The sequence below is a fragment of the Choloepus didactylus genome, chromosome 2, assembly GCF_015220235.1.
Source record: "Choloepus didactylus isolate mChoDid1 chromosome 2, mChoDid1.pri, whole genome shotgun sequence".
Taxonomy (NCBI): domain Eukaryota; kingdom Metazoa; phylum Chordata; class Mammalia; order Pilosa; family Megalonychidae; genus Choloepus; species Choloepus didactylus.
Window position 1 is genome coordinate 71,148,452 of NC_051308.1, and position 72,089 is coordinate 71,220,540.

Genomic DNA, 72,089 nt, shown 5'->3' on the forward strand with positions numbered 1-72,089 from the left:
TTACAAGGGGTGACAGTGTGATTGTGAAGACCTTGTGGATCACACCCCCTTTATCTAGTGTATGGATGAGTGGAGGAATGGGGATAAAAACTAAAGGACAAACGGGGTGGGATGGGGAGATGATTTGGGTGTTCTTTTTTCACTTTTATTTTTTATTCTTGTTCTGGTTCTTTCTGATGTAAGGAAAATGTTCAGAGATAGATTGTGGTGATGAACGCATAACTATGTTATCATACTGTGGACAGTGGATTATATATCATGGATGATTGTATGGTGTGTGAATGTATTTCAATAAAACTGAATTTAATAAAAAAAAAGAGATATGTTGTTCATACGTGCCATGCATGCTAAAATATTTGTCAGAAAATTATTTTAAATGCAGGATAAGCATATATTTAAATTATTATTATCATTCTCTCAATGAAATATATTTTCCTTCTGTGAGCATTTTCTTATGCTCCTCTTGTACAGCCATTTGTAAAATGTAGAACTGTGTTACAGCTATTATTAGAAAGACTGCAAGTGGTTTATATCTATATTTTTTAATAGCCAGAATGTATCAACACAACTTTAGGACATTTTTCTCTTTTTTATAATTAAAGTATAATATTATTTCTTGTTACTTTAGGAAAAATGGAAAATGTTTAATACTCTTCTCAATTTTCATTCATTTTATCATATGTGGGAGGAAGTGCAAGATTGTCCATTGAACCATCAGGTGCATTTCTTCAACTGGTGTGGGGTTACACTGAAGGCATCCATGTAATTAGCTGTAACAATCTAAGTAGAAAAAAAATGGTATGTATGTTGTGGCAGATTGAAGTCACCAAAAATTGAGAATAACAGCCCAAAGACAATATGATACTAAGTAGTTGTATGGTTGAAAAAGAATAAGAATAAGGAGGAGGAGGAGACATATATGATGAGTTGTATGGAATATTTGAGTCATACACAAATCTCAGGAGGGATTTAATATCATGAGAGGAATCAGAGTGGGTTAGAAATTACAGAACAATTTCAAACTGAGAGAAAACACACAAAACAGGTAAATGTTCACAAGAAATAATCTAATTTTATTTAATATATATTTTATCTGCCTTTATTAGAGAATTAGATGAGAGATAATAGATGTTCATCAGAAATATAAATAAAAAACAGTGAACATATTACTTATGAATATGGAAATAAATCAAAGAATAAGCAAACAAAATTGTTGAAAGTTGTTATATCTGAGGCTGAGAATGTGGGTTTCTTCCCTGGGTGCTCTAACTCTGCCCTAGGGGCAGTGCATGCTCTTCATATACACTATTCTTATATTCTTTACAGTTCATTTTATTTCTTACTCCAATCTCCTGCTATAGTTAAAAATTTCTTTTATTAAACTTTCTCTATTAAAATTACTGTGTAGTTTCTTTCTAGTGATTACACCTGGACTTATACAGTTTCTATTTATCATGGGGCTTGCTCTTGTTTTCTTTTATATTAGACAAATATTTCACCATACCCATGTTTTCATCAAGTGGAAATATGAAATCAAGACAGAGGCTTGCTTTTTAAAAAATGAGGTATATTTCCCTGTGGAAGTGCAATATATTCCCTTGTGTTTAATAAAAAATATGTATCTGTGCAAAAATAGGTGCATGCATATGATTTTGATATAAATCAAACCCGGAGGGTAATGTCATTTCTGGGACACTGGAAAGCTGGAGGTAGCAGCACTGCTCAGGGTTGTCTGGACTCTGATTCTGCTTTCCCCCACAACGTTGATATTGTGGTGCACTGACACTGATTTAGTTTAAGAAATAGACAAGCTGTACTTTTTTTTAATGAAAGAATTAAAAGGAAATTGCTGGTTTAAGATCCTACTGAATAATTATGTAAATCCCAAGAGTCTGTATACAGCATAAAATACAGTTTCTTTTACTTGGCAAGCTTCACTATGGATAGGATTTTCCGCTACTCATCCTTGAAGGGCTCACCCTAGAAGGGACGGGGAGGTCCAAGCTTTGTGGCATCAATTCCTCGTTTGTGCTTTTCTCTTCTGATTTTTCATAACTGTTATTAAATAGAAAAGTTGATCCAACACTGTAATGTGTGCATGTGTGTGTGTTGTGTTGTTGGCTTTTATTATTATTTTTTTTTTTTTTTAGCAGGGGAGGTCTTCCTACCACTAGTTAGTCTTTGTGCAATACTGCAATACCATGATAAGGACCATAATAAGTTTATGGAAATGATAAGTGGTAAAAATTTTAATAAACTGAATAAATACAGAGAAGAGTGTTTTTAATATGAATAAAAGAAAAGATAATTTTGTGAAATGCAGCAATATGTAAGGTATAAAAAATTGCATAGAGCCAAGTCATTTCAGTGACAATGAATTTTTAAAAACAATATCCACTGAGTAAAATATAAATTATATGTTCTGAGCCCAAACAAACATATTCTAAGTAATCTGGTGCGAAATAATTGTGCTTCGGTTCAGTGAGCATATGCCTGACAACTTATAAGATGCTATGTCTAAAAAAAACCTAAATTATATGGGCTGTCTTCTGTTGTAAATGACAAGAGGACAGCATGCATAAATATCACCCAGTTATTATACTCTCAATGCAAATACACAAGACTGAAGACATTTTGACATGGTGTCCATAAGAAATGTGTGTGTGTATGTGCATGTTAACTTTATTGCAGATTCCCCCAAATTAGAAAGCACTGCTAAATGAGGACTTCCATTTTACTGTTTTCTATTAATGCTATAGTTGTAAAATTTTGTTAAAATATGATATGGCATATTATGCAAAGACTTGGAAATAATTTTTTTTATTTTAACTATAACTTTTAAAATAAAGCAAGTCTCAGATGAAAGAATCAATTGTATACACATGTTTATTTGAATAAGATAGTATATTTATCCCTTTATTGAAGACAAATGATTTTAAAATTAATTATCTTAAATTTTAGTCTTACTCTCTACTTGTTTTATTCAACTATAAGAATACTACGGACATGATGTAATTTTTCTGATTTAATATAAACATAAAAGAATTTTTACTTTGTATTGCATATTCCTTAGGCATAACTCTTTGTGTGTCTGGATAACATTCATTTCTGTGTGTCAACAAATTTACCTAAACTTTTCCCTGCTTAGGATATTCAGGATATTACAAAGTGTTCATTTCTTAACATAAAACTAAAATTAGTATATATTTATATTTTTTGTACAGTTAAATTCCTAGGAGATCTTCATTTCTGTTAATGGATATGGTAGAATAGCTTGTATCACACCTCTTGAGAGAAATTAAAAACAGAAATAAAAATGGAGATGCTATAAAAAATCTATTTGAAGGTGTCCCAGACACAGTAAGATTCTTGAAAAATAGGAAGCCCTGAGAGGTGAGCTGATCAATCAATTACAACATTGAAAGCCTAACCTTTTGATGAGGGAAAACTGACAAGAAACCATCCCATAGAGCTATTGAAACCCAGTTTTAATATGGTCCAAATCATGACTAAATTGAAGAAAGCTGCCTCTAAATTTAATAAGGTCATAAGCTAGGAATCCAGAATTTACGTTACCTCTGCAATTTTAATATGCAAGGTCCAGATTTAATTTAAATATCAGGGATATCAGAAGAGGTAAATAATTACCAATAAACCCAAAACAGACAGAAGTAATATCTCAAAGGCAATCCATACATGAGTAATAAGATGATAAAAACAGAAAACAAATGGAAAATTTCAACCAAAAACTGAGTTCTACAAAAGAGAATCAGGCTTTTGGTGTTCATTTTCACTTTCAATTAAGATGTAGAGGGATGCAGAAGACCTTTGTTCCCTTAGTAACAGGAACAATAATAACAACAAAAAAATAAGCAAACAAACAAACAAAAAGACCGAGGCAAAATAAAAATACTTTTTTGGGGATGTGACCAGAGTGTTGAGAACCTGAGGAACTGAATTCCAAAGAGGACTGAGCCATTTGTAGGTGAGCAGATGTTGTTAGCTCCTTCCAGGTCTAAAGAAAGAGGCCTCATCTGTGTACAAGCAGATCTGACATAGGCACAGGGACACTGGGAGAATGAGGGGGAAAGGGCATGCCTCAAATGCTACTGTGAACTAACTGCTCATATTGAAGTCTGGGAGAACTACAAACGAAAGTGAAGATCACTCGACCCAGATAGCCACCCCTTATTTATTCAGTTTTTCCAGGAAAATAGCAGTGAAGGAGAAGATGATAAATGAATATAGAAGTAGTAGTCCTGCCCATATTCACAATTATATGCAGTTGCATTACTGGACTTAATAGATGGGAGCAGGCAAGTGTGGGCTTTGTGGGGTGCTAGTAGTGTTCTACTTTGTTTTATGTTATGAATATTTGAATATGTTTCCTTTTTGAAAGCATTTCATTGATTTGTACACTCATGGATTGTGTACTTTCCTGTATATATATATATATACACACACACACATACATATACATCATAGATTTTTAAAATAAGTTTATTTTAAACTTAAATTCACAAAATAATAAACTTAAATTCACAAAATAATATGCTTTTAATTTTGTAATTGCATTTCAAAATGTGTCTGACTATCCATTATCTGTTCAGTAGATCTACATATATAGACTTTGAAACACACTGACTATAAATATTCTAAAATATTACCAGTGATTCTTTCTGTACTGTGAGATTATAGAAAAACTTTTAATACATTTTCAGTGCCTTCAGCAGTTTTCCATAAATTTAAATTGATAAAAAGTATTATTTTTTTTATTTTATTTTGAAATAAATTCAAAGTTACATGAATAGTTGCAAAACAATACTAGCCCCATACACAGAATTCCATCATACCCTGACCCACCTCCCCCGATAGCTCAATCCACCAACTTTAACATGCTGTCACATCGCTATTTCTTTCCCTCCCACCCTCCCTATCTATCATCCATCATATATTTCTCTGTCTTCTGAATATATGAGAGTTAGCTGCACACATCCTTGAACATACACTATAATGCACGTATGTACTTCCCATGAACAAGAACATTCTTTTATGTAATTCCATTAAGCACAGCTAAGAAGTATAAGAGATTCAATAATAATACAATGCTTACATTCTATATTTTCTTTTCCTTATGTCTCAACTGTGTCCCTTCGAGCCACCTGTCCTCCACCCTCCAATCCCATCCAAGTTCATCCTTAGCATTCAATTGTCATCTAGTTAGACTGTCTTTTTTTTTTTTCTTTTTTCAATTGTGGAAACATATATACAGCCTAAATCTTCCCATTCCACCCCTTTCCTAGCCTTCCATTAGTGGGATTAATCACATTTAGAATGATGTTATGTTCTTTCCCACCATCCATTACTAGAAACTTCCCTTCACCTCAAACAGCAACCCTACACTCCTTTCTTAACTTCGCATTGACCCTTTCCCCATTTCTCTTAACCCAAACTCTACTTTTCATCTCTATGGTTATATTCTCTGATAATTTCTTTGTGTTTACTGTGGGGCTTAACATTAACCTCTTAAATCCTTATCAATCTTGTTTTTCTTTGATACCACCTTCACTTCAATAGGGCACATAAACTATGCTCCTATACTCCTTCATTCCCCCACCTTTATATAGTTGTCTAAAATTACATATTTTATATTGAGTTCAAAACCATTGATTTGTCCTTAGAGTTTCTGTATTTTTTATCATGTAGGAAGTAAATAGTGGAGTTATAGTTCAAAAATTATTGACTTCTATTTGTATTCCATTGTGTTTGGAGAATGTTCTTTGAGTATATTCAATTTTTTTTTTTTTTAATTTCTTGAGGCTTGTTTTATGTCCCAGTTTATGGTCCCTTCTGGGGAAAGATCTGTGATCACTAGAGAAAAATGAGTGTCCTGGTGATTTGGGATGTAAGGTACTATATATGCCTGGTAAAATTTTCTATATCTCTTTCTCCTTTCTTTGTCTCTCTGTTGGTAGGTCTTCCTTTAGAATCTAAAGTAGGGCAGGTCTTTTATTGGCAAAGTCTCTCAGCATTTGTTTGTCTGTGAAAAATTTAAGCTCTCCTTCAAATTTGAAGGAGAGTTTTGCTGGATAAAGTATTCCTGGCTGGAAATTTTTCTCTCTCAGAATTTTAAATATGTCATGCCACTGCCTTCTTGCCTCCATAGTGGCCACTGAGTAGTCACTACTTAGTCTTATATTGTTTCCTTTGTATGTGGTGAATTGCTTTTCTCTTGCTGCTTTCAGAACTTGCTCCTTCTCTTCAGTATTTGAGAGTCTGATCAGAATATGTCTTGGGGTGGGTTTATTTGGATTTATTCTATTTGGAGTTCGCTGGGCATTTATGCTTTGTGTGTTTATATTGTGTAGAAGGTTGGGGAAGTTTTCCCCAACAATTTCTTTGAATACTCTTTCTAGACCTTTACCCTTCTCTTCCCCTTCTGGGACACCAATGAGTCTTAAGTTTGGATGTTTTATTTTATCTATTGTATCCCTGAGATCCACTCCGATTTTTCCAATTTTTTTCTCCATTTTTTCTTTTGTTCTTTCATTTTCTGTTCTGTGGATTTCTAGGACACTGAGATGTTGTTCACCTTCCTCTAGTCTTGTATTGTGAATAGCCAGAGCCTTTTGAATTTGGCCAACAGTTTCTTTTATTTCCATAAGATCTTCTATTTTTTTATTTACTCTTGAAATATCTTCGCTATGCTCTTCTAGGGTCTTTTTTATGGTGCTTATATCCTGGGCCATGGTCCTCTTGATGTCCCTTAAATCCTTTGCCATGTTTTTGTTCTTTGATTGTAGTCCTTTAATTAAATTTGCGAGGTATAACGTTTCTTCCGAAATCTTGATTTATGTGTTTGGAGCTAGATTCTCCATATCATCTGGTTTTACCATATGCATTAAGATTTTCTGTTGTTTTTGGCCTCTTTGCATTTGTTTTGCTTGATAGGGTTCTTTCAAGTTGTATCAAAAAAAAAAAGGGATATCGATCTAATTTTTCAGAGACACAGTTTGGTGATGTACACTTTCTCTAAGTAACCAGCAGATGGCGTCTGTGAGCCACCTATATCCCTCCAGTCAGTTCTCAACCTTTTTTCCTGCGTAGTGAGGGGAAATGATTCTTGTGTGTTCAGTTGGAGAGCTCAGCCTGGGCGCGCCGCTGAGTCACCCGCCCTGAATGTGGGGCGCGCACATGGGTGGCCAGGGAGGAAGGGCAGCTCTCTCTCAGTGTCCCATAAACAGCCGGACTTGGCATAGCGCCCCTGGGTTCTCCAAGCGGATCCCCCCTCCCAGCCGTGATCCTCCCTCAGCCGAGGGGCATGCCGTGCTGCATCATCAGTGTGCGCAGTCCCTCTAGGGAAGCCCTGGGCTGCTTGGCTGTGCCGCGGGGCTCTCAGCTCGTTTCAGAATGCAGAATGTGTGAGGCTGTCTTTACTGCAACGCCTTGTGGGCTGAGAACAGCTGAGGTTTTCTCCACAGAGAGAGAGCGAGAGACAGAATATGTCCCCCGAGTCTCCCAAGGTCAGTTGTCACCAAAAGCCTCTGTCTGCTTGTTGAGGATTCGCTGTCTGTATTGAGCAGTTATTATTAAAACCTCACTTGGAGCTGGGCTGAGAGTGTGCACGGCGCGGCTTCCGTGAGGGAGGGGCTCCCGGCTCCAGGTTCTCGGCTCTCAGCGCGGGTCCACAATTTTACTTACAGATTTTATGCTATGATCTCGGGCATTCCTCCCAATTCATGTCGGTGGAAGTGAGTGTACTGTCACGTTTGTCTCCCCGGTACCATTCCAGGTTATTTACTGTTTTTTTGTTCATTTATGAATTGTTCTGGAGGAGACTAAGTCTTCCACTTCTTTCTATGCCACCATCTTCCCAGAATCCCAAAAAGTATTATTTTTAAAACATTTCATTGATGTTCCATAACCTACAGAGAAAAGTGAAAAATCTTTATTAGGGAGATCAATTATGGAATACTCTATTCTCTTTATTGAGTTTTCTTTTTCATCTACATTTAATTATTTGGTATTACCCTGCTCTATTTCACATCTCCACTATTAGACTTGCATTGTCTCCCCATCTGGTAACAGGAGTTCTTTCTCTTCTGCTTATTGGCCACCTAGTTATATTCAACTCTCAGTTTTCCTAATTCCTCCCCTCTCCCTAGAAATATTCAATCTGGAAAACAATGAATATTACAGGATCTATATTATAGCATTACTTACTAGTATCTCATATATATGTATGTGCCTAGTATCAAGAATGGCACCTTTCAGAAAAGTGAATTGTTTTCAGAAGAATGAATATGTGAAAGGAAATAAAGGGAGAAAAGAAAGAAGGAAGAAAACAAGGGAAGGAAGGAGAGGGAGAGAGGAAGGGAGGGAGGGAGGTGGAAAATATATCAGCATGGATCTAATCAGGAGAGAGAAACCATACAGTAATTTCAACAGGGAAATTTAATGTGAATAATTATTAGTTATAACAGAGGATTGGTGTAACAAGGAATTGGTTACTAGAAAGTAAAGGAAGTCTAAGGAACATAGGAATAGAAGATATAATCTGTAGTTAGGCCCCTAGGGTTGCAATAGAGAGCATAAAGCGGAGGCCCTTTCCAGGCTGAGATCCAAACATAGTTGGAGCAGGCAGTCTTGGCTCACAAAACCGCCTAGAAGTCACTGTGATGTGACACTTGCTGGACAGTCACTTTCCAGAACTTTCTGAAATCTGCCTACTATGGTGCCATGGAGATGCCCCACTTGTGGCACTTTGGTGCAAAACACAAAAATGGTTGCCAGGGGAAGCTGTAGCCAACTGGGTAGTTCTTTCCACTGTGCATTCCAAGGACCAGACACTGGGAAAACTGTGAGCATGGCAGGATGCCATGCTGGAAAAAGATACACTGACTGAGGAAGCTGGATAATGGGAGAGCAATGTATTCTGCAGCGGTAGGAGGCTGGAGAAGCTGTGCATGTTTTTGTAAAAGAGGCTGCCTAGAGAGCACATGGGAACCAGGAAGTAAACCGCTAGATAACAGTTTTCAAGGGTCAAGCAATAAATGAATGCAAAGATTCCTTGGGATGTGTAAGTAAGTTGTGGCTATTTTTAATGTCATCATCCTGCAGTCATACCTTTTATTTCTGGCTTTATCATCCTTGACTTTTGTTTTTTTTGCTTGTTTGTGCAATAGGGTTAGGTCGTCAAAATAAATTCACTTTATTATTGAACAATGTTATTTCTCACATATATTAAGCAAGCCAATAAAAAATAATCAAATGTATAAAATTAAAAGTATATGTATAAGCAATAAAATAAAGAAAAAAATAATAAATTTGGGCTAAAAAATAAATACTTCTACTAGAACTAACTATACACATGCACATTCAATAATAGTCACTAAATTATTCATAAAAGGATTTTTGTTATTTTCTTTCTTTTTTTGTTTTACCATTTTTCTTCATTTAAAATTTTACTAAACATTTTTGCCCCAAAGTAAATTCAAGTTTAGGATAGGAATTTGAATCTGTTTGACTGTTCAAGATAAAGTAAAATGGCCTACCCCAATACTGCATCCCAAACTTTCATAGGAAATACAGAAATGGAAGTGTTTTACACAACTTTACATGGATTTTACTCACATAAAATCTGTTTAGTAAGATGGGCTGAATGAAAAAAAAAAACACAATTCTGAATTATAGAATATTTAGCATGAAACAATCATTTATTCTTTCTAAACAAATGGAATTTGAAGCAGACCAACTAAATATTTAAAAGAAAGAACTCTAGAAGATTTCTCTCAATTAGCTCATAGCACAGGACAAAGTTAGATTACTAAATTATGCATATTTCAATAAGTCCTTCCAAAGGATAAAAAAATAATGTAGATCAATTCATGGGAAAGTTGATTTTTTTTTTTAGAGCCTCACATCTATGCCAATTGATTTTTTTTAATTCAATTTTATTGAGATATATTCACATACCATACAATCCTCCAATGTGTACAATCAATTGCTCACAGTACCATAATATAGTTGTGCATTCATCACTCCAATCTATTTTTTGAACATTTTCCTTGTATCAGAAAAAGTAAAAATAAGAATAAAAAATAAAAGTAAAGAAGAATACCCAAAACACCACCCCTCCCACTCTATTTTTCATTTTGTTTTTGTCCCCATTTTTCTACTCATCCATCATACACTGGATAAAGGGAGTGTGATCCATAAGGCTTTCACAATCACACTGTCACCTCTTGTAAGCTCCATTGCTATACAATCATCTCCAAGAGTAAAGGCTACTGGGTTGCAGGTGATAGTTTCAGGTATTTAATTCTAGCTATTCCAATGCATTAAAACCTAAAAAGGATTACCCACATAGTGCATAAGAATGCCCACAAGAATGACCTCTCAACTCCATTTGGAATCTCTAAGCCACTGAAACATTTTTTCATTTCATTTTGCATCCCCATTTTGGTCAAGAAGATTTTCTCAATCCCATGATCTCAGGTCCAGATTCATCTCTGGGAGTCATATCTCTTGTTGTTCAGGGAGATTTACACCCCTGGGAGTCAGATCCCACATGGGGGGAGGGCAGTGAGTTCACCTGCTGAGTTAGCTTAGCTAGAGAGGGAGAACCACATCTGAGCAACAAAGAGGTACTCAGGAGGAGACTTATAGGCAATTATCAGCAAGTTTAGCCTCTCTTTCGCAGTGATGAGCTTCATGAGGGCAAGTCCCGTGATACAGGGCTAGGCACATCAAACCACCAGTCCTTAATGTTTGTGAGCACATCAGCAACAATCCAGGTGAGGAAGCCCAATGTCTCTGCATTTTCCCCCAGCAACTCAGGGAGGCCTTGCATATATTTTTATTCTCTGTCCAAATTACTTTGGTATGTATCACTATTTCACACTAACTTATGCAAACCTACCAGGTCTCACTTCCTATTAAATGTTGCATGTAATTATGGTATTTGAACAAACTGTGTGAGTTAAATTGTTTAGGAAATACAGATCTTGCACCATCTAAACATCTCTTCCCTTGGTCTCACATGGAATTTGAAGTTTTAAAATGCAGTCAATATTGCCTTTTACCCTTTGGCCCAATTTGCCCTATCCTAACCACATCTGCTTCATTCGTATCTCTAGCTGAAGTCTGGATTCCTTTACAGCTTTTTTAACAGTTGCTATATGTGCTAATACTGACATTGATATCTGCCGAGTTCTAGCTCTGAGTTTCAGATGTCCCATAGATACCCAAAGTTCCAGGGATTGATCAGGTTATAAACAAAGGGATCAGCATCTCAGAATCTGGAGACAGCCATTACAATTCAGGAATAGACGTGACTGCTGTAAGAGCTTACAATCTAGGGAATGTTACAATAAGCATTCCCCTGATAAGCTCTGCTCTAAGGTTCAATTCTGAATTTACACGTTGTAGTTAGTCCATATCGGTGAGGTATTATAGTGTTTGCCTTGTTTCTAATTCACTCAAAATGCTGTCTAGAGGTTCCATTCACCTCATTGCATGTCTCACAGCTTCACTCCTTGCAGTAGCTCAATATTTCCTTGTATGTACACACAGTTCATCATTCTGTTCCTCAGTAGATGTACGATGTACCCTTAGGCCACCTCTGCCCATTGCAAATCATGTATACTCTCTCCATAAACACCAGTGTGCAAATGTCCATTCATGGCCCTGCTCTCAGATTCTCCAAGTAAAAGCCCCCAATGAGGTTGCAGGACCATAAAGCACCCACATACTTAGCTTAGTGTGTATCCACCCCACTGCCCTCCAGAAAGGCTATATACCATTCTGCCTCCTAACCAACAGTAAATAGGTACATTCCTCTCTCCATGTTTTCTCCAGCACTTTTATCCCTGTTTATATTTTCCCATAGAATTTAATAGAGCTATATTCACATACCATATAATTATCCACAGTAGACAATCAGTTGTTCATGGTATCATCATACAGTTGCACATTTTTCACCACAGTCAGCACTTGAACATATTGATTACTATGGAAAAAAAGTTTTTTTTTAAATAAATGATAAAAAAGATGATAAAAAGAAAAATAAAATATCATACAATACAATATAATAGTAGAGTCAGACAACAACACCACTACCAAGAATCCCATATCCCTCCCTTATATCCCCCTCTCATACTCATTTAGCTTTGGTATATTGCCTTTGTAACATTTAATGGAAGCATATTACAATGTTACTGTTGACCATAGACTCCAGTTAGCTTTGATTATATTTTTTACCCACTACCATCCCCTTTCCAACACTCACATGTTTGATATTTATTTGTCCTCCCACATGCGAGAACAGTTTTACATTTGTATATTTAGTCACAATCATTGACCATTCCAGTTTTTGCTAAGTTAAACAGTCCCAGTCTTTAGCTCCTGTCTTTACCTCAGGTGTCATACATGCTTCTAGCCTACCTCTTTCAGCTTTTCTCATGGACATCTTTGTTCAGTGTACTTACAATATTGTGCTACCATTACACAGTATTATGCTATCTATTTCTTGGTCTATACAATCAAGCCCATTGAACATACTATAGTCCCTCAGTATCAAATGCCTGATCTGTACCCTCTTTCTATCTCCTGGTACCCAGTGTTATCAGCTTTTAACTCTCAAAGTTTGCTCATTATTGTTAGTTCATATTAGTGAGACCATACAGTATTTGTTCTTTTGTTTCTGGCTGACTTCACTCAACATAATGTCCTCAAGGTTCATCCATGTTATTGTAAGTTCCATGTGTTTGTTCTGTCTCACAGCTGCATGATATTTCATCATGTGTATGTACCAATTGGTTTATCCACTTGTCTGTTGATGAATGTTAGGGCTGTTTTCATCTCTTGGCTATTGTGAATAATGCCACAGTAAACATTGGTTTACAAATGTCCATTCATGTCTTAACTTTCAGTTCCTCTGAGTATATACCTAGTAATGGAATAGCTGGGTCATATGACAAATGTATACTTAACTTCCTGAGGAACCTCCACACTGTCTTCCAGAGTGGTTGCACCATTCTACATTCCCACCAACAGTGAATAAGTGTGCCTCTTTCTCCACATCCTCTCCAGCATTTGTAATATTGTTTTATGGATAATGTCCATTCTGGTAGGTGTGATATGATATCTCATTGTGGTTTTGATATGCATTTCCCTAATAACCAGCGAAGTTGAGCATGTTTTCATATGTTTTTGAGCAATTTGTATTTCCTCTTCAGAAAAGTGTCTGTCCATGTCTTTTGCCCATTTTTTAAAAGGGTTATTTGTCTTTCTGTTGTGAGTTGTAGGATTGCTTTATATATTCAGGATATTATATGATATGTAGTTTCCAAATATTATCTCTCGTTTTGTAGGCTGTCTTTTTACTTTTCTGACAAAGTACTTTGATGTGACAAAAGTATTTAATTTTCAGGAGATCCCATTTGTCTATTTGTTCTTCAGTTGTTTGTGCTTTGGGTGTAAGGTCTAGGAAACTACCTCCTTTCACAAGATCTTTAAGAAATTGTCATACATTTTCTTCTAAGGGTCTTATGGTCTTAGCACTAATGTTTAGGTCTTTGATCCATCTCAAGTTAATTTTTGTATAATGTGTGAGATAGGGGTGCTCTTTCATTCTTTTTGAAATGTATATCCAGTTCTCAAAATACCATTTATTGAAGAGGCTGCTCTGTCCCAGTTGCTTTGGCTTGACTGCCTTATCAAAGATCAAATGTTTGTAGATGTGAGAGTCTGTTTCTGAATACTCAGTTTGATTCCATTGGTGAGTATCTCTGTCTTATGCCAGTACCATACTGTTTTGAGAACTGTAGCTTTGTAATATGCTTCAAGGTCAGGTAGTGTGAGACTTCCCACTTTGTTCCTCTTTATCAAGATATTTTTGGCTATTCAGGGCACCTTGCCCTTCCAAATAAATTTGCTTATTGGTTTTTCTACTTCAAAAAAGTAAGTTTTTGGGATTTTAATTGGTATTGCATTGAATCTAAAAATCAGTTTAAGTAGAATTGACATCTTAATTATATTTAGTCTTCCAATCCATGAACACAGTATATTCTTTCAGTTTTTAAGGTCTTACTCAAATTCTTTTAGCAGTTTCTTATAGTTTTCTTTGTATAGGTCTTTCTTTGTGGCCTTTGTTATGTTTATCCCTAAATACTTGATTCTCTTGGTTGCTATTATAAATGGAATATTTTTCTTGATTTCTTCCTCTTGTTTCACATTACTTGTGTATAAGAACACAAGTATTTTTGTATGTTGATCTTGTAGCCTGACTCTTTGCTGTATTCATTGATTAATTCTAATAGCTTTGCTGTAGATTTTTCTGGATTTTCTATATATAGAATCATGTTATCTGCAAAGAGTGAAAGTTTTACTTCTTCCTCTCCAATTTGGATGCCTTTTATTTCTTTTTCTTGCCTAATTGCTCTAATTAGAACTTCCAACTCAATGTTGAATAACAATGGTGACAGTGGGCATTCCTATTTTGTTCCTGATCTTTGAGGGAAAGCTTTCAGTCTCTCCCCATTGAGTATGATGTTAGCTGCAGGTTTTTCATATATTGCCATTATCATATTGAGAAAATTACCTTCTATTCCTAATCTTTGAAGTGTTTTCATGAAGAAAAGGTGTTAAATTTTGTCAAATGCCTTTTCTGCATCAATCGAGATTATCAAGTGGTTCTTCTGCTTTGATTTGTTGATGTGGTGCATTGCATTAACTGATATTCTTGTGTTGAACCAGCCTTACAATACCTGGAATAAACCCCACCTGTTCATCATGTATAATTCTTTTAATGTGTTATTGGATTCTATTTGCAAGTATTTTGTTGAGGATTTTGGAATCTATATTCATTAAAGAGATTGGCCTACAATTTTCTTTATTTTAGTATCTTTGTCTGAATTGGTATTAGGGTGATGTTGGCTTCATAGAATGAGTTGGGTAGTTTTTCCCTCCTCTTCAATTTTTTTGAACAGTTTGAGCAGGATTGGTATTAATTCTTTCTTGAATGCTTGGTAGAATTCACATGTGAAGCCATATGGTCCTGGACTTTTCTTTTTTGGGGGGATCTTTTTGGTGACTGATTTAATTTCTTTACTTGTGTTTGGTTTGTTGAGGTTGTCTATTTATTCTCGGGTTAATGCTAGTTGTTTATGCTTTTCTAGGAAGTTGTCCATTTCATGTAAGTTGTCTAATTTATTAGTGTCTAGTTGCTCGTAATATCTTCTCAGTATCTCCTTCATTCCTGCATGGTCAGTAGTTATGTTTCTTTCCCATTTCTGATTGCATTTTTTTGCATCTGCTCCATTTATTTTTTGTTAGACTAGCTAGAGTCCGTCAATTTTGTTGATTTTCTCAAAGAACCAACTTGTTGTTTTGTTGATTCTCTTTATTGTTTTCCCATTCTCAGTTTCCTTTATTTCTGCTCTAATCTTTGTTATTCCTTTCTTTCTGTTTGCTTTGGAGTTAGTTTGCTGTTCTTTTTCTAGTTCCCCCTGGTGGACAGTTAATTCCTCAATTTTGCTCTCTCTTCTCTTTTAATGTAGGTGTTTAGGGCAATAAATTTCCCTCTCAGCACTACCTTTGCTGCATCCCATAAGTTTTGATATGTTGTGTTTTCATTGTCATTTGCCTTGGGGTATTTACTAATTTCTTTTGTAATTTCTTCATTTACCCACTGGTTTTCTAAGAGTGTGTTGTTTAGCCCCCATCTATTTGTGAATTTTACAATCTTCTGCCTGTTATTTATTTCCAATGTCATTCCATTAATATCCAAGAAAGCATTTTATAGTATCAACATTTTCAAATTTGTTGATACTTGCTTTGTGACCCAACATGTGGTCTATCCTAGAGAATGTTCCATGAACACTTGAGAAAAATGTGTGTCCTGCTGTTGTGGGGTAGTGTTCTATAAATGTCTGCCAGGTCTAGTTCACTTATTGTACAATTCAACATTTCTGTTTCCTTATTGATCCTCTCTCTAGTTATTGTATCCATTGATGAGAGCTGTGTATCAAAGTCTCCAACTATTATTGTAGTGTTATCTACCTCTCCTTTCATTGTTCTCAGTGTTAACCTCATGAATTTTGGGGCATTCTGGCTTGGTGAATAAATATTTATGATTGCTATGTTTTCTTGATGAACTGACACTTTTATTTATCTTGTCCCTCTTTGTCTCTTTTAGTTTTTGTTTTTGTTTTTTTGTTTTTGTTTTTGTTTTTTTTTAATTTTGAAGTCTAATTTGTCTAATATGAATATAGCTACTCCTGCTTTTCTGGTTGCTGTTTGCATGAAATATCTTTTTCCAACCTTTCACTTTCAGCCTATTTTTGTCCTTGTGTCTAAAATGAGTTTCTTGTAGACAGCATACAAATGGGTCCTGGTTTTTTAATCCATTCTGCCAGTCTGTGTCTTTATTGGGGAATTTCATTCATTTACATTTAGTGTTATTACTGTAAGGGCAGTACTTTCTTCTACCATTTTGTCTTTTGGATTTGATAAGTCATGTTTTATTTTTTTCCTCTCTCATCTTTTACCCTTCCTGATAATCTTCATTTCTACATGATTCTCCTAACCTCTCTCTCCTGTTATTTCCTATCAGCCTGTAGCACTCTCTTTAGTATTTCTTGTAGCTCTGGTGTCATATTCACAAACTCTCTCAGTGTCTGTTTTATGAAAATACTTTAATCTCTCCCTCATGTTTGAAGGAGAGTTTTATCGGATATGGAATTCTTGGTTGGCAGTTCTTCTCTTTCAGTATCTTAAATATATCACACAACTGTCTTCTTGCCTCTGTGGTTTCTGTGGAGAAATCTTAGGTTTATTGAGCTTCCCTTGTATGTGATGCATTGCTTTTGTCTTGATGCTTTCAGAATTCTCTCTTTGTCTTTGATATTGGACAATTTGATCAGTAAGTATCTTGGAGTAGGTCTATTGGGATCTATTCTGTTTGGGGTGTGCTGTACTTCTTGAATCTCTAATTTTCTGTCTTTCATAAGAGTTGGGAAATTTTCAGTGAATATTTATTCTATTATTCTTTCTGCCCCTTTTCCCCTCTCTTCTCCCTCTGGGACACCCATAACATGTATATTTTTGCACTTCATGTTGTCACTCAGCTCCCTAAGATCCTGCTCATATTTTTCAATTCTTTTCACCATCTGTTCTTTTTGTGTATGAATTCAAATGTCTGGTCTTCCAATTCATTGCTCCTTTCTTCTCCCTGTTCAAAACTGCTGTTGTTTCCTTCCATAGTCTTTTTCATCTCCTCCATTATGCCCTTCATTTCCATAAGTTCTGCTATTTGTTTTTTCAAGTTTATGAATTCTTCTTTATGGTCATCCAATGTCTTCCGTATATCCTTCATATATTTTCCTATATCTTCCCTCAGTTCATCGACTTGAATTTTTAATTGATTTAGGAGATTTGTTTGAACATCTTTAATTAGTTCTTCCTTCAGTTCATTGAATTGATTTAGCATTAGTTTCCTCAACTCCTGTATCACAGTTGAACTATTAGTTTCTTCCTTTGGCTGGTCCATATTTTTGTCTTTCCTAGCATGGCTCATTATCTTGAGCTGTCTAGGCATCTGACTTTCTTTATTAGTTTATTTTAGAGCTCATTTTCACTCTTTTACCTAGGGTTTTCTTATTGATTGGCTTTGTTCTCGAACCTTTAGTGTTCTGTTCAACTTATTCTAGGCCTCTAACTTAGGTTCTATATAGTTGAGTGGTGTTTTTCACCTCTTGTTTTCCTGTTTCTTGCCCTGCCTCTATGTAGCCTTTTTGTGTAAGGGTCTCTTCAGATCTAGTCAACCCCGGTTAGATTTTCCCAGTCCTGAAAGGCCCAGCTCTGAGGAGGAAGGTATGGAGTTTCCTTCAGAATGAGAGCCTCCTGTGAGGCCTTTATACTTTGTGCTTTTCCTATGCTTTCCAGCAGGTGGTGCTTGCCAGCCCACAGCTCCCCCACCAGTGTGATGAGGTATGGAGCTTTTAATTCTCCCCATGACCTTGACCCTGTCAGGGGCATTGCTGACAGAAATTGGTTTCTTAATTCCAGTGCCTGGGGTCTGACTTCCCCAAAGGAGGGCTGCCAATGGAGCTTGACCATGCCCCCTTCTCTTGGGTAAGTTATGGACTTTAGCAAATTTTCTCCCCCACTAGACTTACTGCTTTTTCTTTCAGAGCTATCTTAGCTCAGCTCTTGCCAGGGCCCAAATTGCAAGTCTTTGAGGGTGTCAGTAATGGGCTACTTATAATAGTCATTTTAAAAAGAGAGAGGAAAAGATAAAAAAAAAAAAAAAGAAAAGAGAAAAAAAAAATGGGCTTAGTATAGATATTTAAAGATAAGGCCTTTAATTCAATCCTTGCAGTTCTGATGGGCTATTGAAATCCAAAAAGACAAAGAGTTGGAGAGCGATTGAGGAACAATCAAGAAACCAGAGAAAACAGCTTTTCATAGAAGGGCCCTCCCCCTGAGTTTGCATATGCACCTGATTCTGTTTGGGACCGGCCCTTCTCCGTATTATGTTGATCCCCAACTCCAAAAGTCTCTGATTTAATTTTTGTTTTTTCATTTGTTTGTTTGTTGTTGTTGTTGTTGTTTGGCTATTTTTTCTAGCCCTGTCTCCTCTCTGCTGGACTGACTGCTCCCAGAATCTCTGGTGTCTGGTCTCAGTTTATCTGTGTTTGGATTTTTAGCTCCACAGTCTGCATTTGTTAACCAGTTTTGCAACTGCAGTACTCCCTCCTGGTTCCTAGCACCAATGGCCCCTCTTCCCTTGGGATTGTGCCTGGCAGTGAGGGGCACAGGTCTCTGGCTGTGAGAACTTATAGATTTCGCTTATCTCATCTGCTCCACATGCTCATGAGTGTTGTATGACATGTATCCAAACTCAGATTTCTCTGTGGTGTCCATTCCACACAGTTACTGGCTATTTACAAGCTGCCCTAGGGGAATAACTAAAACTCACACCTCACCACTTCACCTCTTGCACTGCCTCCAGGAAGTTGATTTTGAAGAGGTTGTGTGTGAACATGAAAACCCATCTTGAAGGGAGTTGTGACATAAAGCCTTGCCTAGGTTCCAGGATTCATGATCAAAACTTTTCAGAGGCAACTGAGAACTAAATATTAACTAGGACTGTCAGAAACATATGGAAGAGGATAGGAATTAAGGATGTTTAAAGTAATCAAATGCAACTGCACTTTTTTTGGCTACTCTGTAAATAACTATGATAGTCCACCAAATGGGTCTCAATTGTTTCTTCAGAGATAGTGCAGACTCTATAAAATTTAATACACCAGCATTTCTTGTAAAAATATAGCTTCTTTTCTCCAAAATAATTTCAAAGTGTCGCCCTTACCACTGTTCAATTACAATAAATTCTGAATTAGTAGGAAACATTTCAATGACAAGAAACCTCAAAAACTGAAGATTTTGAAACAAGTTTATATTTATATAAGTATATATATGCATGATAAATTTATCATACTTATGTAGACATACAGATGGAAAACATTGAAATAAATGTGTATATATGATAGATTATTAAAAGTGTATATATGCATATTTATTTGATAGATTAATGATATACATAATCTAGTGATTATGGCTAAATTTTGCCAGGATAAGCTTTATATTAAATAAATAATTCAAACCTCACAACAGCTCTCTGCTGCTGGTGTTAATATGCCTAACATATAGGTGAGGAAAGAGTGTTTAGAAAGCATGATTATGTTTTGTGGGATTACATTGTCATTGAATTGCAGTGGTGGATCTTTCCATATCTGTTCATCCTAAAGTTGTAGTATGTGAATTTCCTTCAATATTTCAGTAGGGAAGAGGCCATTTGGGGTATCAAGTGTGATGCAAGAATCACAAATCCGTGTTCTTAGTAATAGTTCCTAATGCTTACCGAATTAAACAATTAAATCAACAAAGTACATGTATGTAGTTCACTATCATATAGTTGCTGTTATCAACTAAACTTATGAGAATATAAACTGCCACAGTTAAGATTTTGATAAAATCATCTTCAAAATTTATGCAATCACATTACATATCAAATTGATTAAATCATAATCTATCTGGAAATTATTGGAGATAGTAGGGGAAGTAATGTTAAGGTTGTTCTTTTCCTTCTACATCTCAAGAAAATTGTAGCATTGAAAGGAACATGGATGGAATCTTTTCATATTTTTCTGATAAAACATCTGTCATACATCATTAGGCTAACTTAGGTTTTGTTTTCTTTCTCCATTTCCATTTTAAACTGCTATTTATTCTTTCAAAGTGTGTGTTAAAGAAGTTAAAAGTGGTCATTGCAAAAACTGACTGCTTCTCTTGCGTTTGTGATCTAGGATATATAGATCATCATGTTGAATAGAATAATTGATAAAATACAACTACTGCTATTTTTAGTTAGCCTCGACACAGATCAAGGAAACACAAACACCCATTTAAAATGAAAATTTCTCTGCTTCTAAACAAAATGCATAGCTTTCCTGCTTCTCATTTCAACTTACGTTGTCTTTTTCATATTGAACGCTTTCTTTAAAAAAATGGCATAATACAAATGTAGAGGATGGTGAACATTGTTTAAAAAGACCTCTGTAGCAGTCAAGATATCTCATGCATTCATGTCATTATGTTTAAAACCTGCCTCTCTTATCTAATCATGTTTAAGATGTCAGAGAAATATCAGCAAACAATTCTTGAAATGTTCCCTTAATCGCTTTCTTACAGCCGTGTGCAAAATGCTGGAAATAATTGGAAACAAATTGTATCTTCTGAGCAAAAGAAACTGTCTGCATGCACTTAGATGAAACAATTGAAGGGCTATTTATTTCCATCAGAAGCAAATAAATGTATGTGGATACCTTAAATAATGAATTTAGCCTGTTTATATGGAGTAAATAACTGATAGCTGATAGCCACCAGAAAATAGAATATATATGTAAAAGTTTAACATATTTTATCAAAGAATAAAATATTATAAATTAACAATAATAGAAAATAATGCATAGAACCATTTTCAATGTCTTTAATAATCACAAATGGAATTTAAAATATAACATTTTTTATTTTCAAATTGGTAATTTAAAAAATAATACCCTGTGCTGATAAACATAGTGACATAGTATAATCATAAATTGCTGATGAAACCCATGTATTTTTTTTATTAGAGAAGTAGGTTTACAGACAAATAATATATCACCATATGAGATATATATGGTTTCCATGTATCACCCTATTAACATTTTGCATTGGCATGTACATTTGTTCTATTCATGAAAGAACATTTCTATACTTGTTAACTTGTTACTATTAACTATAGTCTATAATTTGGGGTCCACATATTTATATTCCTTTTTAGAAAGCAAATTGACAATATGCACTAGTGGCTTTATTTCTTTTTAGATTTTGACCATGCCATAAGTTTTTATTAAGGTTTATGTACACAAAACTGCACAAATCATGAATAACCAACCTGATGAATCTTCACAAATTGAGCACACTTACGCAGTCACCACTGAGATTTCAAAAATCATTAAGTAAATAAAATACTATCATGTCAGAAACTCTCTTTTGTTCCAATCTAGTCATTATATCCCAAATGTAACCAACATCCTTACATTTAGCACCATGTACACTGTCAAACAATTTTCTAAAGCTGATGAAATAATTATACTCTGTTCAGTAATGTATAAGAGGCCCTGTCCTCCATTTGCTTGCCAATATTTGATATTATCAGGCTTTTCTTCTTGAAATTTCTGCTATTCTATCAGTTGTATCTAATAGAAAATTTAATTTGTATTATTTCATTGGTAGCTTATAATATCCAGTCAAATATCCATTGATTTGTAAGAGTTCTTTATATATATTCCAGATATCTGAATAATTTTTCATATATATATGTTAAATATCTTTTCCTAGTCTGCACCTTGACTTTCCATTCTCTTAAGAACAAAACTTCTTACTTTTAAGAAAAAAATATTTATGGACAAAGTTCTTACTTTTAATGGTGTTCAATTATTTAATCTGTTCCTTTATGGTTTGTGCTTCTGTATCCTGTTAAAATAAACTTGGCCTACCCCAAGATGATTATGAATTTCTCTTATATTACCTTTGATAACTTTTTGTTATTGTTTTTCTTTTCATATTTAAGCCACCTGAAGTGGTTTTATTGTATGGTGTGAGGTACTAGCCAATATTCATCATTGTCACTCTCTTCCTCTCTGTCTAGTAACACTGACCAAGCACTATGTATGACTTTCCTTTCTCTGTTGCTGTGTTGAGTATGTTTCTCATTAAATCAAGTGTGGATCTCTTTCTGGATGCTATATTGTATCTTATGCATATGGACCTGTCTTTCTCATTGAGCCTGTATTACATTATTTTCATTGTTGTAGCTTTATAATGACACTTTAATATTTTTAATCCACTTCGTGAAACTAAAATTTTAATACTTTAAAATGCACCCATTTCATGTATGTGGTTAGGTGACTTTTGTAAAGAGGTGACAACTACAATAACCAAGACATAGAATATTTCCATCACCTTCAAAATGTTCTTTTGTGTCCCTTCTCAGCCAATACCCACACCTAGACCCATTGATCAGTTTTCCATCAAGATTCCATTTTAAAGCAGTGTAAATGGGACTGAGAAGAGAGAAAATTGCAGGGTAGGAAGAAAACCACATTAGTGAGGAAGGCAATTCAAGGAGGAGGAATTCAACAATTGTCAGTCTGACTGACAGTTCATGCCAGAGGAAAGCTGAATTAGAATTGACTTTTGGCTTTATAAATGTAGAGGTCAATGATTAACTTGACAAGCACCATTTCTATGAAATAGTGGCAGAGAAGGCTTCACTAGAACAAGTTCAGGAGAAAAATGAGAGAAAGAATATTGGGGAATAGTGAGCATAATGATGTAATTATTTCAAGTTTTGTGACAAAGGGAAATAAAATAATGAGGCAATACCTTACCTCTCTGAACTAGTATCCTACTACTTTTCCTCCCACTCAACCTATATCTATCACAGCAGCCAGGTCTTTGCCTGGCTCTTCTCTCTGTCTGTACTACTTTCTCCCATATATTCACTTGCCTAACTACCTTCAACTTTGCTTAAGTGTCATCTTTTAATGGGGCTTTCCCAGACCATTACTCTTAAAATTTCATCTCCCCTACCCTCAGTCTTCTCAGCCCACTCACTCTACTCCAAATTATATTTTTCCTAAGCATTAACTGCCTTCTAACATACTACATACTTTATTTATGGTATTTCTTGTATATTATCTGCCTTCTCCACTAGAAGGTAGATAGGGATCTTTGTTTTGTTCACTGACATATATAGCAAGCACCGAGAAGAGTGTCTTGCACAGAGTAAGTGCTCAGCAAATACTTGTTCAATAAATAAATAAATGATACAAATAATGGCTTAATTAACAAATACGGACTCAGAATACAAGCTAGAAACACAGACAAATGACTAACAAGTAGCAAAGTACCCTGAGGTCACTCCCAGTGGAAATAAGGCAAGGCTGATGGAAAAAAAAACAGAGGCTTTTGGAGAGGGCTGGGCTTGGAATACTGGAAAAAAACCTGTGTCCCAAGAAAAGGAGCACAGAAGACCTGGTACTATCTCTGGCTGACAGGCAAAACTGGAGGGCCCAAGACTGGCTCTGTAAAGGGGCTTTCTTTCCCCTTTTTGTCTCTCTCAAACTGAGTGGCTCAGTGGAGAAAGTTATCAGCACTCTGACCCAGTCAAGTGTGGGGTTAACAGAGTCAGGGAGACAAAGGAGCAATTCAAGTGCAGGAGATAACTCCCTAGGGGGTGTATCTTCTGTAAGAGGAGAGATGTGGGGCCCAGCCCAAGTACCTGCCCTCTCTTCAGAACTCAGATCCAACAGCCTGGGGAGAAACAGTCAGACCAGAAACAACTTAAGTTGAGAATTAATGGGGCCACCCCTCTTTACACCAGTGGGGAGTGACAAGCTGACAGGCACCACCTTATGGACAGGTTAGAAAAAGCACAGTGGCTAGAGGCCTCACAGGAAAGTCTGGCAATCTTCCAAGGCACACCCTCAGAGAAATCTGACAGCAAACATACCCCCATTCTGAGACCTGAGCCTGTTTTGCTTTGGGAATATCTGACTGGAGTAATCAATGAAACCAGATGCCTAGACAACAGAAAACTACAAATCACACTAGGAAAAATGAAAATATGACCCAAAGGAACAAACTTACACTTCAACTGAGAAACAGGAATCAAAACAACTAATGTTAACTCAATTCAATGTGTTTAGGGAAGATATAGAAAAAGAGATGAAGGATATAAAGAAAACATTCAGTGAATATAAGGAAGAACTTGAAAGTTTGCAGAAACAACTGGAAGAACCTATGGAAATGAAAGGCACAACACAAGAGATGAACAACACAGTGGAGACACAACAGCAGATTATAAGAGGCAGAAGAAAACATTCAGGAACTGGAAAACAAGACACCTGAAATCCTACACACAAAAGAACAGATAGGGAAAAGAATGGAAAAACATGAGCAATGTCTCAGGGAACTGAATGACAACATGAAGCACATTAATGTACATGCCATGGGTGTCCCAGAGGAGAAGAGAAGGGAAAAGGGGCAGAAGCAATAATGGAGGAAATAATCACTGATGATTTCCCATCTCTTATGAAAGGCATAAAATTACAGATCCAAGAAGTGCAGCATACCCCAAACAGAATAGATCTGAATAGAGCTACACCAACACACTTAATAATCGGATTATCAAATGTCAAAGACAAAGAGAGAATCCTGAAAGCCACAAGAGAAAAGTGATCCATCACTTACAAAGGAAGCTTGATAAGACTATGTGCAGATTTCTCAGTAGAAACTAGGGAGGCAAGAAGGCAGTGGTGAGATAAATTTAGGACACTGAAAGAGAAAAACAGCCAACTGAGAATCTTATATCTCGCAAAATTGTCCTTCAAATATGAGGGAGAGTTTAAAATATTCTCTGACAAACTGACAATGAGAGAATTTGTGAACAAGATACCTGCTCCACAGGAAATAGTAAAGGGAGCATTATAGGCAGACAGGAAAAGACAGGCGTGAGAATGTATGGAGCACAATTTTGGGTGATAGTAGCACAGAAATGTAAGTACACTGAACAAAGATAACTGTGAGTAAACTTCAAAGAAGAAGGTTAGGGGCATGTGGGACACCAGAAGGAAAGAGGGAAGATAAAGACTGGGATTGTGTAACTGAGTGACACCTAGGGTGCTCAACAATTGTGCTGAAAGGTACAAATATGTTTTTACATGAGGAAGAACAAATGTATGTCAGCCTTGCAAAGTGTTAAAAATGGGGTGGTATTGGGGAAAAATGCAATCAATGCAAACTAGAGACTATAGGTAACAGAAACATTATATTATGCTTCCTTTAATGCAACAAAGGCAATATCCCAAAGCTAAATGCCTATAAGAGGAGGATATAATGGAGGGATATGGGACTCTTGGCATTGGTGATGTTGTCTATTTAATTGTACTTTATTTTAATTTTATCTTTTCTTTTGTTGCTTTTTTTTAGCTGCCATGTTTTTCTTCCTTTCTTTTTCTTTAAATACTTGAAAATGCATATACTAATGATAATTATATCTATATTTTCATCCAGTTTAGTAATTCTCAAAAAGTTGTAAAGAAAATGTAAAGGGTGGTGTTATAAAAAATTAAAAGTAGTAGCATTTATATAAGACTGTAGGTGTTTCTTAGATTTCCCATTTTTCAAAGCATTAGGATTTGCATGTGTGTGCATACACATGTGTGTATGTATATTTGCAAACATAATTGCAAGTGCCAAGAAAACTTACATGGGTTTGTTCCTGAATATATTGAGGGAAATGATATAGCCAGAGATAAGAATATCTATAACACGAAATATACTTCTCAGGATATAGGGCAGAATTGACAGACTCTGAAGAGTTGATTTGGTTGAAATTGGAAGCATCCCAAATCTTCCAAATAAATATGAATCATGTTAAGATTTGAAGCAGAAAATTAATGATGGAAAATAGCTTTCAAATTCACTTTTTCTTTTTTTTCTGCCTCAAACATGAAAACAATGTGCATATTGTTTAAATGTAAACATTTAATTTATTTCTATTTTGCTTCTCTGCTGGATACCTTCTTATATGTTATTTATAATATATATATGCATTCTCCATCCCCTTTTTTTTTGTGAAAGCTCACAAAACTTACTTAATAATGACATTGTTGTTCTTATTTTACCTTTTAAAATTATAAATTCAAATGTTTGTTTAAATAAAGCAAAGCTGAGATTTCTGGATGAAACTAATATTTTCTCATTGGTTGGAATACAATTAAGTTAAAGCTATTAGGCACATTTTGATTAAATTATATTTTGATTAAAATGGCTCATATATTCATTGAACTTTGGATTCATATTCTGGTTTTTAATTGTTTTTAAATTAAAATGCATGTGTAATGAATGATTGGAATCCAATGTAGTGAAGTAGACAGTTCTAGCATATAATACCCTGGCCATTAGTCTGAGGTTAAGTGATTAGTGATATAAAATTCTGGTCCAGGATAAAAGGATACATTAAACTAATGAAAGTCATGTGAGTGCATCAATTTTTTAAATACTGAATTCGGTAAAATCTTTCATGACTCTTTTACTTTTAGGAATAGAATTTCATATAATATTTATCTTGTTCCACAATAAATCAGTAAAAAGGATATGGTCTGAAATGAAAACAAATTACATTATATGGTTAAATTTTCACCTGAATGAAATGGCAAAATTTTATCTAATTTCAAAATCATTAAAATTGACTTTTAAAAATATATATGAATACATAATGTAATTTTCAGAGTAGGTAAAATTATAACTGAATTAATAATGTTTATATTTCAACTGATTCAAAATTTAATATTTTTAATGGTCTAACATTTAAAGAACCCTCATACTTCACATTTCTTACATGTTTCTTTAATTAGAATTTGAAATGATAAGCATAAATATAGTTTTTCAGAATTTTTCTGTAATATATTCGTGTTTTATTCAGCTATCTAAATGCCTACATAAAATAGGAGTTTCAATAAAGAAATTTAAAATCCACTTAATTTGTAATTTGTATGTTAGATTATTTAAAAGTGTGCAGAGGATTATTTAATGCAACAATTTAATTCACAAAAAGTCTGTTAGCAGGGATTTGTGAATAATTCAAATTCTTGGCATCTCTTTCCTTCCAACCATAACTTTTCAGGCAGAAGTTTTCTTTTGCATCATTCCTGAGTCTTGAAAATAATTTCCACACCCTCTTCCCCATTGTAACTGCCTGCTGGTCAGTGCCTAGAATATATGACAAATGATATACCTAACAGGTGGTATAGAACATATGTTTCGATTTTGGGTTCAAATCTCAGCTCTACTACTGACTAACTCAGGGATTTTTGTAAGGTTACTTATCCTCTTTATAATTCAGTTTTCCAATATGCAGACTAAGGACAGTAATAGTTTAACTTCGCAGGATTTTTTTTATGATGCCTAGAAGTATACTTGGAATTTAAGTGCTAGAACTTAAATACAGAAGTAGGATTAATAATTATTGTTTTATGCATCTCCACTGTTGCCAATTAATAAATAGATTTGTGATTAGACATTCTTCACTGAATTGCATTTTTATTACTCATAATACCAACAAACAGTATTTAATTATGGTATAGAATTTTATTGGAATAAAGAAAATATGATTTTCACAACAATGGGAAAAGAACATAGGAAGAAATACACTTTATTGCAGTCCTTTTCATAGGCACCCTCCTAGGTTTTAATCAAGTTTTCTTTCCATTTGATCCCTTCTCCAGTTAACATTTATTGTTTACTTAAACTTCCAATAACTAAATTCAACTACCTTTCAGAAAATCCTGTCCCAGATACTTAGAACCTATTCCTATTCCTGAAGCTATACATCTAAAATCTTAGTCATGCAAAGCAGAGAATGCCTCAGGGATTTTCGCAAAACAGCTCATTGATGGCTATTATTAGCTCAATTCTTATTTTAAAGCTAAGAGAGTGGGGGAGATTATCTTCCTGGTATATAAAAGATTAAATCGCTTGTGAAATCTCTGAATTGCTTCATATTCTATCTGGGACAAAAAATTGAGATGGTTTAACTCTTTCTTTCATACACTGAAGTTGGAAATTATTGCTGATACAAGGCTTAACAATAAAATTGGGAAGATCAGAATCTTTGGGGCAGTTTATATGTACATAATGGCAAAAAAATCCCTCCTCCAGAAATGTGCAAGAACTGAAACAAGATTCAATGATAAATCATTCAATGTTAAATCAAACAACGACTCCTTCCCCACAAAATTCTATTTCCTTTAAATGCATTCTGCAGAATTCCTGATTCACTTTACTACATTGGTGTGTTGATTCATTGGCACATATTTTTAGCATTATTTCAAGCTATCAGCTAGAAATCTGTTTTCAATTTGTGTTTTTTAAAAATTTAAAATACTTTTGCATAAAATTTTAATTGAAGGATGACAATCTTAAAAAAAAGCATTAAAATCATAAGTATATAGTGTGCTGAATTCTTCAGTTAGTAAATCCATGTAGCCACCATTCAGATTATGAAATAAACTATCAGAAATTTGCAATCCCTTCCTATCCCATCCCAGTCACTAACCTACACTAAAGTAATCTTAATTTTAACTTTTATCACCAACAATTATGTTTGTTTGTTTTTAAACTTAATATGATTGGAAACAGTTTGTATTCTATCTTATCTGGCTTCTTTTGCTCAATATATTGTTTGTGAGATTCATCAATATTGTTGTGGGGAGCAGTACTTCATTCATTGTATGAATACACTGTGATGTATTTATCCAAACTATTATGATGGGCATTTGGGTTGTTTCCAATTTCAGGAATCCTGATTAATACTGCTAAGTACATTTTTGTACATGCCTTTTGAGGCACACATGTACCCATTTCTGTTGAGTATAAACCTAGGATGGAAATAACCAGGGTATGGCCTTGTTCACCTTTAGTATACTACTGTCAATTTTCTAAATAGGTAGCGCATGTTTAAATTTCACAAAAAGGATAGGAAACTGTTAGTTGTTCCACATCATAACCATTTCCTGATATTGAAAATCATTTAACTTGCATTCATTCCATTGATTGGACAGCATCATAGTATTAAGACTGATAAAGGAATCTTATATTTATTGACCACTTAGATATTCTCTTTTGTCAAAGCCTACTTGCAGTTTTGCCCAGTTTTCTACTAGGTTTTCTGACTTCTTATAGACTTACTGGATTACTTTTTCAGATATTTGTATTGTAAATGTCTTCTCCAACCAGTTACATGCCCTTTGACATTATTAGTTTTTTACTTGGATTAAGAGATGTTTTAATTCAATGTTTTAAAATTTATCAAAATTTCTGTTATGATAACTGTTTTTCTGTCCTGCTAAAGAAATATTTGCTTACCTCAATAATATACATGTATTCTCCATTGTTAGCTTATAGACACTTTAGTGACTTAAACACTATTATTTAGATCTGCAAAACAACACAGAAAATGATCATTGTATGACATGAGGTAGAAGTCATTATTTATTAATACCCACATGTATATCCAAATGAAACAAGTCAACCTCTTGTAAAGACAATCATTTCTTCCACTTCTTGATCTCTTTGTTATACAGGTGCATTCTTATACAACAGTTTCAGTTTCTAGACTCTACACTGGTTCACTTATCGATTGCACCTACTTGTCCCAATTTTATATTGTAAAATGGAGCTTCATAGTAAATTTTAATATTCAGCATTACACAACTTCTAAGATAGAGCTACTTTGGTCTGTTGCTTTTCCAAATGAATTTGGGTTCAACTTGTCAATTATTCAGAAAAAATTCATAGAATTTTTTTAAAAATTGTATTGTAATAAAGATTAATTTAGGAGTCATTGACATGTTTACAATAGCGAATCTTTCAATCTCTAAAAAACTAATCCCCAAATTAATTTTATTCAATTTTTATCAATAAATATCTTGAGATATACTTGTTGAGAATCCCATATCTTTCACAGATTTATTCATTGCTAGCTGATATTTTTTACTGAGTAAAATTTAAATATGCTGATTGTTGACTGACAATTCTCCAGGAATATCTCACATCTGCATATCTTCCAGCAGAGGTACTGGCCTCCTTGGTTCTGGACTATGTATTCCATAAAGCTTGTGTAGCAAACAGACTTGAAAGACAGAGATAATGTCTCACTCCAGAGCAATGGCAAGCATTAATTTCCAGTAAAATAAAGGTAATGTCTCCCTTAAGAGTTAAGTTCAGAGATTCTTACTTCTCATTATTAAAAAATTCAAGTTTTCAAAGCACATTTTCTTTCCTGTAATAAAACACAATGTGTGTGCAGGATTGCCCTGGCAGAATTAAGGCAAGTGGAACAAATGCAAGAAAATGTTTATACTCTGGCTACTGCTATTGTTGTCAGTGATAAAATCATTTTACTGATCCAAGAGTCAGTGTCTTTTGCCAGCATCTATAAAGGTGAGTGAGTTTATATTGTTAGCTTGCAAGTAAGGTAAAATTTATACCCTTCACAGCTTTTGATAACTACAGAGATCTTAAGTTTATAACACCTTAAATATGAAGATAATTTTTTCAAAGGAAAGTAATTGAAAAATATATGCCATGTGCCCAAATCTAAACCAAGCTGGAGGAAAATAAAGGATCTAAATAAAATCAATAAGAAAAAAAACAGAGAAAGGACACCGAAAGAGCTGCTTCTCCACAAAAGCAATGAGAACAAATGCAAAAATTGTCAAAGTTAAATTTTTCAAAACTCTGGAAATTAGCATGCCAAGAGCTGAATTTCAGTATGAACAGTGAGCACTGCTGTGTTTCAACTTACCTAGTCCCATTCCCCTCTTCTCAGCTCCTTGGTAGTTTTGAGAACCAATAATCATGCAATCAGTTGAAAACCAGCAGCCTAGCAACTGTGAGAGAAGACCACAAGCACTTTGGCCAATCCCCAAAAGACCATACTAAGATATTTCTCATTAATTTACCCACCTGGAATTTCTATGGAAACCTCTATCTGCAGGGATTGTCTTATGACCTAACTCAGACCTAATTCTTTGGGAATAGCCTTTGTGCAAGAGAAATTTTGAAAAACAGTCCATGGCAATTAACAACAAAACTGTGTGAGTTAACAATAACAATTGGGGCAAAGAAGAAAACTGACCAAAAACTCAAAAGGAAAAGCTTAGGAATGAGATATCCATGGGGACTTTGAAAAACTCCAACATATTTCTGAGAATTTAGATGGCAAAGGGTGGGATACTTGCTGGATATAGGGATTTAAGGAAATCTCTTTCCAATCATCCAACGACCATTAAGAAATTAAGCAGAGACTAAAGTGAACTCACATTACAAAGAATACAGACTTGAAAGTGACACATGGAAATAGCAGAATAGGGAGCTCCAAGAACTATTCTCTTCACTAAATCAACAATTAAGCTAACAAAACTGGCAGACTCAACTTTTTTTCAGAACTCTTGAAAAGTGCCACACCTCAGAAGCAATCTGCAAAGACCAGAAGAGTAGTTTTTGTTGTTGTTTTGTTTTGTTTTATTTGTTTTGGCTCAAGGCATGTAAGTAAACCTCTGTTAGGTCACTGGCTCACTGCTGAGACTATGGAATAGAGTCTTCAGGGAATACATGCAGCAAGGAATAGCCAGTGGAAAAAATACTTTGGAAAAGACACTAATAAATGAAGAACCTCAACAATCAACAACAGAAAACCCTCAGGAATAGAAAAATCTGATTTCCAGAGTCACCACAATATAATAGGCAAAATATCCAGGTTTCAAAAAAAAATTAAAAGGCGTATAAAGAAAGAGGAAAGTATGATCTATTCACAGGCACACAGAAATTGACAGAAATGATCTCTGAGGAAGTGAACACATCCAATGTATTAGACAAAGACTTTAAATCAACTCAAAGAACTAAAGGAAACCATGTACAAAACAATAAAGGAAACTAGGAGAATATGTGAACAAATAGAGAATGCCAATAAAGAGATAGAAATGATTACAACACAGTAGAAATTATGGAGCTAAAAAGCATAATAGCAATAATGAAAAATTCACTAAAGGGACTCAACAGCAGATTTCAGCAGGCAGAAAAAGGAATAAAGGAACTTGAAAATAGGACAATTGAATTATACAGGAAGTAAACAGAATGAAAAAGAAATAATATAGTCCAAGGACTTGTGAGGGAATCCATCAAGTATAACAACATCCCTATTAAGGGAAAGAAAAGACCAAGAAAAATAGGCAGAAAGAATATTTGAAGAAATAATTGTCAAAAAATTCCCAAATCTGATGAAAGACATGAATCTCTATGTACAAGAAGTTCAGCAAACTCCAAGTAGTGTAAAAAAAAGACGTCACATTGAGATATATGTAAATCATATTATTTAAAGTAACATACAAAGAGAATATTTAAAACATCAAGACAAAAGCAATTCACCGTGGACAAAACATCTACAGTAAAATCAACAGCTCGCTTATCACCAGAAAATATAGAGGCCAGAAGATAGTGGTATGACATATTTAAAATGTTGAAAGAAAAGAAAAACTGTCAACCAAGAATTCCATATTTAGCAAAACTATTCTTCAAAAATAAAGGGGGTATTAAGACATTCTGAGATAAACATTAGCTGAGGTAGTTTTTCTCTAGTAGATATCCCCTACATAAACGCTAAAGAAAGCACTTCAGCCTGAATTGAGACGAAACTCTTTAAGAGTTCAATAATTTTAATTTTTTGAGATAATTTATGGTTCATAACATGGAGTAGAATGGTGAAATTTCCATACACTCTTAGAAATTTGAGTATTCTTCAGGTTTTCATATAGTGTTCTATAAATACCAATAGGCCAAGCATTTGTTGATAGTATCTTTTACATCTTCTATATCCTGACTGAATTTCTATTTATTATATCAGTTAATGAGAAAAGGGTATTAACAATCTCCAATGGTAATAACTTTAGTTCTCTCAGATATTATTTCATGAATTGTGAATCTGTGATATTATATTCACACACTTTTTGAATTTTTACTTCTTGAAGATTCATTTCTATCTTTATGAAATATTCCTCTTTATCTCTGGGTTCCCTTGGTGGTAAGCTCCGTGTCCGTGTTGATCCATTTGACCCTTGCCAGGAGCCATAATATTTTGAGGGAAAATGTAAGAGTGGAGGGGCAGACCCTTTCTCCAGTTTAGCTTGTTCCTGACACTGTTGCAGTAACTGACTAAATGCTTGACTATTAACATTCATTTGGGCTTGTTGTCTTCATCAGCTATTTTAACACCTGGAAGCTCACTACAGCTCTCTCAGCTCATCTCTCTCAGCTAAGTTCAGTTCTTGACACAATGTTATAATAGTTCATTTAATAGAGCCAGTTGTCTCCTAAAGAAATTAAAATAAATCCAAAATAGTCAGCAATTCTAGTGCTCTTCATTCTTGACTTGATTGAAATTTCAATGTGCCATCATTTCTTTTCAGCCTGATGAAACTTCTTCAGCCTGCAGGGATACTTGATGTAAATAATCTCAGATTTCATTTTCTTGAAAATGTCTTCATTTCACTTTGTTTCAACCTTACTTTTAAAGGATAATTTCATAGGATGCAGAATTAATGACTGAGCTTTTCTCAACCCTTTAAATACAACACTCTATTTTCTTCCTGCTTCCATTTTTTCAGATAAGAAATTCTGAAAAAACTTGCTTGGAGTTTGCTGCACTAGATTATTTCATAAAATTTGAGAAATTAGTTCTTTAAATGTTTTTATAACCAATACTCTCTCTGACTGGGACTTCAGTTTCATCTATATTTTAAAGTCCTTTATATTTCCTCACAGACACTTAGACTCTGTTCCCTTTACATTAATCAGTTTTCCTAGCTGTTCTTCTGATTGGCTACTTTCTATTAAAAAATTACTTGCCTTCTATTCTGAGTATCCAGTTGACTTTGATATATTTGGTGAATTTTTAATTTGGTAAGTTTTATTTTAACTACTAAATATTCCATTTGGTTCTTTTAAATTGTTTATCTGTTTTTGATTTCATTTTTATTTTGAATTATTGGACATTTTACATTGTATTTCAAGAAGTACTTTATTTTTTAAAGCTAGTAATAGTAATAAAACTAGCTTTTTGTCATATAATTGGGCAATATTTTAATATTGTTATTATTCTCCTTTTAAGTTTAAATATGGTACATTTGTCTGAATATTTCATTTTATCGTGTAATTGAATGCATCATTATTTTCTTTTATAGTTTCTGACTTTCAAGGCATGGTTATTAAAGCCTTCTCCAAACTAAGATATAAAATGATTATCTTGTTCCATTTGGATAGAGTATAGTAACAGGTGAGTGAATTAATCAGGACTTCCATGATCCTGAGACCTGAAAAAGAAAGGGTTGGTCTGGTTCCTGAGGAGTGACTGATCTATGATATTGCAGAGACTGAAAAACAAACAGAATCAGTGAGGTATATCAATAAATGAGGAGCAAATTAATGGAAAATTCAAAGAAAAAAAAAGGAAAAAAGAGGAGGGATCATAAAGAAAGTTATAGTATTATCCTGTGGAGAAAGCCACGAATTATCTTACAATATTTTCTCTGGTTATCCTCGTAATCATGAAGGGACGGAACTTAAACTTGTGACCTCATCAAAGCATTGTGCCTTTTATATTGCACCTGCTATGCTTATAGCTATGTATATTATACTGAAGGAGTATATCAACAATGTGCATAACATCTAGAACAGCTTTTTTTAATATGCCTGTTGGATAGACTTGGGAATTTTATTTTCTTTTGGGTTTGAAACATCTTTATGATTTAACCTATATAAGTGGACTACCTAATTTGGATAAACCCTCTCACTGAAAATATCTGGAAAATGTGGGAGAAATTTAAAAGAATCTGTCAAAATCTTCTGGAGATCTATGGCATACCTTGGCTTGTGGCATAACTTAATCTCTGCTTCCAACATGTGGCTCTCTCTCTTCTTTCTCCTTCTCATTGTGTCTAAATTTCCTCTGCTTATGAGGACACTAGTCATATTTGATTAAATTTCACCTTAACCATCCAGTTTGGTCTCATCTTAACTAATAACATCTACAAAGATCCTATTTAAAAATAAATTCAAATTCTGAGGACCGGGGATTAGGACTTGAACATGTCTCTTGCAGGGTCAAAATTCAAGCCATAACATGGAATAAAGATTGATTCAGAAAAAAGGAGCTAAGAGGCTCTGTCACTAGAAGTCATGCACTAAATAAAATACTAAAAATATTTTTCAGATAGAAAGAAAAAGAGTTTGTTTCTCCTGCTATGTATTCTTAAGGATTCTATATTCAAATGAGCTTAAGGCATACTTATATTTGGTTGCTTAAATGTTTATCTCTCCCAATATAATGTAACAATGCCACAAAAACTGATAGTTATTTTGTCAAAATAATATACCCAAATTTTGGGTGCATGTTTGACATGTAGCAATTGCTTGATGATTTTCTTGCACATGAATTTTTTTGCTAGGTAAGCATTTAAGATTCTCACCTTCCATAATATTTTAACTATAAAAGTGAGTTCACCAGTTTCCCATTTGGTTTTTAATCTCTAGAAGCTTGAACAGCTCTATGCCTATTCAACAGTTTTCATGATCATCTCCAGTGTTTTCATTAGTTTTCTTCTCCTTTTAACTCTTTCTGCTCACCAGCTGCCTACATCATTAATCCAAATATGAAGAATAGCAGAAGTAAGAACAACAAAACTGGTAAGTATTTTGTGGAGTGGAAGAGGCCCATATAGGGGAGATTGAATGTTTCAGTTTTCATATCTTTCATATAATCCAATACATTGCATACATGAATAATTTGTTTTGCTTGTGCTTTCTATAAATAAGGTCAATCTTATAAAGACCTCGGTAAAGAGTGGCTTTGAGAACATGGCTGAGAGAATACTAACTGTAAAATTGTCCTTAATCTTAGACATTCTTTTTAGAGAGGCTTATCTTTTTCTCATATATTACTGTATTATTTATTCATCGATAAAGCAAATGCTCTCAAGAAAAGAAGTAATTGAGCTGTTAACACTTTATCTTCTTTTCATAACATTAATAAAGCAAAGTTAGGAAAACAGGGAACCAAAAACTTCTAAGTAAATCTACCAAGCTAGTGCAGTTTTTCCTCAAATGCCTAAAGTAAGTAACAGATAAAAATTATTCCTTCTAATTATTTTGTAAGAATATGTTGGTTTTATATATATATATATATACATACACACACACACACACACACACACACACATATATATATATACACACACACATATATATATGCATGGTCTCACATTTACCCTGTTCTCATATAGCAGGATATAAAAATATCATAAAATGTTTAAGCAACTGCTCATATGCATTTTGGTCGTTTTCATTTTGCGAGGACCCAGGGCCCAGGCACCAGCCCCTCCTCCATTATGGGATCCATGCAACTGCCTACATGACCCAGCCACAGACCCCTCCCCACAGGGGGAAGCATTAAAACTTCTCTCACTTAATCACTATCAGTAACCGAATCTCACAAGACCTTATTGTAACCGAATCTCGTGAGAAACTCCTTTGTCACAAACCTTTATAAGCCCCCCCTTGGCACTCCTCCCTTTTCTTCATGGGGTTCACTTTCCATGGCCAGCTGCAGCCGTGAGAACATCATCGCTTGTCAGTAATTACCAATTAAGCCCATGTCCATTTCTGTGCCTGGAGTGTTCTTCAGTCTTAGGGCTAAGCTGGGTTGGAATTTTTGGCAAGCCAGTCAGGAGGAGCAAAGAGCTACTGCCACAATGAGCCTGAGTCCTGGGAAGCGAGTCCAGGGTGGTCTGCTTCCTCACTGTGGTGACGGGTCATCCACTTGCTTGACTGAGCTGAAGTTGGTTGACTGTTATAGGCAGTATGGTCAGTTACAACAGACTGTCTCAAGAAAGACAGAAATCCACAAGTCCTCAAGGTTAACCCCAGGGTGGCCTGCTTCCTTAATGTGGGGAGCAGTCACCCACTTGCTAGACTACACTGCAGTTGGCTAGCCATTGTTGGGTGTGGTACAGCTAGCTACAGCAGACTGTCTTGAGAAAAACCTCTAGGCAGCAAGGTTCAAAGCCTTAGTTTTGTGATTACTATGAACAAACCTGGACATTAAAAAGAAATCACCTCTGGAATTTCCCTAAGGCAGCAGAAGGCTGCCAGAGGGCTGCCTCTGGAAAAGGCAAAGACCTTTTCCAATTGTCCAGGTCACAGCTTTAAGTGAAATAAATCTAATAATCAGGAAAGATTAAAAGAAAGCTGTAGAAATTCCCTAAATCCCACCACTCCCATTTAAATCTTTCAAATCCAAGTTCAGTAAGCCAAGCCTCTTTCTTTTTGTCTCACTTATCCCTGCGCCCAAAGCCTAACCCCTTAAGGCAGCTATGACGTAAGGGCTGTGTATAGGAAGATGGGGGAGATGTGGTTCAAATTTCTTTTTTTTCCTTTTTGTTTTTTTTTTTTTAACTGAGCTTGGCAATTAAAAATAGTAAGCAAAGGAAAAAAAATGCCACATTGCAAACCACTATGGGGGAATTCTTCCTCTGGGATAAAGTGATTAGATCTTGCTAATGCTTTCTTAATATCTTCCAAGGAAAATCAAGCCAGCCTGCATCTGTCTTCTCCTAAGAAGGCCAGCAATGGACTTTTGCTGTGCTTCCCCAAGGCTATGTACATAGTCTGATCATCTGCCTTGGTCTCATGGCAAAAGACTTGGCTAAGTGGAAAGGTCCCCCAAGTGTAACTATTTCACCACATTGATAATGTCATGCTAACCAGTAACTCTTCCAGACTTAGGTGTTGTATGATCAAGTAAAACAAAACTTATCTTCTGCTGTAGTTGATAAACTGCAATGTTTCCTCCTGATGCAAACCCCAAAACAACTAATGGCTTTCTTAGGGTTGTTGGAGTATTAAAGACCTTTTGTACCTCACTTAGCCCAAATGTTAAAACCTTTGTATATCTTGATTAGGAAAGGTTATCCTTGTGAAAGGAACACCTCCCAATATTCTGCATTTAAAAAGGCAAAAGGGGCAAAAGCACAGGCACAATCATTTATTTTGGGGGAGGGGGGTAGATTGAGACTTATCCTGTGAATTGGATGTAGCCAGCACTAATATAGGCTTTGGGGGTGTTTGTGGCAGAAGAAACATTCTAAATCAATGCCCCTTGGCTTTTGGTCCCAATTATGGAAAGGAGCAGAACTAAGATACAGCCTCCTAAGAAAAATGGTTGTGTTCTGTGTATAATGCATTATTGCAACTAGAGGGACTGACACAAAAGATTCCCAGTCACTATTTAGGCTGACACACCTTCTAATCACACTCTAGCAGTGCTCAACTGAGCACACTAAACAAATGAAAAGCTTACCTGCTACAGTTCGGCATTTTAATACCAGTCCTCTGCCTGCAAAAATGCACAAGATACTCAGAGCAGTGTCCTATATAGAGGATTCAACAGCTAAAGTTGCTGCACCTGAGGTAGCTATTGAAATGCCCTTGACACACTGATGGGTCTGCTAGCAGAGAGCCATCCACATGGACAGCTGTGGCAGTGTAACCCATTACTGATGCTATGTGGTGGGAGATTGGCACTATGCAAAAGAGTCAATGAGCTAAGTTAAGAGCAGTGTGGTTGGTGATATTACATGAACTATGAGAGGCATTGTCTGTACTGACAGCTGGGCTGTTTACAAAGGCCTTATAACCTGGATTGCAACCTGGAATCAGGAACAATGGACAATCATAGGTCACCTTCTCTGGGGACAAGAAGTGTGGAAAGACAGCTAGGATGCCTGCCAATGATGAAGGTAACTATTGCTAGCAGCTAGTGGACATCACTAGAAGGTATCCTTTGTGCTCTCTTCATTGATCGCATAGGCTACCACACCAGATGGGACACATGGATTACATCAATCCCCTTCCACCTTCAAGGTATGCTTTTACTGCTGTGGACACAGCTACAGGGCTTTTGTTAGCTTTCCCATTGGGGAAGGCTAACCAAGTGGATGACCATCCATTACAAAGAGTGTGTGTTCTGTATGGCATACCTATACAAGTAGACAGTGATCAAGGAACCCCTTTCACTGGGCAAAGGACCCAATCATAGGCCATGGACTACGAAATCTCTACAACAAAGGACTAAAAAGCCTATCAGGCTTCTACTTTTTTAAATGCAATGCTACAGGCTACTGCACCTGCCCCCACTGAAATGCTAATGTAAGGGCCAGTGCAAATGTTGAGAATCCAAGTTAAAGTGTCAGCCACTTTACACCCCAAAAGGGGGAATGATAACAACTTGTTACCTGTGCCTCAGACTATAAAAGATGGGGAAAATATGGTCCTTTGGTCTTGGAGCTGGCCTATGCAGTCACAATGTTTAGGAATCCTAAGTCCCTGGGGAATAGGAGCTACCCAAAATATTGTAATAAAACCTAAATGCCTGTTAAAATCTTTATCACCAATCTGGGGCCTCCTATTCCCATGGGAATTTTAGGCATGACTATGTATACCCTTCTTATGCCCAGATTAATAATTGATGCAATGGTAGAAAACTCTCAAAATTTGCAGAGGGAGAATATCTGGTATTTAAAACTTCCCTATGATGTTCCTCTGTCTTGTACCTTGTTATCAACCAATGGATCTTTAGCATGTATTTACCCCTTATTGTTCTCCGTAAACATCTTTCCTTTCATCTGTAGCACCTTAGCAAACACTTTTCTACAGTGGACTTCAATGATAACTTATGTCCACTGTTGAACCCAATGTTGGGTTTGCATGGACTTTCAATCTCTAGGTGCCACCAGCCTTCTTTGGACTGTAATCCCTGCAAGTTAGACCATGTTGAGCACCCTGCTGGCCTGGCAGAATTCAACGCCTCAAAAAATCAGATCTCTGTGGGAAGGACTTTCAGTGTTCTGTTGTCTCTTATCCTGCAATGTCTGTTCTATGGTCAATGTAGTCTTCTACATGGGGGTAATTGTGAGGACCCAGGTCACAGGCCCCACCCCTCCCCCATGATGAGGTACATGAAGCTGCCTACATAACTGGGCAATAGCCTACCCACCCCCAATGGGGGAAAGCATTAAAATTTCTCTTCCCAATCACTGTTTGCAGCCAAATCTCATGAGACCTTGTTGTAACAAAATCTTGTGAAAAATTCCATTGTCACAAACCTTTATACCTGCCCCCCATCACACCTCTCTCTTCCATGCAGTTCACTTTCCACAGCAGGCCGCAACTCTGAGATCTCCTGTCAGTAAGTCTAAATTAAACCCATGTCCATTTCTGTGCCTCACGTGTTCTTCAGTCTTAAGGCCAAGCTTGGTTGGAACACATTTTTATTCATATTGTTGTTTATAATAAACATATTTGCACACAAATCTGCATGTGAAATCTGAATTAGGAAAATGCCTTTTAAGTGACATTACTTAGATGTGATATGAATATTCTATTTCAGAAAATCTGGGTTAATACACATTATTGAGCATTTTATGCTTTATTTTGTTAGTTTGGTAATTAAGAATATTGCATATTTCTAAGCAGACCTACAGTTTTTATGAGCACTTTCTATATGCCAGGAAATGTACTGGATATTATATATTTAATCTTTAATAAAGCTTATAATCTCAAATATACAGTTCTAACTATAAACCTGAACTTTCTATTTGGTTACATTTTTATAAAATCTACATGCTCACATATATTGCTCATTTAGTATCAATATTATCAACTTTGATGCTCACTGCCAGCCTTCCTGGCTTGATTCCAATTTAAAAATATAGCATAGAGGAGGGGCAAGATGGCAGCATAGAGAGGAGTGGAATTTAGTCAGTCCCCTGAAACAACAAATAAACAACAAGGAACAACTAGTAAATAATTTGGAGTAATTGCTGGGGGACAACCATGACTGTCCATACATCATACACCAACTTGGATTGGGGGAAATACCTGAGATTGCAGCATAGACTCTGTCAATAAAAGCTGTGGAACAATTCTGAGAGTCCCTTCCCCCAACAGGCTAAGCTGCAAAAGCTTGCTGCAGTAGAAACTAGCAGCACTCTCTGAGAGAGTGACTATAGCTCAGCCCAGCTCCAACTGGGGTTTTAATTAACAAATGCAGATTGCTGAATACAAGCTATAAACCCCGAACAAGCAGACAGAAGCTTTTAGTGATGACTAACCTTAAAGAACCAGAAGATTCCTCTGTCTGGGAAGGGGGAACACCAGAAAACCAGGTGTTACCTCTGGCCAATGAATAAAACTGGGTTGCTATGTACTGGCTACAAAAGGGAGGTTTCTGTCCCTTTTTCTCTCTCTCAACTTGAGGCACTCAGAAGAAAGAGAGCATCAGCCATTTTCAATTTGCACCACTCTGACCCAGACAGGAGGGTAGATAAAAGAGTCAGAGAGACAACCATTCAAATGCAAATGATAACTCCCTAGGGAGTGTATCTTCCCTAAGAGGAAGGAAGTGGGACCCAGCTTTTCCTTCAGAATCAGACCCCAGAGCCTGGGGGAAAAGAGCCAAAACAGAAACTGAAGGGACCACCTCTCCTTACACCAGTCAAGAGCAACAGGCTGATAGGCACCACCTGCTGGGCAGGCTAGGAAAACCACAGCAACTGGAGACCTCACAGAAAAGTCTGTTATTCTTCTAAGATACACCCTGAATATAACCCCATTCTGATACATGAGCCTGTTTCCTTGGATGACCAAGGAAACCAGATGCCTAGACAACAGAAAACTACAATCTACACTAGGAAAAAGGAAGATATGGCCCAAAGGAACAAAATTACATCTCAATCAAGATACATTGGAGATATTGTTCCACTTTAATGAAACACTCTATTAAAGGCTTTAAAAGAAATATGCTAAATCAAACAAAAACCAAATCAGCAAGTTCAGGGAAGATACAAAAAAAGAAATGAAGGCTGTAAAGAAACACTGGGTAAACATAAGTTAGAAATTGAAAGTTTGAAAAAACTACTGTCAGGAACTATGCAAATGAAAGGTACAACACAGAGATGTAAAACACAATGCAGGCATACAACAGCAGATCTCAAGCATCAGAATAAAACACTCAGGAACTGGAGAACAAGACATCTGAAATCCTACACACAAAACAACAGATAGGGAAAAGAATGGAAAAATATGAGCAACATCTCAGGGAATTGAACGACAACATGAAACACATGAATATTTGTCATGGGTGTCCCAGAAGGAGAAGGGAAAAGGGGAGAGGAAATAATCAATGAAAATTTCCCATCTCTTATGACAGACATAAAATTACAGATCCAAGAAGTGCAGCATACCCCAAAAAGAATAGATCTGAATAGACCTATGCCAAGACACTTAATAATCAGATTATCAAACATCAAAGACAAAGAATCCTGAAAGCAGCAAGAGAAAAGTGATCCATAACATAAAAAGGAAGCTTGATAAGACTATGTGCAGATTTCTCAGTAGAAATCATGGAGGCAAGAAGGAAGTGATGTGATATATTTAAGACACTGAAAGAGAAAAACTGCCAACCAAGAATCCTATATCTGGCAAAATTGTCCTTCAATATGAGGGAGAGTTTAAAATATTCTCTGACAAACAGACAATGATAGAGTTTGTGAACAAGATACCTGAGCTACAGGAAATACTAAAGGTAGCACTACAGACAAATAGGAAAAGACAGGAGTGAGAGGTTAGGAACACAATTTTGGGTGATCATAACACAGCAATGTAAGTACACTGAACAAAGATGACTGTGAGTATGGTAGAAAGAGGAATATTAGGAGCATGTGGGACACCAGAAGGAAAGAGGAAAGATAAAACCTGGGACTGAATAACTCAGTGAAACCCAGAGTGTTCAACAATTGTGATAAAATGTACAAATATGTTTTTACATGAGGGAGAAATAAGAATGTCAACATTGCAAGGTTTTAAAAATAGGGTGGTATTGGGGAAAAATGCAATCAATGCAAACTAGAGACTATAGTTAACTGAAACTTTGTATTGTGCTTCTTTTAACATAACAAAGGCAATATACCAAAGCTAAATGCATATAAGAGGGGGACATAAGGGAAGGGTATGGGACTCTTGACATTGGTGATGTTGTCTGACTCTTTTATTCTACTTTGGTTTAATTCTATCTTTCCTTTTGTTGCCTTTTAGCTGTAATGTTTTTTTCTTTCTTTCTTTTTCTTTTTCTTTTGTCTCTCTACCTTCTTTGGCTCTTCTTCCTTTGTGGAAGAAATGGAGATATCCTTATATATATAGTGGTGATGGTGGTTAATACATAAATATGTGACTATACAGGGAATCATCAATTGTTTACATAGGATGCAACATACAGTGGGTGAACAAAACTGTCTTAAAAAAATGGTTTGATGAAGAAAACTTGAGGGTAATACATTGAATGAAATGTCAGACACATAAGCACAAATATTACATGGTCTCACTGATATGAACTAATTGTAATATAAACACATAGACAAGAAATATAAGTTAATAGGACATAGAATGAGGCTAAATAATGGGGAGCAGTTGCTTATTATGAGCAGAATGTTCAACTAGGTAGAACCTAAGTATTTGGAAGTGGATAGAGGTGATGGTAGCATGTTATTGTGAGAATAACTAACAGTATTGAATGGTGTGTGAAAGTGGTGGAAAGGGAAGCTTAGAGTCATATATGTCACCAGAAGGAACACTGGAGGTTAAAAGATGGGAATGTATAAAGCAAATGTACTATACCAATACTATGAGTCAGTAATGGAGGGGGAGGTGGTTAGGGGTATGGGAAGAACTGAGTTTTCTTTTTTGTCTTTATTTCTTTTCTGGAGTAATGAAAAGAAAGTGTCTTGTGGTGGACAATGTCTGTGATTAACTGTACAAATATTAGAAATCTCTTTCATGAACTAGAAAAAATGTATGAGAAGTATAACTAGAAGTTAATAATAGAGGGTTATATAGGGAAAAAATATACCTATTACAAACTATGTACTACAGTTAACAGTATTTTAACATTCTTTCATTAACAGTAACAAATGTACTATACCAATACTATGAGTCAGTAATGGAGGGGGGTGGTTAGGGGTATGGGAAGAATTGAGTTTTCTTTTTTGTCTTTATTTCTTTTCTGGAGTAATGAAAATGTTCTAAAAATCAGAAAAAAAATTAATTGTGGTGATGGATGCACAGTTGTATGATGGTACCATGGGAAATTGATTGTGCACTATGGATCTTTGGATAATTGTATGGTATGTGAACAATCTCAATAAAATAAAATTTAACAAGTTATAGCAAACTTAAGCCATGCTTTCTCATATTTCAAAATAAGACTAGTATTTTAATATTTTTTCATAATTCTGATACTGGTTGTACTATATACTCTAGTAAAAAACATGTCTTAATAAGGACCCTAATGTACTTTGAAACATATTTTCTATACTTATGTCCAACTTTTAAGCAGGGGAACTAAATGAGAATTTTAATAATAAAAAGATCTTAAAATGAAAAGAAAAAACATGGCACATAATCAGATACATTATTCAACATTGAAAATTTTTGAATTATCTTAAGTTTACATGCACTAAAGCCACAAATTAAGCAAACAGCCAAACAAAATTCTGCAAAGGGATTGGAAAAGGTTTTCTAGTAGTTTCATTAAAGTAAAGCTTAATGTATTTTTAAGCCGTGTAATTACAGATTTGAGTTCAGGTCCTATAACTCAAAGCCTATTTATGGCACCTGTATCTATCCCTTTTGCCAAACCATATAGGATATGAAGTGTCCAATCAAATAAATCTTTCCCAAAATCTAGTCTAAAAATTAATGAGTTCATTTCTTTTATGCTTTACAGTTCCTTCAAGATTGTATTCTATTAAGATTTTTCTTAGTGTTTGAAGTAGTCATTTCATATACCCTATTCTTGCTTCATTTCACTTTTTTCAGCAAAGGCTCTAAATGTTTAAATTAGTATACTCCATCTTTTACAGTCATTTTCACAGTTCACACTGTTCACAACACCCAGAGGTCTGCTTACTATTTTCAAACCATAATTCCAAGAGTAAGGATCATTAATGATACCTAAATTGTGAACAACAAAACTCTGCTAAAATGATATCTTTTATAGAATTAAATTTGGTAATATGTAGAAATACCTTGAACCCTATCCAGTAGGCATGAACTATGAAAGTACTAAAAATATATCATTGCAGGGTAATTTCACTTTTAATGTGGTGATCTTTCATGGAATCGAGAACAGTGTTTTTGTGGGATTAAATGTATTTTTGAAAGTGAGGTGTTTTAAAATTACCACACAATTGCCAATAAATAAAACTAAAAATAAATGAACAGAAAATCGAAAACACAAGTAATGGATTTCTGGTCCAGAGAAGATGACATGGACTCATTTCTCCTTGCTCCTTCCCTCTAAGTACAACTATAAAATCAGGTAGTAATGCAAGAGACAACAAAAATAGAACTCAAATGTGGAGTAAGTAGATGAACTGGCTTAGGACTCCAGAACTGGAGGAACAGCACAGTGGCAGAGTGCCTTCCATCCTACCACCCAACAGGGCAAAGCAACCCAGGCCTGACGTTTCCTGACCCCAACGTAGCCACAGAAGGTGACCTAGATAAGCTCATCCCTACCTATATCAAATGGGTGACACACTAACAATACCAGGGAAAGGGAATGGATCAGGAATCCCACAGACAATAAGCAGACTGAAGAAGCACTCTCTTCCCAGCTGGCCTGAGACTCTGCATCCCCCGAAGATACAGCTAGTGGAAGGGATATTGACCAGGATCCTACCACAACAAGCAGTCAGACTATGAAGCATCATTGACCACGTGAGCCTTAGATACTCCTCCTTGACCTAATGTCACCAGGTGGCTAAGTGACATTGGCAGGAGGAATGCTCCCACAAGTGGCACAGACCAGAAAGACTTGTCATCCCTGAAGGCCTGAGAATTCCTACCCCTAACTTAAGGCATCAGGCTGCTCTTCTGGGGGAAAATTATTTTGCCCTTTCAGGCAGCATGAAAAGGGAAAAGCAGTAGATCCAGTTGCACCAGATAGACCAACGTGGCCAGTGTAACATTGTAAAGGCTCAGAGAATGAAATTCTAATTTGAACCATAGCCAACAAAAGTAGCTCATAAAATTAAGCAGAGTAACTGGTACAAAAATAAAATATTTAAGTAAGGCTCAACACAGTAGAGAAGATCTGAACAACACAATGAAACAACAGGAGTTACTTGACATATATAAACTACCCCACCAAACAAAGGTAGAATAAGTATTTTTTTCAAGCATGAATATACTTTATTCTGGCAATAAAACAAATCTTAACAGGTTTTGAATAACTAAAACCATAAAGAATATGTTCTGTGTCCATAATGGAATCAAAGTAGACACAAATAACAGAAAGACAACCAGAAAATTTTAAACACTTTGAAATTAAGAAGCATACTTTAAATAAAGATGTGCAAAAGAGGAGGTATCAAAGGAAAATAAAAACAAATAAACCTGAATGACAGTGGATATAAAATAAATCCAAAATTTGGGAAACAGGAAACAGTGTTAAGAAAGATATTACAGCATTAAATGCATATATTACAAAAAAGAAAATCTCAAATAATAATCCAGATTTCTACCATAAGAACCTAGAAAGAGTGCAGAAAATCCAAAGCAAGCAGAGGAAAGGAAATAAGAAAGATAAAAGCAGAAAGCAATGAAATTGAAAATAGGAAAAGATACATAAAATCAATGAAGCATAAGACTGATTCTTTTAAAAAATAGAATTGATAACTTTCTGGCAAGACTGACAAAAATAAAAAGATAGAAGAAACAAATTACCAATATTAGAAATGAAGCAAGTCCTGCATCATAAAACAGATAGTAAGAAAAAAACTGCAAACAAATTAATACCTATAAATGTGACAACCCAGAAGGAATGGATCAATTCCTCAAAACCTACAAACTACCAAAACACAAACAAGATGAAATAGATTATGTCAATAGTCCTATAATTATTAAATAAATTAATTTATAATCAAAAGCCCTTGAAAAATTAATCTCCAGGCCTAAATGCTTTCACTGGAGAATTCTACCAAACTTTTAAAGAATTAAGATTAATTTTATACAATGTCTTCCAGAAAATAGAAGAAAACGGAACTTTTGCAAAGACATTTTATAAGGCCAGTGTTACCAAGATACCCAAAACATGGAGAGTGCTAAAACAAATACACAAAACAACACAGAACACTATCTTTCATGAACATAGAATGAAATCTCTCAAAAAGATATTAGCAAATCAAATAAAATATGCATAAAAACAATTATACATTATGACCTAGTAGGATTTATTCCAGTTGTAACAGTCTTGTTCAAAATTCAAAATCAAACATATCATTAGATTAAATAATAAAAATGATAAGATTATAGCAATTGAGGAAGAAATAGCCATTGACAAAATCCGACAGCAATTTTAATAAAAACCCTCAGCAAGTTAGGAATAGAGGGGAATTACCTTTATTTGATAAAGATCATCCGCAATACAACAGCAACAAACTATAGCTAACATCATAATTTCCCCCTAAATTTGGAAACAAGGCATGACTATTCACTTTCACCACTATCATATAATACAGCACTGAAAGTTCTGGCTACTGCAATAGGGCAAGCAAAAGAATTATAAAGGGAATGTAGTCTATAAAAGAAGAAATGAAACTCCAAAGAAAATTAAATTCTGAGTTATAAACTCAAGAGAACATGTATGTAATTGTATGTTGAAACTACAGATGCCAATGAACCATATCAAAGAATGTCTAAATAAATACCATGTTCATTGATTAGAAGACTCAGTATAGTAAAGGTATCATTTGTCCCCAGAGTGCTCTACATGTTCAAAGCAATTGTGATCAAAATACCATCAAGGTTTATTGCAGATATTGACAAGTTTATTCTAAAATTTATATGGAAAATAAAGGCAATAAAATAGCTGAAACAAAACTGAAAAAATAAGAATGAAGTGGGAGGAATCACACACTAATCAACCCAGTATTAGGGGTAGAACAATGGAACGGTATAGAGACCCACAGAATGATGTTCACCTAATTATTGACAACTAATTTTTGACAGATGTACAAAAGCAATCCAATGTAGGAAAGGCAGACTTTCCAACAAATGGTTCTAGAGCAATTAGACATCCACTGTAAACAAAACAAAACAAACAAACAAAAAACCTAAATCTTAATATAAACATCACACCTTACACAAAAATGAACTCCAAATGAATCATGGACTTAAATGTAAAGTATCAAACTTGTAAAACTCAGAAAAAAAAAAATGGGCAGCTATCTTTGGAATCTAGAGCTAGGAAAAAAATTCTTAGACTTGACACCAAAACACAATACATAAAGGGAAAGATTTATAAATTGTACACTACCAAAACTGAAAACTTTTGCACTACAAAAGACTCTGCTAAAAAAAAACTAGAGACTGTAAAAATATTTGCAAACCACATACCTGACAATGGACAATTCAGAATATACAGAGTGGTCAAAATTCCAAATAAAAAAACAAACCAATTAAAAAGTGGGATAGAGTCATAAAGAAGCATTACATAAAAGAGACTATAGATGGCAAATAAGAACCTGAAAAGATGTTCAGCATCATCAGCCATGAAGAAAAGGCAAATTAGAAACACAGCATTTATAACTACACACACTTGTCAAAATGGCTAAAATAAAATTAGTTGCAACACCAAATGCTGGCAAGGATATGGAGAGATTTGATTACTTATGCATTACTGGTGGGTATGTATAATGGTATTACCCCTCTGGAGAAGTGTGATGGTTCCTTATAAATTAACATGCAGTTACCAGATGGCGCAGATTATCAGCTTTATTTTTAATAGTGCAAGAGGAAAAAATATCTTTCAACAGGTGAATGGATAAACAAACTGGTACATAGATACCATGAATGCATCTCAGCAATGAAAAGGAAGGAACTATTGATTCACGCACAATTTTGATAAATCTCAAGGGAAATATGGTAAGTGAAAAAAAGTCAATCCCTAAAAGGTATGTACTGGATCATTCCACGTCCGTAACAAAAAAATGATGAAATCATAATTATTTGGTAGAACAGGTTAGTGGTTGGGAGGGGATTGGTTTGGGAGTGTGATAGATGTGATTATAAAAGGGCAACAGGGGGGATTTTTGTGATGATGAAAATGTTCTATATCCTGAATGCAATGGTGGATCCAGGAACCTACACATGTGATAAAATGCATAGATCTATATATACACACAAGTGAAGTGTAAGTAAAACTCAAAATCTGAAAAATATTGAAGGCTTGGAGATAGGTATTTTAAGGTAGGTAGATGATAGATCAAAAGCTGGATAGATCAATCATACTGAGGCATATCAATAGCCTCTATTCTCCAAGTCCATCTATTACTTTTTACTTTCATGGCTGCCTAGTCACGTTGGACATTATACTCTGTTTTTACAGCATTGGCCAGTGGGCCAACAATGATTTAGCCCCATACTTCTATGACTGTATTTTGAGAGAAAATTGAGATATTAGATGTTTGGCTAATAACAAGATACTTGGGAAAAGATGGACAGGAAAGATTTGTGCTGTTCTGATGGACAGAAGTTGGTATATGAAAGATGAACCTTAGGCAGGGAGTTAAGCTATGTTGTGCATGTTGTCTTTCCAAGTGATGAATTGAGTCTGGATATCTATCCATTCTATGACTTTCTGCAAAGAGCAACCCCAAAAATGGGCAGCATCAGCAAGTAGTTTAAGATCCTCAACACCACATAGTACTCCTGACCAATACACCCCTCTTATGAGAAAAAAAATCTAGTCTAGTTCATGAAAATATCCTGTTTTCCAGGGCTAAAGTAATAATGAGATGAATGTTACCTGGTACCACCACGTCCTACTTTTCTTTCTTTATGCAAAAATATCATAGCTCTCTTTTACATGTTTAGGTGTTGTTTGGGTTTGCTAAAGCTGCCAAAATGCAGTATACCAGAAATGGATTGGTTTTTAACAGTGGGGATTTATTAACTACAATCCATTGTTCTTAGGCTGTGAAAATGTTCACCTCAAGGCATCAATAGGACAATACGTAGACTCTGAAGGCAGGCTGCTGGCATCTGGGGCTTCTCTGTCACATGGGAAGGCACATGTCTGGTGTCTGCCAGCCCTTCTTTCCTGTGTTTCTTTGCTTCCAGCTTCTGGCTTCTTTCCTTTCAGTTTCTTTGTGGGTCCTGTCTAGGCTTCTCTGGGGCTTTTTTCTGAATTTCATCTCTTAGTTTCTGTATATGTTTTATCTTCTCATAAAGAACTCCAGTAAGAGGAACAAGACCCATTCTGAATGAGGTGGGTGTCATGTCAATTGAAACAACCTAAACAAAAGATCCCACACACAATAGCTCCACACCTGCAAGAATGGACTAAAAGAACATGGCCTTTTCTGGGGTACATAAAAACCTCAAACCACCACAAGTGCTCGCTATTGAGGGTCCAATTTGATGATGTCTCTCATAAGACAGAGAAGGATTAGATTAGGAGTACATCTCTCAGGCTTAGACAAACCCTGCATTTAAAAAGAAATAAAAAGAAGAGAGGGAAGGGGGGGCAGTGAGAGAGAGAGAGAGAGAGAGAGAGATGGCAGGCAGGCAGGCAGGCAGGAAGGAAGGAAGGAAAGAATGAAGGAAGGATGGAAGGAAAAGAAATAGTCTCATGGAAGAAGCTGGGGGTAGGAGCTCTCTGCTAGCTTCCTCCAGTAAGCTTTAACAGCTTAATTATAAGGGAATTATTTATGACCTACTCTGGCCCATTGCAGAGACTAAACAGGCACTATGTTCAATTCCATTTACTTTTTGAATTGTTTTTATGTAGAAAGGTAAATAAATAGCAATACATTTCGGGTAAGAACCCAAATTTGATCACCTGAACTGAGTCTGCATATCCTGAAACTTCCTCGTGAGTTCTCAATCACAGAGTACATTTTAGGGAGTTTTATTTAATTACTGTGTTTCCTCATACTGCTACAAGTCTAAAATACACTACCCCCACCTTGTAATTATCAATTCCCCTTTAACCTTCCCAGTATCAGCTAATGTTTCTCTAATTTTTTGCCATGAGAATATGAAAGTGATTGAAATTTTTCTTTATTGCCTACTCCTCCTTTACCCTCAGTTCTAGTCAATTATAAAAGTTTGGTGAATACTTTAAAAAATGTTTTATATATGAATTTATTCCTTTATATTAGCCTGATAATGAATTTTTATAGACATGTATTGCATCTTGCTTATACTATATTAGGCTTCTAATTGATAATCGAATTTCTAATCTCTTTTCCATCAGATGCACCCAACACACTGATGTTATGTTCTGTTTTCTATACTAATTTGCACATCATATCCTTTATATGAAATCACTGAATACTAATAAAATTTACTTTCTAGGCTGACTTCTTAGAGCATCCTATAATCCACTTCCAAAATATTTTCTATCTCCTTATTACCTTAGGATAATTATATCTTAACTCTTCTGTCTTACAGCCTTAGATACTGCCATTCATTCTACTTAAATTATATTTGCTTCTCCTCCACAACTCTAATCTCATCTTTTATTCCAGGTTGTGTTCAACCCAAATTCCTCAGTGAAAAGTATACTGACTTAAGCCTGTAAATCTCTCATAGTTCTGAAATTCTTTGACAAAAAATGTCCCTTTCTCATTTGATAACTTTAGAGTATTCATCTTTTATGGCTAGAGCACAAACAGTTTCTATAGTCATATTTTTTTAAAAAACTAGTTTAATGGCTGCATGGTTGCTTATTCATCTCAGCTAGAGTTTGTCAGAAATCAATTACTGCACCCAACCTGTTTGACAGTCAACTTTTGTATTTTCTTAGGTTATTTAATATATTTAGAAGTGTTGATTTAATTCTGATTATTTTGATTACCATTATAAGATTTTATTTGCATCTATGCTAGTCAGCTATAGCTATCTTTTCTGAATATTCTAGTTATGGTCACTTATTTATTAAGGTTTTAGAATTTTTATGTGATTTTTCCTCTTAGTATTTGTACAAACTCATATTATTTAAACAATGCAACTTTTCCCTCTTTTAATAGGTAAAAAAAAATTCTTCTTTATAAATTTTATTTACCAACCTTTTGATATTGAAAATAGTTTAGTATTTGGAGACTAATATGTCCATTTTTCCTGTATGTCTATTTTTACTAACGTTGAAAAATCTTACCCACTTTCCAGATTTGATAAATACACATTTTTTAAAGATTTTTAGAACTTTTCAATTTTTTTTACTCTTTACTCCATCTGGAATTTATTTTAATAAGTGCTGTGAGAATATAAATTGACACCTTTTTAAGAATACCTTTTCAATAATACCAATACCATTTGTTGAATAAAAAACTTTTTTTCCCTGTGATTTATATTTCCCTTGAAAAATATATCAACTTGTTTTTCATAACTGGGTCTATAGCTAAGCAATCAGCTTATCATAATGATCTACTAAATCTTGAATAAATGCCTCAATATTTAACATATGGTAATTGTATATGTTTTAATGATTGTGAAATATAATCTTTTCTTTTTCTTTGTGTTTTTTCACCTTCTATTCTCAACTGCTTAGCTTTGGCAAAATACATTTTTGAAATATTTTATGTTCTTTTAATAGCAGAATCTCTTTTATCAAACTAAGTCTATGCTACACTCAAAAATGTCAAACAGATGAAAGCTGAGCTGCTCTGGTTGAATAAGCCTGAATTCCTGCTCACTGGGATTGCACCACATCCTTTTTCAGAATTTTAGGGCTCCTTGGACTCACATGGCATTCTTATGGACTTACATAAAATCTAGATTGAATTTAATGTAATTCTAACAAGTTTTCAAAACTTGAATTTGGGTTTTGGTTGAAACTGCATTGTACATAAAGTAACTTGAACATAATTCATCTTCAAAGCTGTGCCTGTTATCAATTTATTGCCTCTCAGCTCCCCAGCAATCCTTCATTGTCCTGCTTATGATACTGCAACATTTCTCCATAGTCAGCTGAACAACGTTGAAACTTTGTCAGTAGAGGGTGCTAGAGGGACCCTGGGAGAGATAGAGCTCATTTGTTCCTATTTTCCCAGTGCTTCTCTTTACTTGCTCCTGTCCAGCCTGCCAGTTCAGGCCAGTGGTTCAAGCATCCTCAGTGACCTGTTTCCCAGAGTTTTTCCCTCTCCACTTCACCTCCCTCTCTTCCTCATTCTACTCACCTTCTTCCTAACATGTACATTTTTCCAATTATTAAAATCTTTTAAAGTATCTTTGTGCCATAAAACTTTATTGTTGTGTATTGTTTCAGTTAGATAACATTGTTTTATTTTAGAAATAAATAGGTTATATTTTATTTCTTTTGTGGATGAGGTAATTTCCACTATATTTTCTTGTGACTTTATTGATACATAAGTTAATGCTGTGATTTGTTAAAGTGTTTTACTTTCATCAGGCCATTTTACTAAATTATTTTTTTCAAACAATCTTCATTTATTTTTAAGATATTTTCTCTTAAGGAATTTATTTTCTGTAAATAGAGATTGTTTTGCCTCTTCTTTTTCAGCATCCTGGTAACAGAAATAGTTCCTGTGTTTGTAGATAAAATTTTCTGTCTCTGTTAACTGAGTAAAGAGTAGAGAAAAGCATCTTCTATGAATGGAAATGGTAGTCATAAGACCCCCCACAATCACTCCTACTACCCTTATCCTCAAAGAGGATTGTGACACCCTGATATAAAAACTTGATAACATTATAGTATTTAACAGCAGTGTATATATATAGGTTTGTTTGTGCAGCTTGTTGAAGGGAGATAGCAAGGATTCCTACACCTATTTTCATTAAGGAACTCATGAAAAATTTACAACTATTTTGATTTATCTTCCTACAAACAAACAATTCAAGGAAGTAATTCCACATACTTTACTTTTAAGCCTCTGAAATGGGTCAGGAAAGGATGTAAATTGCATGAACTTTAAGCTTGTTCAGAATACTAAACTGAAATTCATCGTTGTTTCATTTCCTTTCTCATTTTCTGCAGCTGCTTTCCCAATTGTGTCTACCGGTATTAACAATGTTATTAATAGCTCACAATTACTGAGTGCTTTTGTAAAAGCCTGAGATTAATTCATTCTATGTGGTACTTCATAGGCTTTAATTCATTCAATTTCCCCAATCAACCCTTTTAAATATTACTGATCTTCTAATTTTACAGACAATGAACCTGGAAATCAAAGATATGATTTTCAAAAATCACACAGCTAGTAAGCAGCAGTGATTTGAACTCTGGTAGTTTTGCCCAAAGGTCATGTTTCTAAAAACTAAATTTACTGCTTCTACACCTGGCAGAAGAGGTCACATTAAACAATAGTAGGGATATGAAAGCCCCCCCCCCCATTAGAAACATGTATCAATTATTGACTTTTCCAAATTTTGGAAAATTGAGATTCACAAAGAAGTTAATTGTCCTTGCACCCTTGCCCCTAGAATAAACTTCTTCTCTCATATGTTTTTTTTCTACTTAGTGTCAACCAGAGAGGATCCCTCACTTCAGATGTTTAAGTGTGGTCAGTGCCAACTTAAGCAGCTGCAACTTGGGAATCTTCACTGAATATATCCCCAAAGTCAAATTCATCCAATCCCATGTTTCACTTCTAAAAAATGTCCAGGACCAATAACACACATAGTCTTAAACCAACAAAATTTAGCACAAGAAAATATATATATTTGCCAGTATAAAAGCTCCTGCTTGTCAAGTTCTTGGAATGAGAATGGTAGTAAAAAGAATGATAGAAAGAAAGAATGAAAGGAAGGAAGGAAGGAAGGAAGAAAGAAAGGAAGGAAGGAAGGAAGGAAATAAGGAAGGAAGGAAGAGAGAAAAATTATATCTAAATTACCCAGGACCACAATGAGTCTGATTCTGTCGAGAAAAGTGAGGAAAATCTTTGATAAGGAAAATAATTTGATATCATATTTTCCAAGCTTGTGAGGAAAATCCACCTATTTTTAATGTCTTCTATTTTGGAGTGGCATTTAAATATATATCCTTTTTATTAATATAGAAATTTGCAATGTAAGCAATGAGTCACAATTCACTCCTCTCCAATTCACTACTTCTCTTTAATATCCATCTCCCTTTTTTAAACCTCTGAAATTCCCATTTCCCATTTCTAACCCTTATGTTTCAAGTACCCTGAATGCTGAATTAAGAAGAGATGGGTTTTTTTTCTCTAGAGAGAGTTACAGAGAGAAATGTATGCTTTTTAAATTATTAATGTATCTCACTTATAAAGTAAACATGGAAAATTCAGGGACAAGGAATTTTATCAATCACTGCACTAATAACTCTTCTTCAGGTAAAACAAGGGAGATTTCTCGACCTGCAATACCAGGTTGAGTACCTTCCTTCATCACTCGGTAATGTTCCTCTTTGTATCAGGTATTACTCTCTGTTTTGAAGTCTATGTAGTCTGATATTAATATAGCCAGTCGAGCTTTCTTTTGATTATTTTCCAGAAGGTACATCTTTTTTTCCCATTGTTTTGCTTGCAATTTATTATGTCTTCATATTTAAAGTGCATTTCTTATGGAAGTCATATAGTTGAATCTTACCTTTTTAAAATCAAATCTGAAAATCTCTGCCTTTTAATTGGGGTATTGAGATAATTTACATTTAATATAGTTTTAATATAGTTGGAATTAATTCACCATTTTGCTAATTGTTTTATGTGAGAATCACGTTCTTTTTGTTTTTTTTTTTCCTCTTTCCTAAACTTTGGATCAAATGAGTATTAATGATAGTTCCATTTTATTTCAAATTTGATTTATCAGTAATACATCATTTTTATTTTGAGTGGTTATTTTAGGGCTTACAATACACAATTTTAACTATCATAGTACTTTCAAATGTAATCCCACTTCACATATGGTGTAAGAATCTTATAACAATATACTTCTACTTTCTACCCCCACTTCTTTGCATTGTTCTTGTCTTACATGTTACTTCTACGTGTGTTGTTAAAAACCCGGAACAAATTATTACAATTTTTGCTTTGTAAAAGAAATTAAGAATAATGGAGAAATTCCCTTCTGTTTGTTATCATAGTTGTGAATTTTTGATGTTTTCCATTTCTTTGGATAAATAAAAATGCCCATCTGATATCTTGTTTCTTTTGCTTTAAGATTTAACATTCCTTGTAGTGGCATCTTTTCCAATTAATGCAGCTTTTGGTTGTCTGAAAAAGTCATTATTAAATATTTTAAAGATATTTTTACTTGATATAAAATTCTTGGTATATAATTTTTTCAGCATATTAGAGAAGTTTCTTCATTGTCTTCTTGCTTACATAGTGTTTTTATTTTATATTGCTGCTTAACAAATTAGCACAAACTAAATGATTTTAAAACATAAATTTTCTGTCAGCAGAGCTGGAAAACTTTGTAAAATAGCTAGGTCTTCTGCTAAGGGTCTTACAAGACTGAAATCAACATAATCTAGCAGGTGGGAATTCTCATCTGGATACTCAACTTGGAAAGAATCTGGTGCCAAGCCCTCTCAGATTGTTGGTAGAATAAATTTCCATGCAGTTCTAGGATTCATGGAAGTTTATTTTTCAAAGCTAGCAAAGCAGAAAGAGACTCTAAGGTGAGTCTGCTAGCAAGATGGGGTCTTACATAGTGTAATATAATCATGGGGAGTGACATCCCATTACCTTGCTGTATTCTATTTTTTTTTATATATTTTCCTACAATTTTATAGAGTTATATTCCCATACCATACATTTATCCACAGTGTACAATCAGTTGTTCATGGTTGCTGTATTCTATTGATTAGAAGCAAGTTACAGATCTCACTCACAGTCAAGGAAAAGGAATTATAAAAGGACTTGACTTTCAGAGTGGGGGGATCATTGTAGATCACACAGTTTGCCACTCATAGTTTCTGGTGAGAAGTCTGTTGTATTTCTTATCTTCGTCTGTAGGCAGTGTTTCTTTTTCCTCTGGGTAACTCCAAGATTTTCTCTATTTTGGTTTTCAGTAATTTGTTCTAAGCTAAAGTAGTTCCTAGGCTTTGTTGTTGTTTTCTAATTTTGCTTAGTGCTCTTTGTCTTATGCTGGTAGTAATGGATCTTTGACAGAAGAGTGTCTCCTTTCCTATCTAATGATAGCAGATCTTTGTATTTTAGTGATACAGAATCATGGTTCCATAAGATTTTCTTGCCCCCCTTTTTTAGGCCCAAGCATGTTTTGCTTTTACTCTTCCTACCAAAGTCTCAAAAGAATTTTTCCTTGTATTTTATTGGCTTATGGTGTTTTCCAACAATCCTTGGTCTTACTTAGCTTATATCTGCATCACTTTAGTTTCTACCTCCAACTTCATATGACTGTCTTCACTCTGGGTTTGTCTTTTTCTCAAAATAATCCTCCCATAAAGAAACCAATCATTTGATTTGTAGCCACTCTAATGAAGTATGATATCATTTTAATTTGATTACATTTGTAAAGACCCTATATCAAAAGGTCACAATCACAGGTTCCAGATGGATGTGAATTTCTGAAAGGGATTGTTCAACACAATACACAACCCACTATTTTCAGAAACTGCAAAATTAAGGGAGGAATCAAACCTTTATTTTTTTTTCCAAAATAAACTGGGTGTATTTGTTAGGGTTCTCTAAGGAAAAAGAATCAACAAGAGCTATCTATAAATATAAGATTTTATAAAGGTGTCTCACACAACTGTGGGTATGCATGAGTCCAAATTCTGTAGGGCAGGCAGCAGAATGGCAACTCCAATGAAGATGTTCAATGAACTCCTCAAGAATGAACTGGCAACTTGGATGAACTTCTCAGGAGACACTTCACTAGTTAGCTGAAGAAGTGAAGATCCTCTATCTGTGTCACTTAAAAGTCTTCAACTGATTGGATTAAATCCAGCTGATTGAATTCTCTCATTGTGGAAGACACACCCTTTGTTGAATGTAATCAGTCACAACTGCAGCCAATTGACTGATGATTTAATAAACCCAGCCTTCTGGTTTATTAACCAGCCACAAATGTCCTTGCAGAACCAGTGCATGCTTGACCAGACATGCTTGACCAGACACCTGAGCACCATCACATGGCCAAGTTGACACATGAACCTAACCATCACACTGGGTATCAGTGTAATCAAAAAGTTGATGAGGGGAAATTACTGTATTACAATAATTCCAGCTACTAAATTGAAAAGGACAAATGAAAATAGAATAACACAATTTTGCAATTCCTAATGAATTAGTTAATCCAGGCATTGAGAATCAATGGCCATTGATATCATAAAAATAGAGGCTGTACATGCTATATGTTGCCTGATAAAACCATTATGTCTAAAAGAGAATTTGACCAATCCTTTAAATGCAACTAACAATTTTCAGGAGTGATGTAAGAAGAGAACTGTGATACTGCACAGATACAAAAGCCAAAATTTAGACTCTGTGAAACTCTATAGGAAAATAAAACCAGTTTCTTCACAAATAAATTGCTAAATACAAAAAGCCCTATAGATTTAAACTCTTGATTAAAAGAAAAACACAGGAGATAATACAGCCAATCCACAGTATATGAAACTCTTTTGAATCTGGATTCAAAATAACACTAAAAATGATGTATATTAGAACAATTAGAATTTTGAACACTGACTGGATATTTGAAGTTAAAGTTATTAAGAAAGCAGTATTCTCTTGGTTTGATAATGGTATTGTGATAATATTATAAATGAAAGAAAGATAGTTTATGGGTGAAATAATATGATGTCCAAAATTTGCTTTGAAGTAGCAGGGTGGATAGACATATAGATGAAGCAAGAATGAGCATGAGGTGATTGTTGCTGAATCTGGAAGATGGCTGCATGGATGTTTGTTGGCAAATGGATCACAAAAGGCACACACAAAAGACATGTTCAGGTCACAATCACTTGTCCTGTGAATGTGAACTCATTTGTAAATAAGACTTCTGAAGATTTTATTAGTTAAGGTGTTCACAAACTGAATGAAGGTGGCCCTTAATTCAGTATGGCTGAAGTGCTTACAAACAATGGAAATTGAATACAGAAAATGAAGCCTGAAGCTGAAAATCAATGGAATCTGAAAGAGAATGGAGAAGATGATGCCCTGTACATTTCATGTGTAGTGGTGGAACTGCATGGACCCCCAAAAAGCATGTTATTAAATATACCCTTTTCCTGTGATGTAAACCCATTGAAAATAGGATTTTTTTAATAGCTGGGCAATTAAAATTGTGCTCATTACACTATTCTGACAATGTGTATACTTGAATTTTTATAATTTAAGTATTAAATAAAAATGATAAAGGTTTAGTTAATTTTTTATCAACGATTTAGCACAGAATGCTTGCCAAGAAATGGTGAGAATATAAACAACAGCAAGAGTTCTGGTATTATAAAATATTCAATGAAGGATTAGCATTTTTCCCAGTTTTATAATATCAGTATAGGGTTGAGCTTAAAAAAAAATGGGCTGGATCATCTGACTGTCATGGAACGTATACTTAACAAAACCAAGCTATAGTTTCCTCACTTACAAAATAGACACAATGACAGTACCTGAATGAGATAACACCATATAAGAACTTAGAACTTATTCTTCAGTAATTTGATTAACTTAAAATTACCATTACCAGTGTCACCACAGCCTAACCTCCCAAAACAACACAACTAATAGCAGTATATGTATAATAAAAACATTGTAATATTAGTAGTTGCTGTTACAGTGGCATTTGACCTTCAAGATAATTTTATTTTATGAGTATATCCACCAACTTCAATGTTATTGAGGACCATTCAAATAATTTTCATTATAAAGCTTTAAAAGAAATAGCGGAGGTGTAAATCAAATTGGCCTATATAATCAAAAGATACAGATTAATAAACCATATATAGATCAATAGAAAAAGTGTCACCTTTGCCATTAGTTATATGATTTGTGTTTAGAAAGAAACATTGGAGTTACTTCCTACATTACCATATCAAGTTTATATGTTTTAATTATATTAAGTTGAAATATTTATGTCATGAAAATATTTAAATATGCAATAAACTAGCAATGAATGCAATAAATTATTTAAAATAGGAAATAAATATTCTTATGTCAGTACTTCTAAATGATAATACGAAAATACCAGTGAACTATAGCCTTTTTAGTCTATAAATTGGATACTAAACTATGGTTTGAAAATTGTTGCCTTTGGATTTAAATATGTTTCATAGTTTTCTGTATTCTTATGGTTTATGACATCAGCATAAACTACCAACTGAATTATAACCTTCTGTTTTCTCTGGCAATATGAAATGTTTCACTTATGAATATATAAACCTATGGAAATAAATTACACAGTTTTTAAGCTTGTTCACATGTAAATTTATGAAGAAAAATATTCAAAATTACAAAAACTAAATTCTTTCATTTGAAGACGTTGTGATAAGGTTTTAACATGTCATGTAATTTGACTCAAGAACAATAAAATATCATTAAGCCCTTTTCACTTTTGAAAAGCAATTATGATGAAGCAATCTTCAGTTGACTAAATCTCATTCAGTCATCAAGCCATTTTACAAAAAGACAATTTATAACTAAGGCATAAAATAGAGATTTGTAATTTATCAAAAAGTGATTAAATTTTATATCAGTCCAGATTCACTTATCCCTAAATTTCTGATACCATGATTTTCTTAAATATAGACAATTGACTGTAAGTTTTAATATTAATAGTCAACTCTGATGAAATTGATCTAATTTTGACCTTCAATGCTTTAAAGAATGAACTATGATGGAGGAAGTCCATTAAATTACCAGGTCTTTTCTAGTTTTACTTAGTTCACTTGGCCATAAGGAAAAAATATCTTCTTTTGCAACGTTAAAAAATGAAATGTTTTACTTCTGTGTTCCCAGTTTATTCATATATAAATACATTAATCATCACTGTCTTAATTCAAAATATTCTCAAACAATTTTTCTCTCAGGCTCAAATGACACATTTTAGGAAGCTATATTTCTAGTATTTTGAAAACTTAAGACCAATAAATAAAAATTGAACTATCTTAATTATTTTAATATCAATTAAATAGTCAGTGTATAAACTGCTGAAGGTGTGACAGAAATTACTTATACTGACAAATTATTCTATTTTTTATAAAGTTCAAGAAAACTTATTTGATATATATAATTAAAAAAATATTTCTCTGGGTATATGTTTGCTTATTGTCAAAATTATACTCAAAAAGTATTTTCTGTGGGTCTATACTTCATAAAATTCATATGACCTACAACACTTTTGATTAAATTAAAATATTTAAAGAATACATTTTAATTCCTATTTCATATTTTCCAGATTTCAAATTGATTCTCTGCATCTTCTAAAATAAGTTGATTTATGAAAATAAATAATATTCTTCCAAAAATGCCACAACTTTATTTCTAAGTTAATTTCTAAGTTTATTTTTCTCTGTATCCTAAGATACAAAGATTTTAGATTGATAATGAGGCAACAGAACAGTTTTGCCTACACTTGTCAAATGCTGCATATATACTTGGCACTTGTGACCTCATTGAAAACTTGGTTGTGATTAACCTATACCTAGAAAATAATTGCAGTTATGTATTCTAGAATTTCTTCAATAATTTCCATCTTCAGAATCAGAAATTTTAAGTTCTACATATGCTATTGATAAAATGAAAAACAATAAAAATTGCAATAGTAAGCCATAAGTACTTCATTTGAAATTATAGTTAACATCACAGGCTACAAGTTTAAGCCATGCTTAATGAGGATCTTTTAGTGACCAAAAAAACTGTTGGCATACATTTTTGAGAATGTGAAAAGCTTGTTTATCAATATCTGCATTTTATACTAAATGTAGGACATCAGGAAGGATGTCTACTTCAGTCAACCTAGTAGATCAGGTGTCCATGACAATCACTCAAAAGGAAACAGCGTTAATTTCTAGAAAGTAAAACCTCTTAAAGGAACTGAAAAACTGTAAAGAATATATTGTATGCATAGGAGAGAAATTAAATGTAGGGAGGAACCAGAAAGTTGAGTGGGGCACAAAGAAAAGGACTTAGTAATGAGGGCATTTACCAAAAAAAAAAAAAAAAAAAAAAAAAAAGACATGAGTTTCAGTTTTTCGCAGACTCAAGGGAAAGGGAGGATAGGATCCAAAGGAGAGTTTCATAGAAGTTGGATAATCTAAAAGGAGATTACTTACTAACCCGAGACCAAAATTTCTAAGTATTCAGTGTAAGAGTGAATTAAGGATAAACCCATCTTCCAAATCTCCAGGAAAATTGCCTTCATTTGTTTGACAAACGGAGTGGGGAAAGAAATGGTTCTGAAAATTAATAAACAGAAGCCATCCCTTACATGAGTTAGCAGAATGAATTCAAACTTCTCCAAGAAAGAATAGCAATAGAAATAGACCAGTACTGGTAACTAAGTTTCTATAGTCATTTTTATTTATTTTAACCCGACAGGAAACATAAGGTTTCTGGATCAGATAGGTTTTAATTATTATGTAACCCTTGAATTGGTTACTCATGCCTTAATCCCTCATTTGATAACACAGTGAGAAGCAGATGTACCTGAATATACAGCAGTTTTGTACCAAAGAAAGGGAATTACAAAATTATGTATCTGGGAGTAATAGAGGATGACTAGCACAGCTTCCCATCTTCTCCTCCAGACATGGACAGCAAGGGAACTTATATTTCTATTATAAATAAAACCTCTCTGGTTAGAAGAGGCAAAGTTCCCAACATCTATTCCCCTTTGGAATGTACACAAATGACTCCAGGGTAGTTGTCTCTAAATCTTTCCTGAGATAACTGTATTTAATTTCCTTGGCTTATTTGTTATTCTAACATTCTTTAAACCAAGTTGCCAGCAATTTTTTTTTATCAGAAAGCCCTGACTATGAAGTAACATAAAAATAATCATGTAATAGTTTTCCCTAAGATTTCTTACAGTTATAAAAGAATATACTTTCTAAAGGAACATACCCTCGTCTCAGGACTCAATTCCCATATAAAAAATTTCCATGAAATTTTATGTCACATTCAAAAATAACAAAACATATGCACACAAAAACATTGCACCATCAGTCGGAGCTAGCAGAAATAGACAGAATTGGACCCAAAATTCAAAAAAGTGAATTCAATGACACAAAATATAAAAGAATAGCATTTAACTGATTTAAATACATAAATAAGGAACAAATTTTCAGGTGAAGTATATTACTAGAAATTAGTAGTAGGAATATATAAATTAATGTAATGTAATTTTCATAACAAACCCCATTATATGGGTGATTTAATGCAATGAATACTTACTTTTCACTCATGAAATCCTTATAAAACCACTTAGAGAAATCAGACTAGACAGAAACTGCCTTAATTTGGTCAAACATAGCTTTAAAATTTTACCAATAAAAGCCACATACTTTGTTGATAAAAAATAAAAAGCATTCTTAACCTTCAAGAACTGGTTAAGAGATACCACTATCATAGTTCTAGTCAATATTATAATGGACTTCCTAGCCAGTAGAGTAATATAAGTAAAATTTAAAGATAAAATAATTTCAAAACGAACAAAATTTTTCACTATTCACAAATTATATGGTTCTCTATGTAGAAAACTCAAAATGATCTATGTATAAACCCAATATTAGTGAGTTTTTCAAAGTTTCTGCATATAAAGTCAATATTTGAAAACAATCACATTTGCATGCACCAGAAACAATTTAGAAATTAAAATTTAAAACTTTATAGTAACTAGAAATATATAAAAATATCAGTTACCTAGAGATAATGATATAATTTTATAATCTGTCCAAATTGTTCTAAAAATTGTAAATTCAGATATCAGGTTTTGGGAAAGATAAAAAAAAATACATTTCAACACTACTGGAAACAATTTTTCATTACTTATTAATAGACATGTATATGTGAAGTAGAAATTCCAGACCTCAGTACAAAACACTGAATTTTTTTTTACCTGTGTATCAGGAAATACATGCAATAATTCACAGTAGCTTTGTATGTATTAGTAGAACATGTATATAAATGGTATAAAGGAAAGACAGTTTGTGGTATACTACTACAGATTCCAATGCAGAAATGAATATGAGAGAATTACAGTTATGGCCTGCAACATATAATTGTCTCAGGAATGTTCTGTTGAAATAAAGAAAGTCACAGAAGAATACAGAAACTATTATTCTATTTAGATGTTAAGTACGGAAAACATGAAAACTAAACAATGTAAATTGTTTAATGATATCAACTTATGTGCTAAACTTATTTTTAAAAACACAAAAGAATTGAAAGTTAAAAATTTAGCATATTTGTTGTGCTGATTTGAAACTGTTATGTACCCCAGGAAAAGACTATGTTCTTAAATGCAATCTTGTGGGGACAGACTTATTATGGGTAGGATTGTTTGATTAGGTTGTTTTCATGGAGATGTGACTCACTCAACTGTGGATGAGAACTTTGGTTAAATTATTTCATTCGAGGTGTGACCTCACACACTCAAAGTGTTTCTTGATTAGTTTACTGGAGTTCTTAAGAGAGCTCAGGAGCTGAAACAGACACAGATGCTTGTAGATGCAGACAGAAAGGTATTTGGAGATGCTAAGAGATGAAGCCCAAAGTTTGCCACAAAGATGCTAAAAGAGAACCCCCAGACACTTAGAGAGAAAGTTCTGGGAGAACAAACAAGAATGAACAGGAGCTGGGAGAGAGAGAAGCTAAAAGAGACCGAAGCCCAGAGCCATTTTGGAGAAGGCCATTTTGAAACAAAAACCCATGAGTGAAGGACCAGCAGGTGCCAGCCATCTGCCTTCCTAGTTGACAGAGGCATTTGGGACACCATTGGCCATAATTCAGTGAAGATATCCTCTTGTTGATGCCTTATTTTGGACGCTTTTATGGCCTTAGAACTATAAATTTGTAACCTTATAAATCCCCTTTATAAAAGCAAATCCATTTCTAGTATTTTGCATAATAAAGCTTTAGCAAACCAAAACAGTTGTTTAATATGAGAGGGAGTTCAGGAAAGAAATAGTTAAAATAGAGAAGGGATAGAAAGGAGACTTTAAAAGTAAAGAAAACATGAGAATTCTTGATCACATTTCTATCCTATGCATTCTTTTGTATCTACTCAACATTTAATAATACTAAAAAATTTAGGTGACTGTGAAACTGAGAGTAAGGTAGAATTCTCTAGTTTTTGTTATTAGGGATAGAGGCCCATTTTTGGTAATAGAATGTATTGATCTCAGGTGCCATGCCATTGAAACCACATACAGATGTCTCTAAAATGTATAGAGATGAAAAAAAAAAAATCATAGATACAAATGCTAACAAAAAAATTAGATATTTTTATACTAGAAAATCTTGTGGAGAATAAAATCTGAATATATGTTTCAAAAGGTTTTCCGGTGAAGCAAAGGGATAATGATAATGAATATGAATTGTAAATAAAATTAAATTGTTTAGGCAAGACTAATTAGCACTATAAAGAAGGTTTTATTATGTATTTCATACGAAAGAAATCACACGGGGTTTGTATTCACAATCACAGGGCTTTGATATATATATATGTAATATTGAAATACTTAGTGTTTTCCAAATTTTTATGTGGATTAGAAAGGCATTCAGAGTTTGTCTAGCATGCAAGTTCTTGCAAACAAATCCCCAGTTTTTCTGATTTACTCAGGAGAGGTTGGGCCAGGGGATAGGGTCTTTTTGGTAAGTGTAACAGACAATTCTCATTGTGGTGAGCTATGGAGCACACTTGGAGAAATGTTTATTTTAAGGTCATTAAAAACATTTCAATAAAAAACCAAATGTATCAAAAACAATAATGTAAAGGGAACATATTTGTATATCATTTGTCATAAAATGTGAATTAAATTTTCTCCATTTTTGTCTTATCCTCATAGGCTGTTTATTCAAATGGGCAAGTAATTTTACCATAAAGGTGCAAGCTACATGGTGAAAAATTAGTTTTGTAGTAATGGTCTAGGTGACAAAGTACCTCAGTATATTTCTAGATTTTTCTGTAGAAATAATAATCTTTTAACTTTCCACATTCTCTGTAACAGTAGCAGTGACAGGATCTTTGTCCTTTCAAGGAGACCTACATTTTTGAGAGTTCTGTAATTTTAATCTCTGTACTTTGTACAGATTATCAACTAGACTAGACATTGGCTTTCAGATGACTAGACATTAAAATAATACTCTTAATGGAAAAGATAACTTCTAGGCAGAAAATTAATACATTTCAACTGTGCTCTAAAACTTCTGGGCATAAAAAGGATAAATACATATAATTACATTTGTAAGAAAAACAGATTGAATTTTTACATTTTAAACTATGTTTTGAACTAATAATTGTGCTTCCATTATAACACCTTTTCTCTTCTTTAGTAATGTCTGACTGGGGAAAGTGGGAGGTATCTAACTTTGGTTTAAGCAACCTTAATGTTCCTGCTAAGTTACATGAATAACAGAAATGAAACTAAAATACTCAAATTGACATCATGCCAGCAATGAATAGTCTTTAAAATGCTAGACTCTAAAAGGTATAAATCAAACAAATGAAAAGATTACCTTTTTATTTAAGTTGTCTCTGGCAGGAAAATAAATAAGCTGAAAAATCCTTTACCCTTAAAAGTAAAGGATATAGTTAAATATTTATAATTACAAGTTGTAAATGCCTCATGCAACAGGTTTTACTAATTGACAAAGTAGGAGAAAGGAGAAATAAGAAGAAGAAAAAGGAAAATTACTGATGTGTTGCAAAGTACTATAGCAATTTGTTTCATGTTCTAAAATAAAATAAAGCTTTGAAAAGATGAATTGTTATGAGATTTTAAAGTATTTTAAAGTATTTTAAAGTAATTACTTTAGTGCTTACCTGATATAACAGTTACTATAAGGAATGACTGGGAGAAAAGTATGATAATTGAAATTATGACAAGCAAATGTCAGAGTTTATCAAAAAAGTCAAAGGGGTAAAACTTTATAAGCTTTTATATCTTTGAAAATCAGATATTATTTCCTAAAAGAAAACATGTTTAGGGGACATTAAAATGAATAATAAATAATGATTTGACACATATTTGTTCTTCAAGCTAAGACTTCCATAAATAGATTCCTATGAAACTCAGAAAATATTTCATGTCATGTGAACTTATAAAATTGTTTTACTTATACATTTGAAGTTTTGTTTTTAGATACTACTACTTTTTTAAATCTCAAATTAAAATTCATTGTGTAATACTTTGATGCAAATGTGTTCATAATTTCTGACATCTTTATGTGAATTTTGGACTTTGACTAATAAACTGTTGAGATAATAATCTGATATAACTGAAAAACTAAAAATATCATGTCATAAGTACTTTAAAAACATTAATCTATTTGTAGATATCTGAAACCTTGGTCCCTAGAGGATAAAAAATAAAATGGAATTGAACTCAATCATATACTTGTTTATTTTCTACTACTTCATATAAATATTAGATGTCCTCTCCAGTTAAAAGAAAAATGAAATCAGGCATTTTTCAGTGGGTAAAGGATCATCGAGACTATATACTAGGGGCCAAACTCAAAACTTTGGAGCCCCCACCCCCAAAAAAGAAGCTGTGTAGCTACATAGCCATTACATGAATATTCAAACTATGTAATTTACATTTGTAAATATCTTGATTCCTCATAACTCCAAAAGAGAATAGTAAAATATTCAATTAATTGTTTCATTTAATTATGAAATGAATTGATTTGAAAATATTTCAAAACTGTCAGATTCAATGCTTCACATATGTCATAACATTATTTGAGAATGAATCAATATATCTAGTTATATTAAAGTTGGGAATAAGATGGACTTGAAGTAGATATTGTATCTTGTTATTCAGCAAAAAAAAAAAAGAAGATGGCAAAAACTTCATTTCAGGGATTAGTAAAGTTATATTTAAGAGCTTCTGGTAGTTTGAAGCTGAATGGACTCCAGAAGATCACATTTTTAAAGCTAATCCATTCCTGTGGGTGGAACTTTTTGATTAGGTTATTTCAGTTGAGACCTGCTCCTGGTGGGTCTTAAAACTCTTACTAGATTCCTTTATAAAAGGATGAACTTCAGACATAGAAGACAGAGAGAAAGGCACAGAAACTGAAGAGAGAATGCCACAGAAACAGAGAGGAAGCCACTGAAGCCAGAAGCTGGAAGCAGTGAAATACAGAAGAGAAGGGAGAAACCAATGGATGAGCCATGTGCTTTGACATGTGACAGAGGAGTCCAAGATCACCAGCAGCCAGTCTTCAGGGAGAAAGTATCACCTGCTGATGCCTTGATTTGGACATTTCCATGGCTTCGGAACTGTAAGCTTGTAAGTTAATAAATCACCACCATAAGTGTCAACAAATATTATGGTATCTGCATTGCAGCAACTTTAGCAAATTAAACAGTGCTCTAGGAGCATTGTGGTCCTTAATTCAAAATTTGCAACTGTGCTCCAATATAACCAAGTGTTTATGTGCTCATTTAAAACTCTCTCCTCTCTCTCTCTCGCTGTCTCTCTCTCTCTATATATATATGTTACACACACACATATTCTATATATGCATATATTTCTCTATTGTCTTTCTTTGAATAACATGGAGAAAGGAATCCTTGATTACAATGTTACATCTTGTAAATTTATTAATTTGTACTCAGTAGGTATTGATTTATAAAACAAATAAACCATTATGTTACCTTTGTTAGGATTCAGAATTTTTCTGTTAGGATAGAAGGTGGATAATGGATTAGAAATAAAATGTGTTAAAATAATATTGGGAAAAAAAACAAGAAAATAGTATATCTTTTTATCATATCCTTCTAGCTCTATTCATTAAAACGGCTTGGGAAATTGCCACCCAATTCACTGATGTTCAAGCTTAACACTCAGAATTTTATTTCTAATATTAGTGTCCTCTAAATGAGACCTGGACTCCTCAGAGAATCAGTTATGTAGGGTACAAGGCGGACCTGAAATAATTTATTATTACCAGAAGCAAGATGGTGTAAATTATGTTTGAGGTCCTTTAGTGTCTAAGGGACACAGTCACTTGAATGGATTCCCACTGGTCAGGTTTCTGATAAATTTCACTTTAATTATATTGTATGTATTCAATTAAAAATTAGTTAAATCTGTGCAAAACAACAAAAAAGCAAAACAAAATCCTCACATATGCAATAGTACTCCAAAGAAAAAAGCACTGTACTTTTAGAGTACTGTACTCAAATTGATTTTTATGAAGAATTTAAAAGTGGGTTAAGGTTTATTGGTACCTATCTTTTTGGCTTGTAAAAAGAATGCATATTTACCCTCAGTAAAAGACTTAATAGTATGTATTTCACACTCCAAATATTCTTGGCTATCAAATAAAACAGACATTTGTTGTTCACTCTAACTTGTATAAATACTAAGTGTTACATGCATTAATGAGTTGTGTTCAGACATTTCATTCAGTGCGGTAGGGGTTAGGGTTATTCATACTTATTCAATTTATTTCACTTCTCAGCATATGGTGGGCTTCTCTTCTCATTTCCTTCCACACATCTTTTTTTACTCAAAGTTTTCTGGGAAAACCCTTTCAACAACTGGTGTGCAATTTGAGGCCTTCCCTTTTTTGCTGAGTCAGAAATTATGAGTCCATGAAATGGAGCCTCTATGAGTGGGACAATGTAGAGCAGATCCTTCTAGTTGTCCAATATGAATGTTCATGTGAGTAAAAAATAAAATTGAATTAAGAAATAAGCATATTTGTTACTGCAGCATAACCTGGGCTATAAGTTAGAGGTCCTTCCAGTTAAGTTAAGAAGTACACTGACAATGTTCAGACTAGAAATTAAATTAATATTATTAGTACAATCTTTTAAATGTCAATACAAAGGGCAAATCAGACATTACTTATCGCTAATGCTACAGAAAGTCACACAGTCCTGACTCCTGAGTGAGTGGTTCCCAGAGAAATAGTCTGTTTCAGACAGTATTGATAGCCCCTCAAGACCACATCATGCCCCGATATGCATGTTACATTTGCTTTATCAATTGAGAATAAGCCTGAATCATCACATGAGTAATTTTTTTAAACTTTGAGGAACAGACTGATGAAGATATTATGTGACAATTAACCTGGCAATTCTTTGTTATCAAAATTATAAACTAATGGAAATATGAGTTTTGGGGAAAAAACTTTGCCCAAATAAAAAGGGAACATGACTGCTAAAACTGAGTAAGTTCTCCATTGTAAAATTGGTGGGTCTTCATCTGGCATCTGTTACCAACTATATGTTTATTAAACACTGGGGCTTAAGTAGTAAAATATTAAAGATTAAAATGTTTCTAAATGTTTAGTGAGTGCCCATATCCTCCAAAATTCTAAGGCGATATTCTTACTATTAACAATTTTAAATAAGCATAATGGAGCTAAATGAAGAACACTTCAAGTAAAAAATTATTTTATTTATGTTAAATGTGGAAGACATACATCTTTTTCCAAGAAAAAAGCCCATATTCAAAGTAAGTTAATGATTACAGAGTATGGAGTGAGTTGCTACATGGTGTATCATGGGAGCACAGACTTGGACACAACAAAAACTTTCAGCAATTGACTGCTTTATTACTTACACAGCACAAAGGGTCCAAAAGAATAGGGAAAGAGATCTCATCATGGCCAGTCCCCCAGGGAGACCAACTGCTCAGGTCAGGGTCAGTGAATTGTAGCTCCCAAGACACCTTTACTGCCTGACAGCAGTGGTGGAGGCGGGGTATAAACCTCGGGCAGAGGGGTCCCTGACATCTTGAGAAACAGCTGGAAATGCTTTTAATCAGTTTCAGGTTCAAGATATGGTCAGGCCTTTCCCTTAGCACTCTTTATGGGATGGAAACATACTGCAATATCTGCACACAAGAGAAACAGAGAGAGTGTGGGCAAGAGCTATGGAGATGGCCACTGGGTGTCTCAGTGACTTCCCTTCCCCAGCACAGAGCCAATTGTTTTTACCAAATTTCAAAGGAAACAATGCATAACAGTAATGTTATTTATTTCATTCTAACTGGGTAAACAAAGAAATAGTGTATTTTAAAAATATGTATTCAGTCAAAAATTATGTGCAAGATATTCTATATTCATCTTATCCTCCACAGAAAACAATTGTAAGTCTGGACAAAATATAAAATGCAACTTTTGAAAACAGTGTAAAGTTACCAAAAGAGGAGAGGAATTGAAAGGGTTTCAACTATTGAAAAAAAGCCAATCCCACTACTCACTAGGTTTATATGGCTTTTCCTGTGAGGTACTTCTCAACCCAACAGTGCAAGATGGTAAGTAGAACGTAAGCAGAAAGATCAATCTTATTGACCTGAAGAGGTAGGGGATGGAGCTGGAGAGTCCCTCTTAATGGCTATAAATTCACAATTTTCCATAATTCCTAATCTGACACTAGATTGCACATGCACAGATGAGATTCCCAATCCCAAATGGAAACACCAGGTAAAAATGTCACATGGAATTCTGGAAAGTCTGAGAAGAGATTTTAGCTGATTTATCACACAAAGGAGAAAGAGTTTAGAATCCCTGTCACTTCAAGTAACTGTGACATGATAAACACCTGGGGCTTTCTTTTGAGATCTCAAAAGAAGCATTCATTAGGAATAAAGACTGCATCTGAGGACA